Source organism: Silene latifolia, chromosome Y, assembly GCF_048544455.1.
Source record: "Silene latifolia isolate original U9 population chromosome Y, ASM4854445v1, whole genome shotgun sequence".
Lineage (NCBI taxonomy): Eukaryota > Viridiplantae > Streptophyta > Magnoliopsida > Caryophyllales > Caryophyllaceae > Silene > Silene latifolia.
The window spans coordinates 485,327,974-485,400,062 of NC_133538.1; the positions used below are offsets into that span (position 1 = coordinate 485,327,974).

The 72,089-nt window shown below is 37.6% G+C and overlaps 1 non-coding gene across 1 annotated transcript; it reads right to left on the reverse strand.

The window, feature by feature from the left end:
* Positions 1–4,820: 4,820 nt before the first annotated feature.
* Positions 4,821–4,929, reverse strand: LOC141635213 (small nucleolar RNA R71). The gene has a single exon (XR_012539915.1). It is a non-coding gene; the product is annotated as a small nucleolar RNA R71 (small nucleolar RNA).
* Between the last annotated feature and the right edge of the window lie 67,160 nt (positions 4,930–72,089).

The window sequence follows — 72,089 nt, forward strand, 5'->3', positions numbered from 1 at the left end:
GTTATTTTATGGATTTTTATTGTTCATTTTATATAATAATGGCATTAAAATGTGATTTTATGATAAAAATGTCATTTTTGGACTAAAATTAGCTAAACTTCGATTTTTCCAGTGGTTTTTGGATATATCTTCACATATATTATTTTTAGATTACCTGTAAAGTTTCATAATTGAATCCATTTTGTCTTATATGGACCGAAAATAGGAGGGAGTATAAGGTTTATATTGTGTTAAATATTTTAGTGGAAAACACAATTATAACCTAGTCTCTTAGTCATGCAAGCCTAGTCTTTTCTTGGAAGAATAGAGGCTCATGCATTGGCCTTTTTCTCCCTCCCATACCCGGTTTTTCCAACCCACACAAGCCAAGGGTTTTGTCTTATTTTTGGTAAATAAACTACTCTTGTGGAGAAAAAATTCATTCATTCTACACATCTAAAACAAAAGTATTTTAGAGAGATAAAATTATTCCATTATACTCTCCTCTTGACCGAAATTCCAAGAGGACAAAGATAGTTTTGGGTCATTTTATTTAGATTAATATTGTTCTAGTATTAATAATATTAATCTTATTAAGAAGTTATCTTGAGTATTATTCCTTGGGAGGGATTCTATACTTGAATCCATTGTTCATCCATATTAGGAGAGCTCAAGAATAAGTGAGTAGGAGAGCTCACTTGTGCCCAATAATCCGAAATTTCCAATGTAAGAATGATGATTTCTTCACTATATTTACATTTGTTTGCATGCATAAGATCTAATTAATTTTATGACTAAATTAAATGGAACATATAAGAATATGTTGAGTATTATGAGATATAAATTTCTAACAAGCGGTATCATGAGCCTTAGGTTGTTTGCATGCAAATCGGTTATAGCTTTTCCGAGTTATACGATTAATATATAAAACTTATAAATTTGTGTTTATTATGATATATCACGAAATAAATTATGCATGCTAAAGTTTCTGATCCTAAAATGTAATTAGGATATTTTGGTTATTTTAAGGATTTTTATTGTTCATTTTATATAATAATGGCATTAAAATGTGATTTTATGATAAAAATGTCATTTTTGGACTAAAATTAGCTAAACTTCGATTTTTCCAGTGGTTTTTGGATATATCTTCACATATATTATTTTTAGATTACCTGTAAAGTTTCATAATTTTATGAGTTCTTATGCTCGAAATATGGATTTTTCATGATAAAAATCGAATTTAAATGATAAATAGGTTAATATGAGAAATATTTCGAATCTGGCCATAGAAATTTAGTATGTTGTCACATGCAATTTTACAAGATGTGTGTAAAATAATAGGTTTTATTGAAGTCTTTATGCATGATTTATGAATTTTTGATGAAAAATAGCATAAATAGTGACTTTAATTAGTGAATAATTGCTAAAACATACTTCATGACTAAGGAAAAACGTCACATGTTGCATTTTATCATATATTTCAGATATAAAATTGAAAAGTTGATAAATATAATTTTTCTCATATTTTTATGATTATAATTGTTAAATCCGATAAACCGCAACATTGTTTTTCCCGATAATTTTCGAAAATTTTTAACCTAAGTTTTTGAACATTATGAGTGTCATGGTATTTTCTCCAGAATGTTCATGAGTATAAAATTTCAAATTTCAAATTTATTTGAAATTTTTGTGATTTATTTGGAGTTTATGGCATTTTATTGTTATTTTGAGTCCATTAATGAACAATTTTAAGGAATATAAGTTAATTATTGTTAATTTGTTAGTGGAGACTAATTTTGAGTCCTAAGTTGGTTAGGGTAATTAACTTGTGCATAAATATGATTTCATGTAATTTATTGTGATTTTAAAAAGTTGAATCACGCAAATCCGTAAAAACCGTTTAATATACGATACTGGCTTCTTAAAGGCGATTTAGCATAAAATTGGGCATGTTTATACATATTATAACGCTGCATTTTATTTATGATTGTCATAATTTTATTTTATGCAATTTTTGAATTATGTAATTTTACTTAGTATGGCCTTAGTTTTTAATTGGTATTACCCGAAATGTATGGGAATATCGATTCGGTTGTAATTTATTGTGATCTCGTATCACCGTTTTGTAATTTAATTTAATTACAAATGTATAATAGGAAATTATGTAATTTGTTATGTAATTTATTTATTCCGGAGATCCTTGAAGACGATGCCACGCAAGAAGGCGATCCATTAAAGACGGTGTTACCTCGAGATACGTGCCAAAACCGAAGTTCAAGGGACCAATGGAGTTGGTTTCCGAATATGTAATAGTTAATTAGATTTTCTATTTTAGGAAGGACATACTAGGATTTAAATTTATGCTTTGCATTTTATTTATATGTCGCATGCATCGCTAAATCGCCATAACTAAAACATGCTTTATCATTTTAATCGAGTTTATCGACCGTGTCAATTACAATTATCGTAGTTCACCGCTTTAGTTCACTTAAAACGTGATAGATAATAAATTGACATGACCTCTCGCTAAAAATAAACAATTGAGACTTAGCCTTACCAAAAGGTAGAAACCATGAAAACCTATTTCGTGAGGGAGTGCACTCGGCCACACCGGGGTACAAACCTTGTTACGTAGGGGAAGTGGGTGATAAATGTCTATCCACCGAATTCATGTTGATGAGGGTTTCATCGGCCACACCGTGCCCAAGTTAATGTGGGTTTGGATCATGGACACATTTATTCGAAATTTGGATTGAGCTCAACGAAAGTATTCGTGACCGTAGTCGCATGTGTTCCGGGCTATAGATAAATATTAGAGTAATTTTATCGACCAAGAGTTCTAAAAGTAGAATCGATTAAAGCGTTAATCCACCGAGTTATATTGATAAGAGTTTCATCGGCCACACCGTGCCCAAGTTAATATGAATTTGGGTCTTGGAATCATTTATATTAGTTGGGTAGAGGTCACTATATAAATTCTCATATCTTGTTAATTTATTTACAAGTGATACGTGCATATTCTATACACTTTATTTCCAGTTTTGGCACGTATTTCCATGCATAATTGTTGGCTTAAGGCCACTATTTCTCCCGAAACGGTTTACTTTGCATTTTCTATGATTTATTGTAGGAATGAATGGAAGTGAGCTAATTCAAGCCTAAACCGTCCTCCGGAGGCAACTTCAGGGAAGCTTTTAAGAAGGGAGTTCGGATTCATCCACCTTGGGACGCGTGCATTGGAGTGAAGAGCTGATTTGAAGAGAGAAAGAAGCCCTTGCACAACTCAGTCCAGTCGATCGACCATGCTGACTAGTCGATCGACCATTGAAGTACAGCAGCCGCCATTATTCGAGGAGACCGATCGATCGACCATCGACCGGTCGATCGACCGATCATGAGTGATATTTGATTTTTCGTTTAAGACTTTTAAAAGCCCAACTTGTAATTAACTCTTGGCATCTTTTAATCAGGAGAACGCAGCATTTATTAGGTTATGCTTTTCATAAATGAAAAACTCAGTTTTGAGATCTAGCTTTGAAGACGGAAAACCTCGAATTCGATTACTTTGTTCATCGTTTTAATTAGTAAGTTTTTATGCAATTCCTTTCTTCCTTAATCTCTTGTTATTTCGATTCTTGTTTTTATCTATTTAATTTCAGCAATTAGTTCTTACCTTTTGTCCTTAGTTCAATTTAATCATGTCAAATTTATTCCTTGCTATCAATTTTGCAATAGTTATAGTTTTAAAAATGTTTAGCTAATTTTATTGATTGGGAACGAGGTGAGCCATGGCGTAAATTGGGATTATTTGGTTAGCATGAATTCTTCTACATCGATCTTGTTGTCTTTTGATAAATCCTTTTACTAGATTGAAAGATTAGTAATTTAATTTATCATTAGATTGGAATTTCCTTTGAGCGAAAGCTTTGAGAAATTCTTGGGAATTAGTAGACCGTAAGGTTAATTTGAGCATAGATCGAAAGGCTTGTTCTTATTCCCTGAGACCGTTTTATAGGACCTCTGCTACCTTATTAACCTGACCTTAGCCGTGGTGATCCGAAGTTCCCGATCTTCTTTTTATCTTGTTGAGAAATTTCATTTCCAGTAATTAATCTTTAGAATCAACCAATTTCAAAACCCCCATTTTAATTATTACTTCTATAGACTGAAAAATAACAAACAAAATCAACCTTGTCTCTCTGTGGTTCGACTCTTACTATCACTAGCTATAGTTTTAGTTTGGAATTTATAAATTTAATTTTGATACAAAACGACGGTATCAAATTTTGGCGCGATTCTTGGGAGACGGTGTAATTCTGTTTGCTTTATTTTTAGTTTATTTTTTTCTTGTCTCAAGGAACTTTGGTTCCTTGAGGCCGTTGCTTACCTTTGCTTCTAGTTTTGCTTTTGCACAGTTAGAAGACAGGTTTTTTGAGAGGAAGACTTGAGTACTCTCGATTCTGCGAATATGGCTACAATATATGATAATCTTGACCAAAGGAACACCATCTTCCAAAGGGGCACGAGTTACCTACCCCTACTACGGGTAACTTCGAATTTCGTTCCTCTTATATCGATTTAGTGGAGCGAAATCGGTTTCTTCAGTCTACCGGATGAGGACCCCTTGAAGCATATGGAAATTTTCATAGACTCTCTTTCATTTCCATACCTATACCAATTTGGGTGACTCGGGATAAAGTAAAGGGGTTGATGTTCTTATACTCCTTGAAGGATTCGGCGCGAGATTGGTACCGCTACCTTGATAGGGTAGCGGTGAGTCACGGATTGGACATCTCTAGCATTAGCCTTCTACAAGAAGTACTTCCCACTTTCAAAGCCTGACGCCTTGAGAAACAAAATCACAAGTTTCCAGCAAGGAGTTGATGAGGATTTTTGTGAAGCATGGGGACGTTTCAAAAGTTTGGTCCGAGATGTCCCTCACCATGGCTTCAGCGAGTGGTATCTTTGCAACTTATTCTACAATGCTTTATATGATGATTACAAGGTCATCCCGGGCCTTGTTGCAAATGGTAGGTTTCAAAACAATACCGGTCGGAATAGAGGTTGGAACACTATTGAGGAGATGGCGGTCCATAGAGCTGAGTTTGGGAGTTCACGTGGGAATTCAAGGAAGCAAAGTGATGAAATGAGTACCGTCGTGACACTCATTACTTCTATTACTGCCCGTCTTGAGAGGCTCGAGGCCTCTGAAGCTTCCAAGGAAAGAGTTGAAATTCCTATCCATAATTCAGATGAGACCGCGGAGTTGAGAGAAATGGTCCAAACTCTTTTGATTCAAGTGGCGAATATGGAAAGCGGTAGGGATTGAGTCCTCAAAGAATTTTGTGAAGCGGTTGGAGAATATAGAGGCTAAGCAAGTCAAAAATTCTTCAAACAAATGTGAAGGGCCAATTGAAACGATTAACGCCATTAATCTCAGAAGTGGCCTCTCTTATGAAGGTCCCGACAAGCCAAGAGGAGACTCGGAAAATGATGAAGAGGCTAGTCTAATTTCTGGTACAAGAACGAGCTCAACTGCCAGTACTTCTGGTCGATCGACCAACATTGTCGATCGATCGATCAAGCCAGAGAAAAAAGTTTCGATCGAAACTATTCACACTAAAGACAAGCGATCGATCGACCAACATTGTCGGTCGATCGTGAGTCACCGACGAGATCAATTTCGAGCAGAACTGTTCACGCCCAGCCAAGTTGGTCGATCGACCATGCTGACCAGTCGATCGACCGGGATCCCAGTGCAGGATGCAAATCCGTGAACTAGTTTGCATGATTCTTCACTCATTGATGATTTGACGGAGGTTTTAAACTTACGGAAGCGAAGGTTCTTGATCCTACGACCAGTGTTGCGATCCGTATCGGAACGTTTGAAGAATACTAAGGTGGAGCGTAAGTTTGGTAAGTTTCCGGAGATGGTCAGAATCTCGAGGTAACGGTTCCTTTCACTGATTTAATTACCTAGGTACCCTCTTACGCTAAATTTATGAAAGATATTTTAAATCGTAAGAGAAATTTTCGTGATGATGGTAATGTTACTTTTGTGGAAGAATGTAATGCTCTTTCGCAAATTAATGTACCACCTAAATTAAAGGACCCGGGTAGTTTTTCAATTCCTTGCACTATAGGTAACCACGAAATTGGAAAGGCCCTTTGTGACTTAGGGGCGTGTCGGTGTCATGCCGTATTCGTTTTGCGAGAGGTTAAATATTGGTAGACTTAAGGTGTGATATTACCGTTCAAATGGCAAATAGATCGACTCGAGACCTATAGGAGTTCTAGAGGATGTACCCGTTCGAGTGGGTAAGTTTTTTATTCTTGTCGATTTCGTTGTTTTGGACATTGCGGAGAGGACAATCGGATACCTATTATTTTAGGTAGACGTTTTTACATACAACATTTGTAATAGATGTCAAATGCGGAACCATCACCTTAGAGGTAGGGGATGACACCATTGAGTTGATCTTGCTCACAAGGCGATGGCCGACGATGATACGTGTTATTCCATTGATATTGTTGACAGTGGTCGTTAGTTACAATTGGAAGGAATCCTTAGCCAAGGATCCCTTACCGATCTAACTAGTTCGGATGAGTGTGCAGTACTACGGTGGAGAATCTTTGAGGAGCCAGATGCTTTGGTAGCCTCAATGGAGAGCTATGAGCTCACGGAGGAAGAAGATGAGCTGTTCTTGAGCCTAGCCAACGAGAACTTGGTAAACACTTGCTATACCATTGAAGCCGATTCTGTCTATTTGTAGAGGTAAAAGTGCCAGAGCGTAAGCCACTTCCTCCTAATCTTAAGTATGTCTTTCTAGATGATACGGAGCGACCACTATTATTAGCTCTAAGCTTAATGATGACCGGTATGCCTTTGATGTGTGTGCTTAAGAAAAACGGGAAGGCTTTGGGTTACTCTTTGGATGACATTAAGGGCATCAGCCCCGATGTTTGTATGCACAGGATAGAGTGGAGGACGGCCACAAGCCTTACGGGCATGTGGTCAACGCAAGTTGAACCCGAAGACGAGGAAGTCGTTATGGCCGAGGTGATGAAACTACTCGATGCAGGTATTATTTATACGGTTGGCAACTCCAAGTGGGTTAGCCTTGATTCAGGTAGTCCCGAAGAAAGGAGGGACTACCGTGGTTAAAAATGAGAAAAATGAATTAATACCAACTCGAGTAGTGACGGGGTGGCGGATGTGCATTGATTATAGACAGTTAAATGCCGCCACCAAGAAAGACCATTTCCCCCTCCCTTTTGTTGACCAAATGACTGAAAGACTGGCCTCTAACAAATTTTTCTGTTTTCTAGACGGATATTCAGGGTTCTTTCAGATCCCTATTCATCCAGATGATCAGAGTAAGACCACTTTTACCTGTCCACAGGGTGTTTTTGCATATCGTAGAATGTCTTTCGGTTGTGTAACGCCCCCCGCTACCTTTCGAGAGGTGCATGATGGGGATTTTTCCGATTATATAGAGAATATTATGGAGGTATTCATGGATGATTTCTCAGTTTATGGTAATGACTTTGATCGTTGTTTAGCTAATCTTGATAAAGTCATGCGGCGTTGTATTGATGTTAATCTTGTTTTAAATCGGGAAAAGTGTCGGTTTATGGTCTTTGAGGAGTTGTATTAGGGCATCGATTTCGATAAAGGTATACATGTTGATAAGGCAAAGGTGCAGGTGATTGAGCAATTACCTCCTCCCGTGAATGTTAAAGGAGTGAGGAGTTTCCTTGGTCACGCTGGGTTTTACCGGCGTTTCATTAAGGATTTTTCAAAAATTGCTAAACCACTTACACATTTGCTCCTTAAGGATGCTGTCTTTGAATTTACTGATGAGTGCCTTACCGCTTTTAACAGGTTAAAGGAGGCCCTAGTTTCTGCGCCAATCATTCAGCCGCCTTTGAGATCATGTGTGATGCCAACGATTATGCGGTCGGTGCAGTTTTGGGACAGCAGAAGAATAAAGCTTTGAATGCCATATATTATGCGAGCCGAACTCTGGATGAGGCTCAAATTAATTATTTTACCACTGAGAAGGAGTTTCTAGCTGTAGTTTTTGCCTTAGACAAATTTCGGTCTTATTTGTTAGGTTCTAAGGTTATTGTTTATACTGACCATGCAGCGTTGAAGACTCTCTTTGTTAAGAAAGATGCGAAGCCGAAGCTTTTGAGGTGGATACTCCTTTTGCAGGAGTTTGATTTGGAGATCAAAGATAAGAAAGGAGCAGAGAATGTGGTAGCTGACCACCTATCCCGTCTGCGGTGATGAAAGGGAGGAATCGTTACCTATTAATGATTCTTTTCCGAGGAGAGTCTCGTTAGCTATTACTACTTCAGTGGTCTTATCCACCTCCGTGGTTTGCTGATTTTGCTAATTTTTCTTTGTGATGTAAGATACCACCCGAGCTTTCATGGCGTGAGAAGAAGCGGTTTGCTTATGATGCTAGACAATATTTTTGGGATGATCCTTATGTTTTCAAGGAATGCGCAGACGGTCTCATCCGGAGATGCGTGCCTCAATAGGAGGTGAAGGATATCCTAGAGGCTTGCCACTCTTCTGCTTATGGTGGTCATCACGGTCCATCCCGGACTGTGGCTAAGGTACTCCAATTTGGTTTCTATTGGCCAACTTTGCATGCAGATTGTCGCAATTTTGTTGCTGAGTGCGATGCTTGTCAAAGATCGGGGAATATTTCCAAGAGACATGAGATGCCACAGGTAGGCATTCTTGAGGTTGAGATTTTCGATGTCTGGGGCATTGATTATCAAAGACCTTTTCCGAGCAGTCAAGGTAATAAATATATCCTCGTAGCTGTAGATTATGTATCCAAATGGGTGGAAGCTATTCTACTCCCCATTGCGATGCAAAAGCCGTGATTAAACTGTTTAAAAAGATTATTTTCCCTCGTTTTGGTGTCCCTCGAGTTGTCATTAACGATGGGGGAATGCATTTTAAAGAGAAACAACTTAGTGCTTTATTGACTAAATTAGGTGTCCAACATCGTAGAGGTTTGGGGTATCATCCCCAAACTAGTGGTCAGGTTGAGGTTTCTAACAGAGAATTGAAAGAAGTCTTAGCTAAAGTTGTTTCTAAATCACGGAAAGATTGAAGTCTTAAGTCAGATGATGTCTTATGGGCTTATAGAACTGCGTTTAAGACGCCAATCGGGATGTCACCATACCGATTGATTTATGGTAAGACATGTCATTTGCCTGTTGAGTTAGAGCGTAAGTCTTGGTGGGCTATATGTGATTTGAATTTGGATCCTAACCTCTCTCGTGAGAAACGCATGACACAGCTGAATGAGCTAGAGGAATTTAGGTTGCTGGCCTATGACAATGCAAGGATCTACAAAGAGAAAATAAAGTGCTGGCACGACAAGAGAATCATCAAGCGCGAATTTAATATTGGCGATAAGGTACTTCTTTTTAACGCTCGTATCCGTTTATTTCCTGGTAAGCTGAAATCCAGGTGGACTGGCCCTTACACGGTCACAGCGGTCACAAAGTTCGGATCAGTTGAATTGGAGACCTCTGCTGGAGAAAGGTTCAAAGTTAATGGCCAATATGTGAAGCATTATCGCGGATCAGATGCATATGTTGGGAAAGTCGAGGTATTGTACTTCAACCCGTTATCGGATGATGCAAAGTGAGGTAAAAAGGTCGTGCGGGACCTCTTAAACCAGCGCTAACCGGGAGGCAACCCGGGTTGTAACTTTTTGTAATTAGGAAGCTTTTTTTTTTTTCATTTAATTTGCATTTTGAGCTTTATTTATTTCTTTTTATTTAGCACTTTCTTGGGTTGAAAAATAATGTACGCCTTTGATAATTTTTGCAGGAATATATTTTATGCAAAGTGCGTAAAATTAGAGGAAAAGGCGAAGCAATTTAAGTTGGCAAATAATTTTTGACGAATTTGAGCTAAATTGCTAGTGTTTTCAGTCGATCGACTGGGCAATGTGGTCGATCGACTGAAAAGGAACAGGTCAGTGGCTACTGTATACGGAGCTTAGTCGATCGACTGGGCAACATAGTCGATCGACTGATGAGAAAAGTCCAGAAGCTGCTGCAAGTGAAGACTGGTCGATCGACCGGGTCAGGTGGTCGATCGACCACAGCGCGAGTCCAGATTGCATGTTAATAAGGGAGTTTTCTTTCTTTTCTCATTCATTCTTTCATATTCATAACATCAAAAATCCAAAGCAAACCCTAGCCTTTTCCCCCTTTCCGCGATTTCATCTGCAATCCCCTCGGAATCTTGAATTTTCTTGCTTAATTCTTCAATTTCTCGTCAAAAGGTATGCTCTAAACCTATTTCCATGCTCTATTTTCGATTTTTACTGCGGTTTCATGCGATATTTTCGAGTATTGTGCCTTTGAGACGGAAAAATCAATTTGGGGAAATCGATTTTGGGGATTGTTTTCTTGCCATTTTTGTGCTTTAATTGCTTGTTCTACCCTTTCCCCCCTGATTTTCGAACCTAATTAGCAACTAGGATGTGTTTAAAGCCGTTTTCCCCAAATTTCGAACCCTAATTTGGATTTTCAAATTCTGATTTTGTTCGGGTTTTCGTAATTCGACAATGTTAGAGGATTTTTGTTGCTAACGGGGATTCTTTTGCAGGTAACAACAATGTCAAAAGGCAAGGAACACATGTTTGAAGGGCAGTCGAGTCAAGGAGCTGCCAAGCGGCCACGAGGACCGCCACTGATGATTGAGGCTACCACAGATAGTCTACCTGTCTATCCGTAGGTTATCTTTGCTAATTCTACTCAGCGTGCTAAGTTTTCTCTTTTTGTTTCGAGAATGAAAGTTACAGCTACCCGATTTCTTCATAAACCTACTTTGGAGAAATTAGGCTGTTATGAGTCGGTTGTGTCCCTGCTAAATGGGACAGGTATGACGGGTCTTGTGGACATGGCTGAGTTCACATACTACATTTTGACCCTCGAGTTCTTTTCGTCTTATGCTTTTAACTCAGCTGCTTTTGCGGAAAATAAGACTAGTGCTTGCATCTCTTTTCGGCTATTCAATGTCAATTACTCCTTGACATTAGCCGATTTTGCTGGATTTTTGGGTCTTTATTTCGAAGGCAGAACCTTGGATACCTCTGATGTTCACCGAGTCATGTGGTCTTGCATTAGTGACTTTTACGGGCCTAAAAGGACGGGCACTTCCGTCCACTTACCCCCTCTTCGTTATTTTCTACGGCTAATGGGTAATACCATTTTCGGCCGTAAAGAGTCAAACAATGTGAATAACATCGAACTGTCTATTTTAGCGGGCTATCTGAACATTGAAAGTCGGATAACCCGTATCTATAACATCGCTTTTTTGACTGCCACTCACTTTCAGACTGTTAGTGAGGGCACATTGACCACTATTGCTTGTGGCGGATTGGTGACGCGTATCGCCAACCGCCTTGTTTTACTTTTCCCTCGAGAGGAGGCCCCTATTGACCCTGACCTACGTTTCATGGACCTTGCATACGCGAGGGCCGTCCATTAGGTCGATAGACAGAGACGGTGGAAGATCGATTCTTTCATCTGTGACCCCATCCCTGTCCTTGGCTACCCTCATGTCCTGCCCCTCACCACTGTTCAGGGGGCAGCTCGGCCGCCCTTGCCTAGTTACAGGCTCCCTATTGTGGCGGCCACTGCTACTGCTACCACCTCGAGGAGAGCTCGTGCCTCCTCTTCGCAGACACCCTCTTCCTCCACTCCTGCTCCCACTGGCTACTCGACCACTTTTCGACCACCCACACCTTTGGTCGTCCCTCCGGTCATGGACCAAAGGGCAATGTCACGTGTACTGGGTGATTTGTGCAGGAGCTTTGACCAGCACAGGCTAAATACGGCTCTAGCCCTGTACCCAGTCTACGAGGAGTTAGCCCGGACGGGGATGCTCCCACAGGGTGCTTGGACCCACCCTTCCTACTTTGTTCCCCCTGTTGGCGGTTACCCTCAGCCTGCCAAGAGACCCCCTCCTACTACTACTGCTGGTGCCTCCACTTCCAGGAGAGCCACTGCCGCTGCTGCTGAGGCGGACGAGGAGAGCGACTCGGGGTCCGGTGAGTCTAGTGGTGAGGAGTACGACGGTGGTGATTAGATGCTGGTGACCTCCCCGTTTTTGGCTGGTTTGGGGAGGTCGTTTTTTGTGAGTTCTGAACCTTCTTTATTAGTTTCGTTTTTATTTTACTATGCTTTTATTCTTCCCTATTTCTGCTGGTGATTTGCTGCTGAGCACAATGAGGGCATTGCGCGTTTTGGTTTGGGGAGGGTATTTGCATATGCCTTTTGTTTTGCATCTGCATTTGTTTTTTATTGCATTTCAGTCACATGTTTAGTGCATTTCTGTTTGCATTTGTTTTTCAGTCCCTTTAAAAAAAAAAAAAAAACAAAGGAAAAAAAAACTGAAAAAATTCAAAAAATTCAAAAATATCACGTTTACTTTTGCATATAGTTGAGTCGGATTGGAGTTATTAATGATGATTTTGCACTATTAGTCAAATATGCCATTCCTTGCCTTTTCACAGCTGCTTAGCAAGAATTATAAGTGATTTCTCAAGTTTTGTTATGAAATTCATTTCGGGTAATTAGACTTGACTCATTACTTTTGGCAAACTACTTATACTTTCTGAGATATAGAGCCTATAACTGGTGACATTCATGACCGGTTAATTTAGGATTGAGAGTAGTACTCCCTTCATTTCATGTTTTGCACAAGTATGAGTTTTGATTTCTTATTGCCTATACGCATCGGTTTGTGGTCGGTATTACATGTTTTGAGAACTATTGCATCTTCCCCTTTCTCATTTTACCCCATTAACTCCACTATAAGCCATAACTGCCAGTTGCCCTCAACTACATCCCATACATAGCCTACCATTGTGCCAAGCTAGGAAGTAGTAGAGGAATTTGTCGAATTATAAGCTGTTTTGGTTCGCTTTTGTAATGATGGAGAAAGTACTTATGAGAAGTTGAGGGGTTGCTCATGTTCAACCTCAAGAAAGAAAGAAAAATTCAGGAAAAATGAAAAAGAAAGGGATGTTTACCTGGGCAGAGAGCTCTGGATTGCACAGGGTGGTCGATCGACTGCCATCAATGGTCGATCGACCACCAGCTCAGAAGTTGGAAAAAAAAAGAGTGAAAAAGAAAAGAGAAAAAAAAAGGGAGAATAATAAGAAATTTGAAAAAAATAATAATTCGGTTGAATTGAGAATACACCTCATGTGCTTATTTCATGTTTTGGAGGTATTTGTTTTTGGGATTTTGTGTTGCCTAGTCATTAAAGGCATGGTTTATATTTTAAGTTGGAGGAACGGGATACGGTTTCTGATGGTTTGATAGGTACTAGCTTGGCTTCTTACCTTCACATTTCCATATTTGTTTTGCCCTTCTTTCCCACTTAGCCTCACATATCCAAATCTTGCAATAGTTCAGCATGTAATATTCTTTGACGGTGGTTGTGCGTATGTACGGTAGCTAGAATCATTATTCATGCTAGTCAAGCATACATGTTTTGTCGGTCGCAGTCTAGGTGAGAGTCTGTAATTTTCTTCCCTCTCTTCTACACATATTCTTACCATTTGCTTTGTTGAGGGAAGAGTGACCCGGGAGAGTCCGAATGTATGAGTCTTGCAAGGCCAAACGCCCGATTTAATTCCATGATATGCATAAGTTTGTTCACTTGATTTGAGCTTTACGGTAGTTGACTATGTGCATTAAACGGTTTGGCATTGACTTGTAGCTAGCTCTGAGATATACTCCTTTCCATTTAGTTTTTATACGGGTCATAGTGCTTGCTTAGGAACAAGCAAGGTTTGGTTTGGGGAGATTTGATACGTGCATATTCTATACACTTTATTTGCAGTTTTGGCACGTATTTCCATGCATAATTGTTGGCTTAAGGCCACTATTTCTCCCGAAACGGTTTACTTTGCATTTTCTATGATTTATTGTAGGAATGAATGGAAGTGAGCTAATTCAAGCCTAAACCGTCCTCCGGAGGCAACTTCAGGGAAGCTTTTAAGAAGGGAGTTCGGATTCATCCACCTTGGGACGCGTGCATTGGAGTGAAGAGCTGATTTGAAGAGAGAAAGAAGCCCTTGTACAGCTCAGTCCAGTCGATCGACCATGCTGACTAGTCGATCGACCATTGAAGTCAAAGCAGCGCCATCGTTTCGAGGAGACCATCGATCGACCATCGATCGGTCGATCGACCGTTTGCTTATGAATGATATTTGATTTTTCGTTTAAGACTTTTAAAAGCCCAACTTGTAATTAACTTTTGGCATCTTTTAATCAGGAGAACGCAGCATTTATTAGGTTATGCTTTTCATAACTGAAAAACTCAGTTTTGAGATCTAGCTTTGAAGACGGAAAACCTCGAATTCGATTACTTTGTTCATCGTTTTAATTAGTATGTTTTTATGCAATTCCTTTCTTCCTTAATCTCTTGTTATTTCGATTCTTGTTTTTATGTATTTAATTTCAGCAATTAGTTCTTACCTTTTGTCCTTAGTTCAATTTAATCATGTCAAATTTATTCCTTGCTATCAATTTTGCAATAGTTATAGTTTTAAATATGTTTAGCTAATTTTATTGATTGGGAACGAGGTGAGTCATGGCGTAAATTGGGATTATTTGGTTAGCATGAATTCTTCTACATCGATCTTGTTGTCTTTTGATAAATCCTTTTACTAGATTGAAAGATTAGTAATTTAATTTATCATTAGATTGGAATTTCCTTTGAGCGAAAGCTTTGAGAAATTCTTGGGAATTAGTAGACCGTAAGGTTAATTTGAGCATAGATCGAAAGGCTTGTTCTTATTCCCTGAGACCGTTTTATAGGACCTCTGCTACCTTATTAACCTGACCTTAGCCGTGGTGATCCGAAGTTCCCAATCTTCTTTTTATCTTGTTGAGAAATTTCATTTCCAGTAATTAATCTTTAAAATCAACCAATTTCAAAACCCCCCTTTTAATTATTACTTCTATAGACTGAAAAATAGCAAACAAAATCAACCTTGTCTCTCTGTGGTTCGACCCTTACTATCACTAGCTATAGTTTTAGTTAGGAATTATAAATTTAATTTTGATACAAAACGACGGTATCAACAAGTATAATATTAAAAAGACAAATGTTAATATTTCCTTTTCCTCCATACTTGTAGTTCATTACAATGAATCCATCAAATGCTACTACACCGATAACTATTGAGTCTTGCCACAATGTTTTTGACGACGTTTGCTTCAACAATGATTTCGACACGACTAGAGAACTTCATTTTGGGATTGGTTCGGATGGAAACCTAAACTTCATCACTTCTTCTAAACCTCCTACAAGATCTCTTGTGAGCCGGTCTCAGGAAGACCGCCTCATAAAATTTATAGGATCTTTGTCCTTGGAAGATAAAGATGCCAAAACTAGTGGGAGCTCAAGCAATCAAGTTCTTGCTTCAAAGGGCAAAAGGTTTAAGAAGAAGGGAAATAAAGGGAAAAACTTCAAGCAAGTTGAAGATGAGTGCCATTATTGCTATGGCATGGGACATTGGCTTAGGAATTGTCCTGTATATTTGCGAAATATAAGGGAAGGAATCATCGTTCCAAAAGGTATAATTCCTAAGGAAATTTATGTTATTGATATAAATTATACTTCCACTACGACATGAGTACTGGATACCGGTTGTGGTTCTCACCTTTGTAATCATTTACAGGGTTTAAGAGACGTGAAGAGGCTTAGCAAAGGAGATGTGGATCTACACCATGGAAATGGAGCTCGAGTAGCGGCTGAATCCAAAGGAACTTATGTATTAGCTTTGCCTAATGGATTTGAGTTGTATTTACATAATTGTTTTTATGTGCCTACACACTCTAAAAACATTATTTCCATCGCTGTGTTAAACATGGACGGATTTTGTTTTGTCATTAAGAACAATCGTTGTACTATTTCTAGGAACGACTTGGTCTTAGGCCAAGCTTCTTCCATTAATGGCATTTACATTTTAGAAACCTCTAATCCGACTAATGATATCTATAACATTCAATCAAAGAAACTCAAATCAAGTGACCCAAATGAATCGTTCATTTGGCATTGTCGATTAGGTCACATAAACGAGAATCGCATCAAAAGATTAATTTCGACTAATGTGATTGCACCATTTGATTTTCAATCATATGGAACATGCGAATATTGCCTTCTTGGCAAAATGACTTGAAATCCTTTTAGTGGTAAAGGGACACGAGCAAGTGAACTATTGGGACTCATACATACCGATGTATGTGGACCAATGAGCATCACCGCTCGTGGAAATTATGACTACTTCATAACCTTCACCGATGACTTGAGTAGGTATGGGTATATCTATTTAATGAAGCATAAAAGTGAAGCTTTTGAGAAATTCAAGGAATTTCAAAACGAAGTAGAAAACCAATTGAACAAAAGAATTAAGGCACTACGATCCGATCATGGTGGAGAATATCTTAGCCTTGAATTAGATTCACACTTGAAAGGTTGTGGTATTATATCACAACTTACTCCATCCGGAACACCACAACTTAATGGTGTTGCCGAAAGGAGAAATCGAACCCTACTTGATATGGTTCGATCAATGATGAGTCAAACCGAGCTACCAAACTCGTTTTGGGGATTTGCGATTCAAACCGCAATTAGATCCTTGAATAATAGTCCCATAAAGACAACCGAAAAGACTCCATATGAGATGTGGAAGGGAAGAGTTCCTAATATATCCTACATGAAAATTTGGGGATGTGACGCTTACGTCAAGGCAAAAACTGACAACAAGATTGCCCCAAAATCCAAAAAATGCATCTTTGTAGGTTACCCCTTGACCTCTCGAGTATACTACTTCGACAAACCTCAAGAGAACAAAGTGTTTGTGTCTTGCGAGGCTGTCTTCTTGGAAAGTCAATTTATTTCTAAGAGACAGAGTGGGAGATATTTTGAACTTGATGAAGTTCAAGAGCCACAAACCGAGATAGAGACGCAAGAAGATGTTCCTTCGTCATCTAACACGATTGTCTCTCCACCACTTAGAAGAACGGGCCGTATTATTCGTCATCCCGATCGATATGTGGGACTTATCGAAGAAGATGGCACACTCGATGTGTTGCTTTTAGAAAGTGACGAGCCCGCCACCTACAAGGCCGCAATCTCTAGTCCAAATTCCTCCTTATGGCTTGAAGCCATGAAGTCCGAAATGGATTCTATGCATGAAAACCAAGTTTGGAACTTGGTAGATTTGCTTAAAGGGGCAAGACCTCTTCAATGCAAATGGATTTTTGAAGTCAAGAATGGCATAAAAGGACATGATGATGTCTACAAAGCTAGGCTAGTGGCAAAAGGATTTACCCAAGTCCAAGGTCTCCATTATGATGAGACCTTCGCCCCCGTAGCCATGCTACGATCCATACGGATTTTATTAGCGATTGCCACATTTCATGATTATGAAATATGGCAAATGGATGTCAAAACCGCTTTTCTAAATGGGCATTTAGAAGAGGAGGTGTACATGATACAACCCGAAGGTTTTGTTGATTCTAAGAATCCTAACAAAGTGTGCATGCTTAAGAGATCCATTTATGGTCTTAAGCAAGCATCTAAAAGTTGGAATCATCGATTCGATCATGTTATAAAAGAAAATGGTTTCACTCGAAGTGTTGAGGAACCATGTTTATACATGAAATTTAGTGGGAGCAATGTTGTGTTCGTAATCTTGTATGTCGATGACATACTACTCATTGGAAATGATATTCCGATGTTGTCTTCTGTTAAGAAATGGTTAGATAACCACTTCTAAATGAAGGATTTAGGAGAAGCACAACGCATATTAGGTATCCGGATCCATAGAGATAGATCCAAGAGGATATTGGCACTAAGTCAAGAGTCTTATGTTGATAAGATTCTTCGACGGTTCAGCATGGACAAATGAAAAAGGGGATTAGTACCTATGGTAACTGGGACAATATTAAGCAAGTCTCAATCTCCCTCCGAACCCCATGATGTTGAACGCATGAAGATGATCCCTTATGCTTCCGCTGTTGGATCAATCATGTACGGCATGATATGCACACGTCCTGATGTCTCGTATGCCTTGAGCATGACGAGTAGATATCAAGGAAATCCAGGTGAGAGTCACTGGATAGCCGTCAAGAACATCCTTAAGTACTTGAGAAGGACTAAGGATTCTATCTTAGTGTTTGGAGGATACACCGAGCTCCGTGTTAATGGTTATATGGACTCAAGTTTCCAAACGGATAGAGATGACATGAAATCACAAGTTGGTTTCGTTTTCATGCTCAATGGTGGTGCCGTTAGCTGGAGAAGCTTCAAGGAAGTTGTGACTGCGGATTCAACAACAGAGGCTAAGTACATTGCAGCATCAGAAGCTACCAAGGAAGCTGTGTGGATCAGGCAATTCACGGAAGGTCTAAGAGTAGTACCTACCGCCAATGATCCCATCACTCTCTATTGTGATAATAGTGGGACAATCTTCCAAGCTAAATAGCCAAAGTCTAGTAATATATCTAGACATGTACTTAGAAAATATCATGTAATTAGAGATTTCATTGAAAGAAAGGAAATTGCGATATGTAAGGTTGGGACGGATGATAACATAGCTGATCCGCTCACCAAGCCTTTATCGCAGGCTAAGCATGATGGACATGTTGCGTCCATGGGACTTAAACGTGTACCAAGTTTATGTTTGGTTTTGAAATGAAATAAAAGTGTTGTTTTTGTTCATGTTCATAATCACATTTGTCTTTTATCTTTTCTTATACATTGTTACATCTAAACGGGTTATAAAGACAATTGAACCCCGTTAAAGTGAACACGGATTAGCATTGTATACGCCCATAGTCACTTGTATGAGGTGACGCCTCGAAGTGACTAGAGTGTGATGCGATTGATGGCAAGTTCAAGTGCCATTGAGTCATATGAGAATGACTAGTCGATCACATAGGCAGACTGTTATGAACACTATGTCGGTCCTTATGACCGCTTATAGAGTTCTGGCAAATTTATATAGCCTGGTCGTGGCGAGAGCTACTATAGTATTCTAATGAGTCGATTCTTTTGACTAAAGATTGTTCGCCTAAGATGGCACAATTTCAGATTAACTTTGATTTGTGTTACTACGACCTTCGTAAATGGGGTCAAATGGGCATATTTTGGGTTATGATGGCTGTGGCTAGTCGAAGGGAATGAGTGCGATATGAATTGTCCACCCCTAGTCAGGGTTATAACAATATCTCAGGGCCACTCGAGGAGTAATGAACTGGAAATGCGTGGCCACGCTCGGAAGATATCTATGGTAGATATATCCGGTCAATCAGTTATTCTCCAGATCGAGGAAACCACTCTCGATATGATCACTTGCAAGTACAACCTGAAAGACACCTTGCATTGAGTGGGAGATAGTAATAGGACAAGAGAATTGGTGACGCACACTTGTCGAGGACAAGTGGGAGATTATTGGATGTGTCCTCCGACAATAATGCGATCACAACTGTCGATCATGATGATCACATGTTTAAGTCTCATTTTAAGAATACATGTGGGAAGTAATATTGTACTATCAACTGGTCCACACATATCGGTAATGATTGGCTGACTAGAGTTTGACATTACTGTCGTGCGACGGTGGTGATCAGTTGATCCCCTTAAGTCATACCTAAAGGGTAACACTCTTAATTGATTATTTAATTGATCGTATGACGATACGGGTTAATTAAATTACTTAAAATTGACGGACGATTTTGGAAGTAATATTTACATATCTTGTTATAATTTGATTAAATAAGATACGGTCTAAGTGATCGAATTGTTTTATTACTTAGATGAAATTATTGTTTACAGAAACAGTTGAATTTGAATGAATAATTTATTATTAATACAAGATGTTGTGATTAATAATTGGTATATCATTTTGGTACAAGTAATTATGAATTACTAAGTCGATTTTGTATATGACGTATTTTTATTAATGCGTTAATTTTTAATATGTTAAAAATGCATAACAATTTTATATGACTTGTGACATGTGACAAATTAACAAATTGACAAAGATAAAATTGAATCCATTTTGTCTTATATGGACCGAAAATAGGAGGGAGTATAAGGTTTATATTGTGTTAAATATTTTAGTGGAAAACACAATTATAACCTAGTCTCTTAGCCATGCAAGCCTAGTCTTTTCTTGGGAAGAATAGAGGCTTATGCATTGGCCTTTTTCTCCCTCCCATACCCGGTTTTTCCAACCCATACAAGCCAAGGGTTTTGTCTTATTTTTGGTAAATAGACTACTCTTGTGGAGAAATAATTCATTCATTCTACACATCTAAAACAAAAGTATTTTAGAGAGATAAAAATTATTCCATTATACTCTCCTCTTGACCGAAATTCCAAGAGGACAAAAATAGTTTTGGGTCATTTTATTTAGATTAATATTGTTCTAGTATTAATAATATTAATCTTATTAAGAGGTTATCTTGGGTATTATTCCTTGGGAGGGATTCTATACTTGAATCCTTTGTTCATCCATATTAGGAGAGCTCAAGAACAAGTGAGTAGGAGAGCTCACTTGTGCCCAATAATCCGAAATTTCCAATGTAAGAATGATGATTTCTTCACTATATTTACATTTGTTTGCATGCATAAGATCTAATTAATTTTATGACTAAATTAAATGGAACATATAAGAATATGTTGAGTATTATGAGATATAGATTTCTAACAGTTGATGCACATACAAATCCCAAGGTATATCCATATCTGTAACAACGCAATGACCAAAGTGTACCAATAAAACAAATTCAAAGGTACGGGAAATAGAAAACGTAGCTCAAGTCTCAACTCACCATACTATTGACAAATGCCAAATACCTTTCGATCTTGCAAGACAAATTAGTCGGATTCTCGCGGATTCGCTCATGCACTCATAAGTATGTAAGGGTGAGTTATATGTGAAGATAGAAAGAAGTAGAAACTCTCACTCGACTTATGAAACATGCATGCAATCTATTGTGATAGATATTTCCCCAGCTAATATGCCTCCAATATGTAGACAAAAGTACATGTATCAAGGACAAAAAGGGTGGCAAATGGGTTAAAGGGATATAAATGGTTTGTGCAGAAGTACTTATGGATATGTGGAGTTAAGACGGTAGTCGCAGTGCTAAACAAAAACCAAAACCAAATCTATGATGACAAATACAAATGAACCCAATTTAGAGAAATAATCTTAACTTTACAATACATGGGAGCGTATGAAGTACTCTCCAAATATGCATTAGACTCTAACGACCATCCTTTTGATCCTTGACAAAACCAAATGAAGCAATCAATTTCTTTTCTTTTCTTCTTTCAATTCTCTTTTTTTTTTTGATTTTTTTTCTTTCGCTTCATATTTTTCTTTTTCCAACACAAAGATACAACACAATTGCTAAAAGTACTTTGGTATACCCACATGATAATAATAAGTCCCAACCCAACCATAATAGCAAACTAGACATGATAAACAAGCAACTCCGACTGTCCCGATAAGGTAGGCAAATTCTTGGACTGTAACTCATATGATATTGTTTAAGATTGCCTACAAGGGTTCAAGTGGGCTAACAAAAAGGATAATGTATGGCTTATTTGAACGGTAAGAACCGCCTATCCACATGTACTTAGTCAAATAAAAGCAATAAAAGTATCAAGAAATCAATGTCACACATATGCAGTTTGATATTACATATTCCACAAGGAGAAACCACACTCAAGACTAATTGACAATGAGACCAGTTTATTGATGTTCCTGGTCTAGGAAGCTCTATAGACCTCAGAATTTAAGTAGTTTACCAACATAATTGTGTCAAATCTAATTAGCATAAGACATGTCAAATACGGTCAAGACTTGAATTATGAGCTCTGTTTTCATGAATAACGGGTCAAAACAATGTACATGGACAACTTAGTTGGGATTAAAATGCAACAACAATGCAATTTAACATCATTGTTATTTAATTCACCAAGACTCGACCTAAAACAAAGTCAAAACATGTTTTTGTATTTCCGTTTTTTTTTAATTTTTATGGATTTTTGTTATAAATGCACACAACATAATTAAAACACACACCATAAATAAAGACTCCTCTCCCAAACCTAAATGTCACAGTGTCCTCATTGTGACCCCTGCAGCATAGCAATCACACAAAAATTTCCAGCAACCTAAAGGACACACCTAACAAGAGGAATAGGAAATAACTAGAGATAATACAATAAAAGAAGGTACAAGGGAAGAGAATACCGGGTAATAGCGTAGGAGTTCCCCCAAACCAGCTGCAAAAACAGGGGAGAAAGATCAACCGCGCAATGCCTATCATCGTCTGGCTACATATGAAACCCCATACACGTGGGTACTCAATCGAGCCTACCAGCACTCGATCGAGTTCACATCTGGCGAGCACAAATTCTGCATTTAAAATAAATGCCCACACAAACCACAATCAATACAACTTAAAGAACGTAATAGTAAATCAAAAAGTAGCGCATGTGCTACACGCAAGCATAAGTAGCACCAATAAATAGTCCAAGCAAAGAAAATAAATGACAAATAAACTTCTTGCTCATCAAACTCTAAGTCGAATGTAAAATATGAGCAATGTTCATCGTTCTTTAAGTCATCATCACTTGGTAGGAGATAGGGCACTTCATCCATTATAGGAGCTTTATTAAAAACTCTGACTGGCTCCTCTCTGCAAATCTCAGCTTCCAAAGCATCCAACTCGGCTTCTATGTTAACACTCTCATCACAGTTATAAATTGGCTCAGTATGAGGCGCATCTCCATAAATCATCCTCTCAATCTCATAGACTTCTTTGCTTCATGGATATGACGCAGCAGCAGGGGAGTCAGATTGATTCCTATCCAAAGAACAAGTAAAGGAATCATCAATAGTAGGAGCAACAACATGAAGCATATAACATGGAGCTACCAAGTGAGGACGCTTTATAGCGTTATTAAGAACAAATTTCACAGTATCATCCCCCACTCTTAGTATCAAACTACCATCCGTAACATCTATGAGTGCTCCTGCAATGTGTAGGAACGGTCTACCAAGAATGATAGGTACTTGGGAGTCCTCAGCCATATCCATAACAATAAAGTCAACTGGAATGAAATACTTCCCTACTCTAACTGGCACATCCCCTAAGACACCCATAGGCTTCTTTAAAGATCTATCAGCCCTTTAGAAAGACATATTAGTGATACGTAGTTGACCCATATTTAACTTTTTGCATATAGAATACGACATGATACTAACACTAGCCCCAAAATCGCAAAGAGCTTTATCAATAGCTGCACTACCAATATGACAAGGAATAGAAAAACTCCCTGGATCCTTAAGCTTTGGTGGTGAGTTAGCTTGTAATGCGGCCGCGCACTCTTGAGTGAATGCTACTATCTCAACTTCATCAAAAGACCGCTTCTTTGATAAGATCTCTTTCAAAAACTTAGTGTACGCTAGCACTTGAGTTACCAATTCAGTAAATGGCACTATCACTTGAAGATTCTTTACTACCTCCATGAACCTTCCAAACTGTTGTTCAAGTTTAGATTTCTGCAATCTTTGAGGAAAAGGTAGTTGAATTTTAATCAGCTCGGCTTCTTTCGCATTAGAAATAACTTTGGAAGCATTATCGTCAGTTACAGGAGTGACTCGATCGAGTTTAGTGGTCACTTGATCGAGTTCAGGGGTGACTCGATCGAGCCTTGAGTGTACTCGATCGAGGAACCTACTTTTGTCCAATGCCGTAGTTGAAATACGCGAGATTTTGTCATCTGAGGGGGTGCCTCGATCGAGCCCATGTAGTACTCGATCGAGCACGTTGGTTCCTCGATCGAGCCTTCTGTTACTCGATCGAGGATCTTCTGCAGATCTGTCTTTTTTGCTTTTCTCGCGTTTCTTCACATCCTGTGTTTCAGTTTCGTCAATTTCTTTTTCATCGTCACTTAGCTCCAAATTATCCAATCCCTTAGGATGCATGTAAGGGACCTCATCTTCATTAATGGGCATCTCTAGACTTTTATAGGTAGTACCGCTCCTTAAAGAAATAGCATTAACTTGCTCATGTGCTTGCTTACCTTGAGGAGGAAGGCCGAACGGTTTTGAAGGATTTTGAGCCGCCACTTGAGCAACTTGAGTATCCAACATCTTGTTGTGAGCCATAAGTCGGAGATCTGAGCCATTTGCTTTTGTTGAATCAACAAACTTTGTTGCAAGAGAGCTTTCATCTCGGCCATCTCATTACTTGGAGCTTGAGGAGGAGGTTGCATTTGTTGAAAACCTCCTTGATTCTGCCTTTGATAACGTCCTCGTGGTTGATTACCATGACTTAGAGGAATAATATAAGCACTTTGTTGTGGAGCTTGAGCATAAGCATTCTGACTCCTTTCAGGGAAAAAGTTAGAATATGGAGTACCTTGCTTGAAAGATTGAAAAGCATGAACTTGCTCAATGGTACTCATACACTTGGCCGCAATGTGTCCATCTATCCCACATCTCTTGCATGACACTTCTTGTTGAACCACATGGACCGTTTCTTGCTTACCCAAAGACTGAGATGTCTTTAATTCAGCTATTTGAGCCGTTAAGGCCTCCAGCTGTGCTGCAATGACATTATCTGAACCACTTCCTCTCTTGCTACCTCTGGGGTTACCATACTCAGCTGTGTGAGTAGCTATATGATCAATCAACTTCCAAGCATTACCATCATTAGTATTATCTTGGAATCTCCCATTGGCAGCTGAATCAAGCAAGGCTCTATGATCATCATACAACCCGTTATAAAACAGGTTGCAAAGGAACCAAATCTGAAAACCATGGTGAGGGACGGACCGAACTAGCCGTTTAAAACGAACCCAAGCTTCATTAAAGTCTTCGGTGGGACCTTGCCTAAAACTTCTAATCTGACTTCTAAGAGCATTAGTTTTCTGTGGTGGAAAATACCTCTTGTAAAATGCAAGAGCTAATGAAGTCCAGTTAGTAATTGCGTAGGTCTCCATATCCAAGTCACGTAGCCATTCAGCTGCATCATCTCTTAAAGATAAAGGAAATAAAGTCTATTTTACTTGATCTTGAGTCACCCCAGCTGTCAAAGGAATAAAACAACAATATGTAACAAATTTCTCCATATGCTTGGCGGAGTCCTCTCCAGCTTTTCCTCCAAATAAATTCCTCTCTACTAAGCTTATGTATGAAGGTTTGATCTCAAAAGTCCCTTTATCAGTGGTAGGGAGCTTAAAACCTTTAAGAATAGATTCAACCGTAGGTTCGGAATAACTTGCCAAGGTTGGCATCTTTGATGTTGTAGAAACCACAGGTGCAGAAATAAGTGTGTCCTTTTCAAAGGACGAATCTTCTGCAAAAGTATACTGCTCGTAGTCAAGTGTACTCAAGTCTTTCACCTGACTTACTTCTCTTTGAAATTTTCGTCTGTACCGAAAAGTCTTCTCTGGCTCGGGATCAAAAGGTATAATCTCTAACCTATTAGACCTGGGCATACACGAAAACAACAAGAAAATATCAAACTGTCTCAAGGAACTAATGCTCCCTGAGATAAAAGACAAAAATAAACAAAAACAAACAGAAAAATTGTTGTCTCCCGGCAACGACGCCAAATTTGATAAGGTTATTTTCAGTCGTTTGGCCTTAATCAAAATAAATCCTATAATACTACTAACAAATAGCTAGTGGTAAGTAAGGTATCGTATCCACAGAGAGGCGGGAAAATTAATCTAGTTTGTTTATATTTAGATCGTCTTAAAGTAACCAATTTTATGGAGGTTTTGAATGCTTGATTTTAAACAACTAATAACAAGTGAAATAAAGATGAATTCAAATATATTAAAAGAGCCTAGGGATCGGGTTTACTAGGTAGTCATCAAAGGGTAAGGTTTAATGCATTGATTGAGCAATTTATATTGTTGAAAGTCATATGATCGGTCGATTCTAATATGTGTTTTTAGATCTAAACATAACATGCAATCGCTATTATTAAATCGGTCTAATTCAAATATCATGGCCTATACTAGTCTTAACCCTGACGGTTGTAATCCTAGTTTATGCATGACTAATTAACCAATTCTGATAAGTAATCAATTAACTAGATTAGAACAATAATTAAACAACAATTAAGAGCAGTTTAACAATCAATTCATTAATAACCCCTTTTCTAACAACCTAGATCCCCTTTCACCCTAGACTAAATATTTAGCTACTCATGATAAAGGGAATAACAACAATAAGATTAATGAACAACATGATTAAAAGCATAAAAGATGAACAAATAATTGAATTAATAATTGAGGAAAGATTAGAACAATACCGTAATGAAGAACAATAGATCCGATGCTAAACTAATGTAAACTAATCTAAAAGTATTCTAAGAGAGTTTTTAGAGTAGTTCTACGAAACTAGGTAAAAATAATGGCGTAAAATAAATTAGGGTACGATTTAGGTATTTATAATAAAACATAACCGACTTAAGGAAAATTGCGGAAAATCTGGAAATAAGTGGTTCCTCGATCAAGCCTTGTCTTACTCGATTGAGTCACCAACTTCCTCGATCGAGCCTTGGCCTAGTTGATCGAGGAACCATTCTGGTTCAGCTCCTTTCTTCGTGTTGTCTTCTTAACTTCTCTTCCTTCATTCTTATGGATTCCCGTGCCATACTTCGTGTATTCCTTCATGCCCACTCCGCAATGCCCATTTCATTCCTTTGCTCCTCAAATGCATCATTCCTGCATTAAACATCAAATAGCGGAAGTATCAACATTCTAACATAAAAGGCATGTAAATAATATAATTTAGCACGAAAACCGTATGAAAAGCAACTAAGGAGTGTCATAAATATGTATATAATTATGACTCATCAGTATTCCTGATATATGAAAGTGATAGTGTGATGTTCCGACCTCATGAGTAATAGTATGGATGACATTCGTAATGTTATTATCCATTGTTGTTAGAATCGCGATTCGATCCAATGATTCTACGATTTTATGATCCAAAAATGATTAACCGATCCTGGATCCTACGATCCTATCATGGTTATATAATCTTACGATCCTATTAATTTGAGTATTTTTAAAGATGGGATCATAACGCGATCCTACGATTCTACGATCCTACGATCCGATTCCGTAATATTAATATATATTATCATATAATGACACTGTAAAACCCAAATTTCGTGTAAGGTGTAGAAACATGTTCATACAATTATACTAAAACCATTAATTACCAATATTTTATGAATAAATATTAATAAATAAATGTTTTGATCTTCAATTATTTGTTTTCACCAAATAAAAAATTATATTTAAAGAGTTCATAGAATCTTGCGATTCTACGATCCGATTCTACCGATTCGATCCTACCCTCCCCATCGATCCAAAGTAGAATCCCGATCCTAACAACATTGTTATTATCTATTTAGTCGGTATGATTTGTTGCGTTGTGATCTAGTAGAGTGGTTTTAAGGAAGTTTTCTTGTCAAGGAATTTATACTGAGGCAGTGTTTATGGGATTGTATAAGTTGCAATGACTATCGATGTGGCTGTTGTGCCTTGGGTGATGATCCGGGCACGGTACTCCGTGTTGTGATGCGGGTATTTTCGCGCTGCAGTGCGGCTGTTGGTGGCGGTGTTGCGATGTCGTCATCAGTTGTGGTGGATTAGGGATGATTACGAGACGGTTTTCGAAAGTGTATTCCAGTTATATAGATTGTTGTTTTGTTTATTGCTGTTTCCTGTGAGTTTCGATTTTGACATATAGACTATTGTTTTGTTTATTGATGTTTCTTACCAGTTTCGGCTTGAGAGTGAGGGTAGAGTATGATAAGAAAGAGAGTTGGGTATGTTTCCGTTGTTGTCATGGTATAGTGATATTCTGTTAATGGGACACAATGGTGAGAGGTTGTTAGAGTACGTTTGATCTTGTTTTAGATGAGGCATTGGTGGACATAGTTGTGGCAAGAGATTTGTGGAACATGTGTTGTACTGAATTAGAAGCTGCAGGTGGTTCATATTCTTTTATTGGGACAATGAGTATAGGGTGTTGGGAATTAGTATCATGTTAAGTTATGGATGAGTTTTGCGGTAATAAGAGAAAAGAACATGAGGATCTAGTGTGAGTGTGTGTAACAATTGTGGATCGTGAGTTATGATTATGGAAATAAGTTCATGTATAGAGGAGTATGTCATTTTGCGGCACTGTGGAAGAGTTGAAGTATTAGTTATGCTAAGGAGTTTGTGGTATAGGTATGCCGAATGATTGGAAATATGAGAACTGTTAGAGAAAGAGAGCCCTAGATATAGGAATAGTTGTAGGTTTTGAGGTTATAATGGGCTATCGTTGACATGCGGTGGTGATGATAATTATAGGAAGTATAGCAAATGATCTAATATTAGTGAGTTACGAGGACGTAACATTTATCTTAAGAGGAGTAGGATGCGACAAAGAGAGTTTGATGGTTGTACATGTTGCATTATATTTGGAAGTTTGAGTCTTGGTGGAGAATAAATGATGGATTTGTATTGTGGTTGATATTATTAAAGGTCATGATAGTGCTTGTAGTAGTATGTCGTTTATGAGTGTGAGAACTTTGATAGTGTTGACAGTTGGGTGATGATGTTTATGAGTGTGAGTAAACTTCGAGGACGAAGTTCATTTTAAGGGTGGTAGAATGTAACATTCTGTTTGGTGGTTGATCTCGCTTGGTGGATTGTCTTGATATTGGATTTGCTAGTGGATAATATGTTAGTGTGACGGAGTTAGCGGCATTTATGGAAGTAGTATTATATAGTTAGTGCCGAGAGGCTATATTATAGTTGATACGATATAGTGAGCCGCGTTGTGGAGGTAGGCATAGTTGGTGGAGTTAGTGCTAGGTGTACATGTTTTATAGTTTGGGTTGAACTTTGGGGACGAAGTTCATTTTTAAGGAGGGAAGACTGTAATACCTCAGATTTATGAGCTGTTGGGTACTTTATCGGGTAGGACTTACTCTGTCGAGTAACTTAGTTTTGCATTCTGGAGTCCGTTCTGCCTTATGGGTACTCGATCGAGTAGGGGCAACTCGATCGAGTAGGCGGTAATCGATCAAGTACCTTAGTTACTCGATCGAGTAAGTCGGGTTTTACGAGTTTTTGTCGGATTTTGATAGCAACGTGAGAATGATATAAAAACATATTTCGTCAGTTTCTTTTCACTTTTACCCTACTCTAAGTTTCAAAAAGATAAAAACAAAGTTACGTTGCTCTCATCTCTCTCTCATTGCTATCAAATCCCAAGGCTTGTGTCGTCGGAATGCATAGTTCTTTACGCCGTTGAGACCGTCGTGTTGTGGGTAAGATCCTAGTATAGTTTTTATATTGTTTCATTGATTTTGGTTGAAACCCTAATTGGATAATTTGGGGGTTTTGGGAGTATTTTGATATTAGATGGTGATTGTATGATTGATAAGAGGTGATTTCCTAGAGGAACGTTTCTGATTTGCTAATTGTGACGATATTGGTGATTGCTTTTCCAGGTAGGATTTTCCTACTCAGTTATTGGTTACATTGTATTGGATGGTTGGTTGATTGTTGATGGTTATTTAATGTTATTGATCTATATCGTATTGAATTGGTTATTGTTGATGTAGTAGTTGGTTGGTTGTGTTTGTCTGTGGTTCGCGAGGTGCGCCCTCGGATGAGTGGAGTCACTTGCGGGAGTGGCTTCATGCCCCTGTTTCACTCCTTGTGGAACCCGCAACAATAGGGGATGTGCACATTAAGGAACATGAGTTTGCGCTCGGTATTGATGAGCGGGGCTTAGGTGGGAACGGCTGCGGTCCCCCACTGGCGGTGTGGATTACTGGTTGCGGCCATAATCTGGCAGGACTAGACCTTCAGGCTAGTCAGGTGCTTGGTGATGTGACGGTGTTGGAAGATTGTTTGTATTGTTGATATTGCGTTATTTTATATCGTGTAATCAGTAACTGACCCCGTTTAATTGTTTAAAAACTGTGGTGATCCATTCGGGGATGGTGAACAGTTATTGTCAGGTATGATATGGATGCGCGAGGGATAACTGGGCTTGAGGTATCACGAGTTGTTTAAAAGTCTTCCGCTGTGTTGTTAAACATTTCATTTACTTTAGTTTGTTTTGGATTTGGAACAGTTGTATCACGTTTCTTAGTTTTGGATTTTGTTATGTAATCACTTAAACTTATCTATTAAAGTACGTTCTTTTATGGTCTACTTGATATTCATTGCATCGGGTAACTGAGATGGTAGCACTTTCATGCATTGGGTGGTCTTGGTAAAGCACATTGGTGTATGGGGGTGTTACAATTAATGTGGACATCCCCCTTGTGACGGGAACCACAAGAACGAATCAAGGGCGTGAAGCCATTCCCGAAAATGACTCCACTTAGCCGAGGGCGCACCTCGCGAACCACATACAATTACAATAAAAAACCACAATACTGATAATAATGCCAATACCAACAAATACAATTAACCATAGAAATAATCATATAATTCAACCACCATTTCACTTAAATCAATTATATAATAACCGAGTAGGGAAAACCCTACCTTTTCGCAATCCGCCATAACTGCTGGAATCATAAAATATACAAGAGTGCCACATCATCAACAACAACAATAATCAACAAATACACATCATAAACCGATTTCTACCCAAAACCCCCAAAATATCAAAATTAGGGTTTAGACAAATCTACTATACTGATATAAAAATTACACATGTGACTTACCCAGACGATGACGATCACAAGGGTATGACGATTTCAGAAATCCGACAACCCTAGCCTTGATTTGATAGCAAGAAGAGGAGAGAACTGAATGTCGTGGAGTTTGAGTTTTCTTGTGAAAAGTTTAGAAAATAAAGGTAAAAGTGACAAAGACTGTCGATCAAAACTTTAAATACCTCTGCACGTACTATCAAACCCGACCAAAAAGTCCATAAAACCCGAGTTACTCGATCGAGTAACTAACGTACTCGATCGAGTATCGCCTAACTCGATCAAGTTGTCTGCACTCAATCGAGTACATTCAAAACAGAATGTACTCCAGAATCTGTAAACGGCTTACTCGACAAAGTAAGTCCTACTCGATAGAGTACCCAACAACTCAGAAATCTGAGGTATTATAGTCTTCCCTCCTTAAAACGAACTTTGTCCCCAAAGTTCAGCCCCAACCTGTAAAACATGTACACATACACTCAACTATCTTCCCCCGTTCTCAACACTAACTCCACCAACCATGTCTACTTCCACAACGCGGCTCACTATATCGTATCAACTCTATTATAGCCTCTCGACACTAACTCCATAACACTACCGAATACCTGTAATACCATGGTTTTATGAGCTGTTGGGTACTCCATCGAGTAAGGCTTACTCTTTCGAGTAAGTCAATTTTGCATTCTGGACACCGTTCTGTCTGATGGGTACTCAATCGAGTAGGGGCCACTCGATCGAGTAGGAGCCACTCGATCGAGATCTCACTTACTCGATCGAGTACGTCGGGGTTTACGGGTTTTTGGCCGGGTTTTGATAGCAACGCGAGAATGATATAAAAATTACTTTTCGTCAGTTACTTCTACTTTTTACCTATTTTAAGTTTTACAAAGAGAAAACAAAAGTTACGTAACATTTATCTCTCACATTGCTATCAAATCCAAGGGATTGAGTCCTCGGATTCTATAACTCTTTACATCGTTGAGACCGTCGTATTGTCGGTAACATACTAATACAGTTTTTATATTGTTTTGTTATCTTTGTTTTAAACCTTAATTGGGTAATTTGGGGGTTTTGGGAGTATTATTGGTATTAGATTGTGATTGTATGATTATATGTTGATTGGAGGTGATTTCGTAAAGGAGCGTTTCTGATCTGTTGTTGTATCGTTTGTGGTGATTGCATTCCAGGTAGGGTTTCCTACTCAGTTATTGTTTACATGAATTTGATATGGTTGTTGGTTAATGGCATTTGGTTATATCGTAATTGATTCGGTATTGTTGATTCGGTAATTGGTTGTTGTTGTTTGTCTGTGGTTTGCGGGGTGTGCTCTCGGCTGAGTTAAGTCACTTACGGGAGTGGCTTCACGCCCTTGATTTGCCCCTTGTGGAACCCGCCACAAGAGGGGATGGGCACATTAAGGAACATGGGTTTTCGCTCGATAAAGATGAGCGGGGCTTAGGTGGGAACGATTGCGGTACACCACTGGCGGTGTGGATTACTGGTTGCGGCATTAATCTGGCAGGGCTAGACCTTCAGGCTAGTCAGGTGATTGGTGGTGTGACGGTGTTGGAGAATTGTGTTTGTGTATTGTTGTTGTATTTTTTTAAATTCTGTATGCAGTAACTGACCCCGTTTAATTGTTTTAAAAACTATGGTGATCCATTCGGGGATGGTGAGCAGTTATTGAGCATGTATGATTTGGATACGCGAGGGATAGCTGGGCATGAGTCACCATGAGTCATCTAGGAGTCTTCCGCTGTTGTGTCGAATATTTATTTACTTTAGTTGGTTTGGTTTTTAGAACAGTTGTATCGTACTTTGCAGTTTTGGGTTTTGGCATGTAATCACTTTAAACTTATTTATTTAAAGTACATTCTTTGATGATCTATTTGATATACATTGCCTCGTGTAACCGAGATGGTAGCACTCTCATGCATTAGGTGGTTTTGGTAAGGCACCTTGGTGTATGGGGGTGTTCCAAAGTGGTATCAGAGCGACGATTTTGGAACCTGTAACTAATGAATCTAATGAACTTACAGAGTCAAACTAAAATGAACCCGGGTAGGAGTTGTTAGGAGCTAATGCAAAGGCTTGGGAGACTTCCTAAAGTCGCGAACTTGCCCTACAACTTTGAACCGGTCACTATGGGGTGTCATGGGATCGCTATGTGTTTACTAATGTTTATATGAAGATATTGGATGAATGATGTGTGGTTGAATGGAGGATGTGGTGGAAAAGGTGAAGGTAATTGTTAATGATAATATGATTATGGTTAAGCATGTTGCATGATGAAGTGATTTATAATGTGGCCATATTAGTAACATGTGAATAAGAGATGTTGTGTTGTATACTATGTTTTGGTTTTGACGAAAAGTTATAAAATTAAAGGCATGCGAGAAGTTAGAAACATCAGCATGACTCGATCGAGTGAGGGTAACTCGATCGAGTACGGTGGACTCAATCGAGTGGGATGAGCTTGATCGAGTGGGTATATAACAGCGTTAGGCAGTAGCTGCTGTTTTGTGTGGCTCGATCGAGTAAGGGGAGTACTCGATCGAGTGGGGGCTACTCGATCGAGTACGAATGTGACTAGATCAAGTGTGTTTTTATGTCAGTCCTGGTCAGGTTTTGGAGTTGGGGAACTCGATCCAGTAGGTGGTAAACTCGATCGAGTGACCTCTACGTGATCGAATGAGTGTGGTTACTCGATCGAGTAGGTGCTGTGTAGGTCATATATGCTTTGAGCCGTAGGCTATCTGCTTACGTTTATCTCTCCTCTTATAGCTCAAAGATATGCCGCCAAAGAGGTCAGCTATGTATGCTAGGGCTTAGGAGATGAGTGTGGACGAGATTGCCAAGATGCTTGAGCATCAAGAGGCACTTACCGAGGCCCTTAAGAGGTTTGGGAAAGATAAAGATGCCGGGGTAGACTTTGCCAAGATGAGCACTACGATATCCCGCTTCAACCCAAAAGAATATATGGGTACATGTGCACCAATTTTGCTCGACAATTGGCACATAGAGATGGAAAATATCTTGGGATTGGTTCATTGTCCCGCAGATTTTAAGGCGGAACAAGCTGCGTTCTACATGAGAGATGCAGCGGGGGAGTGGTGGGACAAGGTGAGGGAGAGTGTCCTAGACCTTTATCTGAAGCAAGGTAAGTCTGGTATTCTATGGGTTGAATTCAAGAGAGCGATGAGAAGGGAGTTCGTTCCGGAACACGTTCATAGTAAGCTGAGGGAGGAGTTTGATTCTTTCAAGATGACCTCGGATATGACAGTGGCGGAGTATTAACACAAGTTTAATGAGAAATCGAGATATGCTGATGACATGGGGCTGAGTGAGGAGAACTTGGCACTTCGGTTTGAGAAGGGGTTGACCTATCAGATCATGGAGAAGTTACCGGTTGGGGTCCTTACTGATGTTAAGGAAGTGTATGAGAGGGCAGGACGAGCTGAGCGGTTGGTCGAGATGGCCAAAGAGAACAAAGAGAGGGGTCCAGAAAACAGAAAGGCTGAGAGTGAGGGTGGTGGTCAGTCTAGCTACAAGAGAGGTAATCACAACCAGGCAAGGGCTTATTCATCGGGATGAGGTTTCAGTGGTGGATCATCATATGGGCGTGGTCGTCGTAGTAGCAGCAGTTGGAGTATCTTTTGTTTCAACTGTGGTGGTATGGGCCACAAAAGGCATGAGTATACTAGTGCCGGGGGGAGAGGTTTTCAGAGGCCATCACAGGAAAGCTTTTCGCAGGGACCGACACAGAGCTATGCTAGCAACCGAACGGTTGGGTCATGGAATAATCAAGGAAGGCAAGGTAACAACAACGATAGGTTCAACCGCAATGGCGGTAGTTCTTATCAAAACTGGCGGCTAACAACAATCAGGGGTCAGCTGTCAAGCTATCTACTTCAGCTAGTAAGTACAAGGGGGTGGACAAAAGACCAGTGGCAAGCTGTTTATGACGGATAAGAAAGCTGATGAGGATGATGCGCACGTGATCACTGGTACCTTTCTTGTCAACGAAGTTCCTACTTTTGTTTTGTTTGATTCGGGAGCGTCACACTCTTTTGTATCGTCGTTTCATGCTAAGTCTATGGGTTTGGGAGAGTTTGAGTTTGTAAAAGATGAGGTTTTTATACTGTCGGGTGAGTCAGTGTCTTGTGGGAGGTTGTATAAGGGTGTATCCGTGATAGTTGGGCAGGTTGATCTTCTAGTGGATTTGTTAGAATTCTTATGGATGGTTTTGAGATGATAGTTGGTATGGATTGGTTGGGTAAGTACAAGTCTAGAATAGATTGTCACCAAAAGAAAGTCTCTTTGAGAGGTCCTAAGGGAGTTAATATGTCTTATCGTGGGTTTGTTGTCAAACCTAAAGTCAAAGTGATTACAGCGACGACCTTGAAATCTTACTTGAGGAAGGGGTGTCCTTTGATTCTATGCCATGTGAAAGATCATAGTATGGTAGAGCCGATAGCGGATGAGATACCAGTGGTGGGAGAGTTTCCAGATGTTTTTTCGGAGGAGATACCGTGTTTGCCACCAAAGAGAGATATAGACTTCAGTGTTGACTTAAAATCAGGGACGAGACCGATCTCTAAGGCCCCGTATCGCATGGGTCCTAAAGAGTTAGGGGAGCTGAAGAAACAGTTGGATGATTTGATACAGAAGGGATACATTAGACTTAGTGTATTGCCGCGGGGTGCACCAGTTTTGTTTGTGAAGAAGAAAGATGGGATCTTAAGGTTTTATATCAACTATATGGAGCTGAACATTGTTACAGTGAAGAACAAGTATCCTTTACCAAGAATAAATGATCTGTTTGCCAGCTGAGTGGGGCCGAAGTATTTTTAAAGATTAATCTGAGATCAGGGTACCATCAGGTGAGGATTCGGGATGAAGACATACCAAAGACAGCCTTTCGATCGAGGTATGGTAACTATGAGTATGTGGTGATGCCGTTTTGGTTATCTAATGCACCGACTGTGTTTATGGATTTGAGGAACCAGGTCTTCAGTCAGTTCTTGGATCAGTTCGTGGTGGTGTTCATAGATGACATCTTATTCTATTCTAAGACTAAGGAGGAGCACGAGGAGCATTTGAGGTTGGTGTTGCAAACTCTACGTGATAACCAGCTATATGCAAAGTTATCTAAGTGTGAGTTCTTGTTAGAGAAAGTGGCTTTTCTGGGTCATGTGATTTCTAAAGAGAGTGTATCTGTGGATCCTAGCAAGATAGAGGCGGTGTCTAAGTGGAAAGCACCAAAGAACATGGCCGAGATCAGGAGTTTCTTGGGTTTGGCAGGGTACTATCGACATTTATGAAAGACCTTTCGAAGATTGCCAGGCCTATGACCTCGTTGATGAGGAAAGAAAATAGGTTTCGTTGGGATGAAAGTTGTGAGACGGCGTTCCAAACATTAAAGGAGCGTCTGACCACAACTCCAGTCTTGGCTTTACCTGAGCGGTGCAAGAACTTTGAGGTATATACAGATGCTTCAAAGAACGGGTTGGGTGTGTGTTGATGCAGAATGGGAAAGTCATTGCCTATGCTTCGAGGCAATTAAAGCCTTATGAGAAGAACTATGCGATGCATCATCTAGAGTTGGGTGCAGTTGTGTTTGCTCTCAAGATTTGGAGGCACTATCTTTATGGGGCGACCTTTAAGGTGTTTTCTGATCACAAGAGTCTAAAGTACATCTTTACTCAAGAGGAGCTGAACATGAGACAAAGGGGGTGGATGAAGCTTATCGGAGATTATGACATGGATATCACATACCATAAAGGGAAAGCAAACGTGGTTGCTGATGCGTTGAGCAGGAAGAGTGTGCATTCTCTATGCACAGCTATGTCTTTGATGAGGTTGAGAGATGAGGTAGGTAAGATGAGTATACATGTGATTAAAAAAGGGGATGCTAGGGGAGACTTGATAGTGGAGCTAGATCTTTATGATGACATTCGCAGGAAGTAGGCTTGTGATTCTAAGATTCAAGAGTGGAGGGCTGGAGTAGAGAAATGGACAGTGTCTCGGTTCTCTATTCATTCTGATGGGAGTGTTCGGTTTGATGAGAGATGGTGTGTGCCTAAGGATGATGAGTTGAAAAAGACAATCATGATAGAGGCTCATTGCACTCCGTATTCAATGCATCCAGGTGGTGACAAGCTTTATAGAGATCTGAAGAAGACTTTCTGGTGGCCGGGGATGAAAAGGGAGACACCTGAGTTTGTGGCTAGATGTTTGACATGTCAAAGAGTCAAAGGGGAGCAGCGAAGACCACAAGGTAAGATTCAGTCTCTTGAGGTACCTGAGTGTAAGTGGGAATCTATCTCCATGGATTTCATAGTGGGTTTACCGAGGAGCCAGCAAGGTAATGATATGATATGGGTGATCGTTGACCGTTTGACTAAGTCAGCTTACTTTATTCTAGTGAAAGATACATGGAGTAAGGTGCAGTTGACAAATGGCTACATGAAGCATGTGGTGAGCTTACATGGGGTGCCAAAGGACATTGTGTCAGATCGGGATGTGAGATTCATTTCTCAGTTTTGGCAAGAGTTGTAGGAGATGATGGGAATTACCTTGAAGATGAGTACTGCATTTTATCCTGCAACAGATGGACAGACATAGAGAACTATTAAGACTTTGGAAGATATGTTAAGAGCTTGTGTGATGGAGTTTGGTGGTAGTTGAGAAGATAGGTTGGATTTGATCGAGTTTTTTTTACAACAACAGCTACCATACGAGTATTGCGATGACTCCATTTGAGGCTTTGTATGGGAGGAGCTGTAGGTGTCTGATTTGCTGGGATGATAGTGCTGAGGCAGTGGTTCTAGGACCAGAGATGGTACAGGAGATGATAGAACAAGTGAAAGTGATTCGGCAAAAGATGGAAGCGGCCCAGGATCGCCAAAATTGCTATGCGGACTTACATCGTCGGGACATCGAGTTTCAGGTTAGGGATAAGGTTCTTTTGAAAGTGTCACCTATGCATGAAGTTATGTGGTTTGGTAAGAAAGGGAAGTTAAGCCAAAAGTTCATTGGACCGTATGAGATTTTGGATCGTGTGGGAGAGGTTGCTTATCGGTTAGCTTTGCCACCAGCTTTGGATCATGTACATAATGTATTACATGTGTCTCAGTTGCGGAAGTATGTGAGTGACCCTTCCCATGTGTTAGAGGTGGAGAACATCGAGTTGGACGAATCCTTGTCTTATCTAGAGGTGCTAAAACAGATTCGTGATCGCAAGGTTCACAAAACTAGATCTGGGGAAACAGTGTTGCTAAAGTTTTATAGTCTAATCATAATGTTGAGGAAGCAACTTGAGAGGCGTAAGAGGTTATGAAGGAGCGGTATCCGTCTCTTTTTGATCAGGTATGTGTGGTTACGGGGACATAACCATGTTTCTTTTAGGGGGTAGGAGATGATCGCATAAGGTTTTGGTATGGTTTTATATCGGTTTTGGTACAGTTAGTGGTTGTTTTGAGTCGGTATGAGTTATGGTTGGGTTTTGTTTTTGAGTTTTCGTTGCATTGTTGTGTCGTGGTTGAGTTAGTAAGTTTGAACTTCGGGGACGAAGTTCAGTTTTAAGAAGGGAAGACTGTAATACTACGGTTTTATGAGCTGTTGGGTACTCCATCGAGTAAGGCTTACTTTGTCGAGTAAGTCAGTTTTGCATTTTGGACATTGTTCTGTCTGATGGGTACGCGATCGAGTAGAGGCAACTCGATCGAGTAGGGGCCACTCGATCGAGACCTCACTTACTCGATCGAGTGCGTCGGGTTTTACGGGTTTTTGGCCGGGTTTTGATCGCAACGCGAGAATGATATAAAAAATACTTTTCGTCAGTTACTTCTACTTTTTACCTTATTCTAAGTTTTAGAAAGAGAAAACAAATGTTACGTAGCATTTCTCTCTCACATTGCTATCAAATCCAAGGGCTTGAATCGTTGAATTCCAGAGTTCTTTACATCGTTTAGACCGTCGTATTGTGGGTAATATCCTAGTATAGTTTTTATATTGTTTCGTTAACTTTGGTTTAAACCCTAATTGGGTAATTTGGGTGTTTTGGGAGTATTATATGTATTAGATTGTGATTGTATGATTATATGTTGATAGGAGGTTATTTCTTAGAGGAGCGTTTCTGATCTGCTGTTGTATCGTTTGTGGTGATTGCATTCCAGGTAGGGTTTCCTACTCAGTTTATGTTTACATGAATATGAGATGGATGTTGGCTGTTGGTTAATGGCATTTGGTTATATCGTAATTGATTTGGTATTGTTGATTCCGTAATTGGTTGTTGTTGGTTGTCTGTGGTTGGCGAGGTGCGCCCTTGGCTGAGTGGAGTCACTTGCGGAAGTGGCTTCACGCCCTTGATTCGCCTCTTGTGAAACCCGCTATAAGAGGGGATGTGCACATTAAGGAATATGGGTTTTCGCTCGGTAAAGATGAGCGGGGCTTAGGTGGGAACGACTACGGTCCCCCACTGACGGTGTGGATTACTGGTTGCGGCCGTAATCTAGAAGGGATAGACCTTCAGGCAAGTCAGGTGATTGGTGGTGTGACGGTGTTGGAGAATTGTGTTTGTGTATTGTTGTTGTATTGTCTTATATTGTGTATGCATTAACTGATCCCGTTTAATTGTTTTAAAAACTGTGGTGATCCACTCGGAGATGGTGAGCAGTTATTGCTGAACGTTGTCGTCGCACGCTCAATCAAACACATTTATATTCTCAACAAACAACTAAATAGTGGTTAAGCCGATGTCGATCCACGAGACGGTGTGCTTTGGGTTCTAAGTCTATCTATCTCAATTTGTGCTAGTGTCACAATTGGTTTGAGTTTGAAGTTTTATTCTAAGCAAAAACAAGGAAATGTAAACAATTTTGAAACAAGACAAATAAATAGAAACAAGGGTGTAAACAAATGATAAACAATACTAGGGAATCATGGGATCATAGGGGAATCATGGTGAAATAGCATAAATGAATCATAGAGATACAAGCAATTATTATTGTTGGAATCAAGTTAATGAATATCTTAAAATTCCTAGGGAAACTTAGGTCTCGGAGCCGAGTCGGACAAGACTTTACAACACCTACAAGTCTACTTGGTTTTCCCTATTCATGGTGAGATAACATAAATGATTCCTAGGAAGATTTGTGTCCCGGAGCCGAGTGGGTCAAGACTTTACAACACCTACAATCAACTTAATTCTTCCTAATCAACTATATGCATGGTCTAACAAGCCTTGAGCTGGTTTATATCTTACAAGTCTTGTTGAAAGGATAAGAGAAACATGCTAGGTTGTCAATCAAGCATTTCATCAAATATGACATGTGCATAAGCCGGAAATACAATAATCAAGCATTCATAGAACTCATTAAGCATAGATTTATCCTATAATTGCTCCCCTAATCCCCCACTAATCCGTGGTGAATATTTCTCATTATTCTTGATTTGACCAATGCACGGACTATTCAGTTACTTTTTATTGAATCAACGTTACATTATTGGTGCGTTTGAATCAACGTTGCATTATTGGTGGTTGATTCTATAATTTTAATTTTGTTCCAAAATTATGGTCGTTAACCAAGGTAAAAATATTGCGAGTTCATGGGTGCAGAGGGATCGTAAATTGTCATAAGAAGCTGAAAATAAAAGATTAAGGGAATTGCGTCTTCAACCGAGCTATATTTAAAGCGAGAAGAAAATGGATGCGTTACGAGAAAGGTTAAAGGAACAATGTCCTTTCCATTTCATTAAGTTCCCCCCTAAACATATAATTCTTGACGGTACAAATGAGAATTCTTCGGCTTTCGAAGTTGGTTCTTCTGAAGATTTGATGGTGGAGTATATATTACCCAGATGCGATGGTATGTATCTACCATGAGTGAAGCAACAAAAGCTTGGCGTCAATGGTGGTTTAGGTCATCGAAGGTGATGTCAGATTTGGAGGAAAAGACCAGAGTTGAAATAGACTCCTACACCATCATTAATGGGAAGAGATATTGTCCATGACGTAGTGTATTTTGGATCATTTGATTAATGTATGTTTATTAATTCCTCATTGGGTTGTATTTAGAAAACTAATTAAGGAAATAAATTTTCAATATATGTATTAATTACATTAGGTTGTGTATAATTTTGTCTTGAATTTCCATTTTCCCCCACTTGCTATCCCAGTTGCCTTATTGTGAGAGGAGCAATATCCGTCACAAGCTTGTGAAGGATCACAAATTCTCATTTTTGACGGAAATATCCGTCACAAGCTTGTGACAGGTTAAATATTATCCACTTGAGTAGGTAAAGACAAACACTTTGTGATTCCCTAGACTTGTCTTATCTACACTAGTGGGAGATACTTGACCCGTCATAAGCTTATGACAGATAATGAGACTTATTGGTGATGGATAATGTCCTTCACAATCAAGATGCTTTGTACTAACTTAATACTCCCTCCATTCAACTCCACATTACAAGTTTGCTTTTTCACGTTTGCCAACGCGTGTTTTACGCGGTAAATATCTTTAGCTACGCATTTGCAAAAATTATAAAAGTTAGATATTCTTAATGTACTCTTAAAGACGAATCAATAATATCTCACATGAATATATTTTCACTTATATATCGAGAGAAAATCGACATTGAATGTTCAATTGTGAATAGTGTACAAAAGAGAAACTTGTAACGTGGAATTGAATGGAGGGAGTACCAAATATGAAAGATGCTTTTTTTTGCGGGAAAAACTTGACACAATGAAAGATAAATGAAAATGGTTTCACACCAACCGCTGTATTATAATGAAAACAATTACGGTTTTTTAATCAACCGTTGTCATATTGCAAAATACAGAAGGCGGGTTGGCTTAACCCGTGTTTATTAGTTTCAATTAAATAATTCTTCAACCAACACACATGCAAACCTTCTCCTTGCTCACTTAAAACCCTCGAACACCGAGTTTCCCTAGAACCACTAGTATTCTACGTCGCCGTTGCCGTCGCCATCCCTATTGCCTCTGCCGTCCCCTCCGTCATCGCCATACCAGGCCTACTTCTCCTCTTTGAATAAGTAATAATAAACCCTACTCTTTCGTCTCATTAACTTAATTTCTTTATTTTCTTTTTTAGTTGTGATATTATCCCCTAATTATCTTTGGTTTATTGTGTGTTAAACAACACCTATTATTTTAAGTATATTGTGTGTTAAACAACACCTATATTGTTAGGTATACTGTGTGATCATATATTTGAGACGGTGCTCCTGCTATGTCGACTTAATGCTTAAAGTTAGTAGTTTATTAATTTGTGGTTTAGATAAGGGTGGAAAGCGGAAAAGAAAACATGGGAAAAAGTCATACGAAGAAGATTCAGGTGATGAGAATAATTTGGAATCGGATACCGGGCGAAGGAGCCTTAGGGTTTCCCTAGAAGCAATAGAGAGAGGGATACCTAATAAACTTCAATGGGATGAATTATAGGGGATGCCAGATGGTATCTTTGCTACAAAATTCGCGAGTTGGATTGATTGTCGTGTAAGAGAGTATGTGCCTCTCGGTTTGCCGCGTATCGATCACTTGAGTAAAGACCTGAAGGAAAATCTTGTTGGAGTATGTGTCCTCGACAATAATGCGATCACATGTTTAAATCTCATATTAAGAATACTAAAGGGAAAGTAATATTTTATTGTCAACTGATCCACATTAATCGGTAATGATTGGCTGACTAGAGTTTGACATTACTGTTGTGTGACGGTGGTGATCAGTTGATCCCTTAAGGTCATAGCTCTAGGGAAACATTCTTAATAGATAATTAATTAATTAATTGTATACTGATACGAGTTAATTAATTCCTTAATATTGACAAATGATTTTCTGAGTTGGGTTATGTATCTTATTGTAATTCGATTAAATAAGATTCGTACTAAGTAATTAAACTGTTTTATTACTTAGGTTAGTTATTGTTTATGAAACAATTATAATAAATAATGAATTGTTTATTATAAATACAAGAAGTTGTGATTTATAATTTTATGACCCATTTTAAGAAATTGTAATTGTGAATTATTAGTTAATTTTTGTATGTGATTTATTTCATTTATATAATGATTTTTAATTTGTTAAAAATGTATTTTTTTTGATGACGAGGGGTTGAATCCCCCCGGGTCCATGCATTCCCGCACCACCACATGGATCATGTAAGCCACCCCCTTTGGGGGCTGCAGTGGCCAAGTGATCATCGCCCCAGCTGGTAGTCGAACCCGGGACCTCTCAACTCCTGCACTTCTGCAAGCTTTAAGGTTTAACCCGGCTACCACTGGACTAACACCACTTGGTTAAAAAAATGCATTATTTAAATGACATGTCTAGTAACATGTCTAATTTGTCACATAATACAAATTAACATATTGACAAAGTTAAAATGGATCCATATTAGGCATGTATGTGCCGTGTAAATAGAAGAGGTAGGAGGATTTGTGCCTTAATTAATATAAATTAGTGGGTAACATGATGATTACCTACTATTGATATGCATGCATACTTACACTCTTGAGAAGAGAAAAATCCAAAGGTATTGGGCACTCTACCCATGCCAAAACCGGTGCACTCCCCCTTATACACTCAAGTAGTGTATTTCCTACATCTTACTAATTCATTCTTACTTATCATCTTGAGGATTAATCTTATTCTCTATTATTGATGCATTTTCTTAAAGAAGAAAAACCTCACAAAATCTACTATATTATTATTACTAGTTGTAGTAACTAAAATAATATTAAGTCTTATTTTAAGGACACAAATATTAATTTCTAGTAACTAAATTAATATTTGTACTAAGAAGGATTTCCTTGGTACAAATCCTTAAGGTGTAGATCTTGCAATTAGATCTAAGTTTTTGGGGCATTTGGATTATTCTTAGGGCTTGCTTGAAATGGGAGTAATTATTAAGGGAGTAATGAGAGCTGAAATAAGAAGAAATGGGCGGAGATTGGTGGTTAGTGGTGGTTGTGGAGGGTGGAAAGAGGAGGTGAGGGAGGAATTATTACCTCCATATGGAGGTAATGCATTACTTGAGGGGGGAGGGGAGTAACAATTACTCCCTTAATGGAGGGACTATTACATTATATTTCCCCATTTCTATCCATTTTTATCTCCAACTCCTATCCCTTCCCTCCATTTTTTAGTTCATTTTAGCTCTATTAATCCCTTAATTATTACTCCCATTCCAAGCAAGCCCTTTATAAGACTAACTTGGTAGGAGACCAATTTAGTATAAACCAATTTCGGCCCTCCTTGTAAGAATGTCCAAATTTCTACTCTTTTATTTAAATTGTTATGCATGCATAAGTTCCTTTTAGTTTATGACTAAACTAATAAACACTTAGTTATTAGAAGAGTCTAATAAGAGATATATGAATCTAACAATTGGTATCAGAGCAAGAGTTGTTGCATGCATAATCGGTTTTGTTTTTCCGAGTTAATATGTTAACATATAAAACTAAAAATTTGTGATTTATGAAGATAAATGCCACGAAAGTTTTGAATGTTAAACCTTCTGATCCTAAATTGATTTTAGGTCATTTTTGACGATTTATGGTATTTTATTGCTCTTTAATATGATTTTAGTATTTTTATTACATTTTAGTGTATAAAATGTCACTTAAAATGCTAAAATTAGTTAGACTATGATTCTGACTTTGAAATTTTTACACGACCTCACATGCATTTTTTACACATTGTATGTAAAATTTCGTATAAAATGGTTTTATATAGCATGATTTATAATTTTTACTGATAAAAATCGATTAAATAGAGGTATTTTAGTTAAAAATGGTTAGACTTCGTTAATGACCATGAAATTTTAGTATGTTGTCACATGCAATATTTACACACTGTATGTAAATTTTGAAATAAAATGGTTTTAGTTTGCATGATTTATGATTTTTAGGTGTGAAAATCGAATAAATAGTGACTATTTTAGCAAAAATAGCAAAAGTGAATTTTATGGCATGAAATTTTTTTCGAATGTTGTATATATGATATGAATATCAGATCTTATGTTGCATGTTAAATTTCGTATGATTTAAGTGGCTATTAATGTTTATGAGATATAAATTGATAAATAGCAACTTTAATAGTCATAAATATAAAAATTCGATTTTGGGCTTAAAATTTGTCATTTAAAGATTGAAGAAACTTATTAAGAATATTCAAAAATTTTAATTTTGATTTATTGCCTAATTTATGTTTAATTTTGAATTAAAGGGTTAAAATTATGTTTTATATGATTTATTTGTGAAATAAATTAAAATAATCTAAGGGCAAATTTTATTAAAGTTTTGGAATGTTGGAAATTTTCCAGAATATACAAAATTATGATTTTAAAATTTTCGAATTTTTATGACCTTTTGGGAATTATTTCCTTATTATTATGAATAATAGTGATTAAAGAGCAATAATAAAATATCAAGTTGAATTATTGTCAAATGTTTAGTGAAGACTAAATTTTTGAGTCCTAAGAGGTTAGGGTAATTAACTTGGACATAGATGTGATTTATGTAATATTTTGTGATTTTAATAGGTTAATTGTCACAATAATCCATAAAACCGGACCATATATACGATATTAGCTTAAATAAGGCGATTTGGCACATAACATGACATGTTTTATACATATATTAATGCTGCATTTTTAGTATGATTGTCATATTTTATTTTATATAATTTTGAATTATGTAATTTGTACTTAATATGGCCTTAGTTTTTAATTATGCAATTTATTTATTTCGGAGTTCCTTGAAAACGGTGCAATTCGAGAAGGTGGTCCGACAAAGATGGTGTTACCTTGAAATGCGTGCCAATTGAAGTTCAAGGGACCAAAGGAGTTGGTTTCCGAATTTGTAAATAGTTTATTTGATTTACTATTTTAGGAAGGCCATACTAGGATTTTGTTGTTTTTTCTTTGCATTTGTTTTATATGTTTGCATGCATAGCCAAATCGCCATAACAACACATGCATATCTTTTTATCGAGTCATCGACCGTGTCAATTAAAATTATCGTAGTGCACCGCTTTAGTTCACTTAAAACGTGATAGATAATTAATTGACAAGACCTCTCACTAAATAATAATTGAGAATTAGCCTTAACAAATAGTAGAACCATGAGTCCCAATTTCATAAGGAAGTAGGCTCGGCTCACCGGGGTGCTAAACTTGTTACGTTGGGTAAGTGGGTAGTAAAATGTTATTACATCGAAATTTGGATTGAGCTCAACTGAAGTATTCGTGACCGTAGTCGCATGTGTTCCGGGCTAAAGATAAATATTAAAGTAATTTTTATCGACCGAGAGTTCAAGAAGTAGAATCGATTAAAGAGTTAATCCACCGAGTTATATTGATAAGGGATGAATTGGCTCACCGTGCCTGAGTTAATATGAATTTGGATCTCGGGATCATTTATAATAGTTGGGTAGAGGTCACTATATAAATGCTTAAAACTTGTTTAAAGTGTTTACAAGTATTATTAAAACAATAGATTTTTATTAATTCCTTCACTTCTTATTTTGTAGTCGAAATTGTTTTCTCAATTGCAATGGCAACTTCAATTTCATCCGCGACCACTAGCTCAAACACTCTCACCAATGTTTCATGGCTCCGATTCTTCATGGATCGTTGTAAATTAGAAAAGAATGGGTCCAATTTCGCTGATTGGGACGCACAACTTCGCTTGACCGCGGAGGGTGACGACAAGCTTCGTTACCTTACCGAGGCCTCTCACGCCGCACCTACCGCTAGATCTACTCCTGCCGCTAGGCAAGCCTATGAGACTTACCAAAATGAGTCGGCCGCGATAAAAAATGTGTTGATCTTCTCAATGGAGGCCGAACTCCAAAGGAGTACTATAAAGATTAGCACCGCCTATGAGATCTATATGAAGCTTGTGACCATGTTTTCACAAGCTCCGAGGATCATTCAATATGAAGCGGCATCCGCATTCTTTGATCTCAACATTAAGGAGGGCCAACAAGTTAGCCCTCATGTGCTCAAGTTGATAGAGCATGTTGAGACTCTAAAATTGCTAAAGGTAGAGATTCCCGAAGAACTCATCATTGATCAAATTCTTCATTCCTTAAACAAGGTTATGGCACATGTTCAATTCATGGTGAATATTAATATGCAAAACTTGAAAGTTTCCCTCGATGAATTACACAAAATTCTTGTGCAAGCTGAGAGAGATATGGGGCTAAGTGTTAGCAGCACCAAGGATGTGCGCAACATTAATCAAAAGAGCAAAGGGAATTTCAAGAAAGATGGTCATAAGGGAAAGAAGCAAACTCCCTACAAGAACAAAGGAAAAGCTTGTGAAGCTAGCTCCTCTAAGCCCAAGAAGGGTGCCCCATCCGGGGACAAATGCCACTATTTTAATGGTGTTGGGCATTGGAAGAGAAATTGTCCAGAGTTCCTTGGCGATATAAAAGCTGGAAAAGTTATTCCAGTAGGTAAATTACTATCCCTATCTTTTATGTATCAAATCTCAACTTTGGTATTTTGATACAAGTTGTGATATTTACCCCCTTTTTATATAATTAGGGCATCCTAGCAAGGACAAGGGCAAAGAAAAACAAGTGTATAAGATCTTGAGGGAAGCTAGATGTAGCTGCCCATGGTGCTAGATCAATGGAAGCTTGGCTTTATTTTGCTTTGTCTTTATTTTCAAGCTGTATTTTGAATTTTTAGAACTATTTTGATTTCCTCGTTCGACTAGGAAATTTGGTTGTTTCCTTAAACAATGGTTGTATTTTGGATATTGGTGACTTGGTTTGCAACCCAAGTCACTTATTTTATCATATCGTTTGTTCTAAAATTTGTCATCATACACTACTTGCTTCGAGAAACATTAAGATTTTATCAACTTAAATTGATCTAATAGACAATTATAATGATTGAGTCATTATATGTCCATGAGCTATGAATTCGATTCTCCTCATGCCATTGTGACTAAAGTCACAACTTACTAATATAAGATCAATTATAAAGTTATATTGAGTTATTGAACTAGGGAAATATTACCAACCTTATCATATACACCTATCAAATTTAAATCACCTAGTCTATATTATCCTTTTAATATGTCTCGATTAAATCACTATTAAGTTTACATGTGATTAGTTTTCCTCCTTCACCATCAATATTTGTGGCTCAAAAGCTATCTTTGGAGAAAAAGGGCATTTTTCCATAAAGATAGAGTGGGAGTGAATTTAGCCACAAACTCTTCTTGTAGAGGAGACAAAAAGAAGATGTTCTTAAAGGAACTACGTGAGGAGATCAAAAGAAGATGTTCTTAAGGAAACTACGTGAGGAGACCAAAAGAAGATGTTCTTGAGGGAACTACGTGAGGAGATCAAAAGAAGATGTTCTTGGAATGTAAGATTTTCATCTATGAAAGGATATAACTAGAGATTTTAAAATTCGACTTTTTACTTAAGAGCCTTATGAAACCAAAATGGTATTTATGCAAGTAAATAGATTTATTTGGGATTGTTGAGACCAATCCAAAGTAAATAGAAATTTATGATTAAGAGTTACATAGAGAGGCATGTCGATGTCTACGAAAGCTAAGTTAATTGCTGGCTATGCTAAAGATTCAAATACATTGCTATATCGATATTAAAACCTCTTTCCAAATGGGTATTTTGAAAGGAATATGTGAATGACATATATGGTTAGTAAAGCAATGATTATTTCAATTCATGAAATGTTTCGAATGAGTTGTCAAAAACGAAACATGTGGAATTGAGTGGGAGTCGGTGACAGCCATGCTTCGTCATGAAGTTTAGTGGGAGCAATCATCCTTCATGAATTGCATAACATATTACTCATTGGGAATGACGAGCATATACTGTCTTTTATAAAGAAGTATTTAGGTTTTCAATTCTGGATGATATTGGACATCATGTGAATCTATTAAAACATGGGATGTTGGATTGACACTTAGATAAGTATCTTATGTTGATAATGATCCTTCATCTTATAGAAATCAATCAGTTAAGTAGGTTATTCATGTCGATGAATATAGAATTACCATGATAGAGTCATGGTTATTTACTAAACCTAAGAACTGTTGTCTACATGAATTCGAAAACCAATGTTTCTGCCATTGGTAAAATCATGTAATGCCATAATGCACATGTCCTAGATGAATGAAATGCTTGGATCATGATAAGTCGATAACAAGTTAACCCATATGAGAGTCATTGGTATGTCTCAAGGAACCGTCATGAATTCTCAAGGAGAACTAATGGTCTGTTCTGGAGTTTGGAAGGATACTTAGTTGTGCATTAAGAGGTTACACAAACTCAAGTTTACGAACTCATTAGGATTTATGAAAATCCTAGGCTGGTTTTATTGACCTAAGATGTAAATGACTAAAAAGAGTGTTTTATTGTCATCCATTGCAAGATTCTACGAAATGAACCTAAGTACGTTGTGATTAGGTAGTGTAATTTAAAACTACAAGTAGTGTTGTCCACCAAAACCTACATCACAAGTTATATGATCATAGTAAGAGCTTCCTTCAAGCTTAAGAACCTATGTCTAGTATGAAGTCTAGACATGTACTTAGTAAAATTCATGCTATAAAGGATAACATGAAATTGAAGGAAATCGCAATTCACAAAGTTTGAACACTTGGACACATGGTATGTTCACAAGGTAAACTTTTATTGCGTTGAGCAAGTGCAAAAGTAAACTTAAGATTATAAGACATTGAGTAGCAATATGGTATTGACTACTCGTGTGTGATAATCACATTTATTGTTTGAGTTATCGTTAACTCATCTTGTACTTTGTTACATCCAAATGGATTGTTGAGATAGTATTGAACCCCAATAAAGTGAACTGGATTAACATAGTATTCGCCCCTGGTTGCTTATATGAGGTGACATCTCAAAGTAACTGGAGTGTGATGCGATTGATGGCAAGTTCAAGTGCCATAGAGTCATAAGAGATGACTAGTCGATCACATAGATAGACTGTGAGGGACACTCTATCGGGCTAATGACCGCTTATAGAGTTCTAGAAATTCTTATAGCCTGGTCGTGGCGAGAGCTACTATGGTATTCTTATGAGTCGATTCTTTGACTAAAGACTGTTCGCCTAAGATGGCACAGTTTTAGAGTGACTTTGATTTATGTTCTGCGACCTTCGTAATTGGGGTCTAATGGGCATGTTTTGGGTCATGATGAGCTGCGGCTATTCGAAGGGAAGAGTGCAATAGGAATTATCCATCCCCGTAAGGGTTATCTTATATCTCAAGGCCACTCGAGGAGTAATGAACTGGATGTGCGTGGCCATGCTCAGAAGGTATCTATGGTAGATAATTCCGGTCAGACATTTATTCTCCAGATCGAGAAAACCACTCTTGATATGATCAAATGCAAGTACGACCTACAAGACACCTTGCATTGAGTGAGAGATAGTAATAGGACAAGAGAATTGGTGACGCACACTTGTCGCGGACAAGTGGGAGATTGTTGGAGTATGTGTCCTCGACAATAATGCGATCACATGTTTAAATCTCATATTAAGAATACTAAAGAGAAAGTAATATTTTATTGTCAACTGATCCACATTAATCGGTAATGATTGGCTGACTAGAGTTTGACATTACTGTCGTGTCACGGTGGTGATCAGTTGATCCCTTAAGGTAATACCTCTAGGGAAACATTCTTAATAGATAATTAATTAATTGTATACTGATACAAGTTAATTAATTTCTTAATATTGACAAATGATTTTGTGAGTTGGGTTACGTATCTTATTGTAATTCGATTAAATAAGATTCGTACTAAGTAACTAAATTGTTTTATTACTTAGGTTAGTTGTTGTTTATGAAACAATTATAATAAAGAATGAATTATTTATTATAAATACAAGAAGTTGTGATTTATAATTCTATGACCCATTTTAAGAAATTGTAATTGTGAATTATTAGTTAATTTTTGTATGTGATTTATTTCATTTATATAATGATCTTCAATTTGTTAAAAATGCATTATTAAATGACATGTCTAGTAACATTTCCAATTTGTCACACAATACAAATTAACATATTGACAAAGTTAAAATGGATCCATATTAGGCATGTATGTGCCGTGTAAATGGAAGAGGTAGGAGGATTTGTGCCTTAATTAATATAAATTAGTGGGTAACATGATGATTACCTACTATTGATAGGCATGCATACCTACACTCTTGAGAAGAGAAAAATGCAAAGATATTGGGCACTTTACCCATGCCAAAACCGGTGCACTCCCCCCTTATACACTCAAGTAGTGTATTTCCTACATCTTACTAATTCATTCTTACTTATCATCTTGAGGATTAATCTTATTCTCTATTATTGATGCATTTTCTTAAAGAAGAAAAACCTCACAAAATCTACTATATTATATTACTAGTTGTAGTAACTAAAATAATATTAAGTCTTATTTTAAGGACACAAATATTAATTTCTAGTAACTAAATTAATATTTGTATTAAGAAGGATTTCCTTGGTACAAATCCTTAAGGTGTAGATCTTGCAATTAGATCTAAGTTTTTGGGGCATTTGGATTATTCTTAAGAAGACTAACTTGGTAGGAGACCAATTTAGTATAAACCAATTTCGGCCCTCCTTGTAAGAATGTCTAAATTTCTTCTCTTTTATTTAAGTTATGCATGCATAAGTTCCTTTTAGTATATTACTAAACTAATAAACACTTAGTTATTAGAAGAGTCTAATAAGAGATATATGAATCCCAACAAAGCTATGGGGGAGAATAAATGTATGTATATACAATAATAAGTTTGAATAAATATGTCACTCCTACCACTGGTGGTCGGTTATATAATTGTGAGTTTAAATAAAATTTAGTTGCATAATGATTTTTTGTGTATATAGAGGATTCGTGAGAAGGAGGTAGAGGAAGGAAAATGGAAGCCTCAAGGACGCGATGACATTCTTGCTAGGGCAATCGGCAAAGAAAGAGCATCCAGGTCGTGTGAGAGGGGTATCGACGCATGTTGGTATCATTAAGTATTTTGGAAAAACTAGTCGAAGGACAATGGGTGGTGATGATAGGGTATATAAATACTATATTTTATTGAACATAATTTTATATATATATATATATATATATATATATATATATATATATATATATATATATATATCTTTGAAATTATACTACTTATTTTAATCATATTCATTTTTACTACACAGCTACAAACAATGGCCAGGTTGATACTCAGAATGGTGGAAACGGGGGATAAGCCATCTGAAGAAGAGTTGGTTATGGCTCGACAAGTCATAAAGGAAGCAAGGGAGAAGAAGGAAAAAGCGGGAATGCGAACTGAGGATGACATGGCAAAGGAGAATGAGGTGCGAGCCGAAGACATGTCAAAGGATCACGATCGGGTAGTTGAAAAGGAAGCCATGAACGCCGTGAGAGAGGAAATGGAGGTAGTTGATGATGACAAGTTCTTATCATCTCCAAATCCTGCTTTTGACGAGGTATTAGCTACTACGACTAGTTTATAATTGTTGTATATATACTAATTAATTAAATTTATTAATTAAAGTAGTGCATTTATATATACTAATTAATTAAAAATGTGAAGGGTGTTTGCAAGAAGCCTTGTGTTCTTTACTACAATGCCCCTGCAGTAGCATCCGGCAAAATTGCTCTTGCTAGGGGAGTAGCATTCTATTACGACCAGATTCAAGAAGTTGAGGTTGAAGGCATTGCTCTCCGTCAGAAGTGGAGGGAAGTGGAAGTGACCGACTTATATCTGGAGGAATATGGTACTTTAATAGTACCACTTAGTGATAATTTGCGTTTGCAAGATGTCGTGGCTTCTATTGTGCAATGGCCCGAAGCATTCATTAGTGTTGACATCTCCGGGGTAGTTATGCTAAAGCGAACGCATTTTATATAATGAACACCTTTAAATTTATTAGGGTAGCCTTATCTAACATATAGTAAGTATTTCAATTTTTATATTTGCAGGAGTTACACGAAGCCATTACGGCTGAAATTTGGACTACTACGTCAACACCCAAAGTAACTGATTCGACTGCCTCTCCACCCAAAATTCAAGAGGTAGTAAAAATTTGAAAAAAAGATTGTGAGTTTTTCCTTTTTTTTGGTTATTTAAATTATATATGACGTCTCGTGTAATGTACATATATATATATATATATATATATATATATATATATTTTTTTTTTTTCTAAATTGTAGACCGAGGTTAAATCAGGCGACATACATTATAAGCCATCTACTTTTGCTGCACACAACCCTGCTGTTCCTCTTAAAGGTAAATATCATAGCGATGATTATAAGCAAAAATTGAATACTCCAACGCTCGTAGCTTTGCACCAGCTGACTGAAAGGAAGGCAGCTACTGGGGATGTACTCATGATTGAGATCAAAGAAGATGTTGTGGGCGAAGGTACAGTTGTTATGATGGATGGGGAATCACTGTGTCAGTTTCTCGACCTTGACGAGTTAGATGCTATGCACATTGTAATTTTGATGAAGTAAGTTCATTAATAAAACTTGTCATTTGGTTTTACGAATAGTGATGTTTATTTAAATCATCAATGAAAATAGTATTCTTCGTTCCATTTAACATAATAGGTACCTGTGTACACACATCGCTGAGGAGAACTATGTTTCTCATGATTACGGATTCTTGTCACCTGAATTATTCTCTCAAAAAGTGATTGGATACAGATATGGAGAACACATCGATAAAATTGCTCAATGGTTGACGACGCCTAAAAGCCTATGGTTTGCCCCATACAATGAGAATTTGTATGTATAGTACTTTATTATAATGAATCACGATTCTATTCATTTATTAACACGTTTACATGCATGTATATGAACTAACAGTTCAATTTTCAATATTTCATAGCAAGCATTGGCTGCTAACGGCAATCAATGTGACAAAAAGCATAGTGTACTGGATTGACTCTTGTGGACATAGTCCCACTGAGAAATTTGTAAAGATGATAACTGAGTAAGTTTACAACCTTACATTGTAATGTCATTTGTTATTGTATGATCTTTGAAGACTAGGCTCCTTTTAATGTCCCATCAATATTACTGAGCCAAATGCTAATTATAATTTCCTGTATATATTTATGAATTAGTGTGTTTCGAGCAATTAGAGCATCAAGTCCAACTATTGTCCGGTTAATAGTAAGTGTATTTTTAATAATTACTCCTATCATTTAATTTATGTTTATGCGAGAGGTTAATCTAATTTAGCTTATTTGTATGTGATTTATATAATAGTCTCCTCTACAACCAGACAACAAACAATGCGCCTTTTTCTGTTGCCGGTCCATGTGGGAGATTATCACTCGAAAGTATATCAACATAGAGTCACCGATTAGTGTGTTTTAATAACTATTTCAAACGTAACTTGGGTTTAATTATGTGTAATATTCCACTTATTCTGTCTATTTTGATTAAGTATATTTTGATTTGTAGTTCCCACCTTCAATCAACAACAAAGACCCAACCTATTCGAAGGAAGACATCGCCGACATGAGAAATAAGTGGGCCACTTATTTTCTTTCATTAACGGATGGTCAATAGTCTGCTCATTATGTATGTGTGTATATAGAGCCATGTTTATTTAGTTTTGGTCACCCTGTTTATAATATTTTGATGTTGGGTTGAATAGATCAATCTGTGTAATATTCTAATGTTGCAGGATTGAATTTTTACAATGCACAGCTGCTGAAATGCTATTTTGCAGTAGCATTTCAGCGGAACTTGCTACTGCACAAATTAGCATTTCAGAAGCTGTTAGAACCTGCTAAAACAATTTTTTTTAAAAAGTATTTATAAATTCGATTACGGTTAAAAATAATACCATGGTCAATAAATATATTGACAATGGTCGCATTTAAATAAAAACCCATTGACATATTCATCCATAATGCTACGGCCAAAAATATAATATAACGAAATAAAACCGTTGTCGAATTCATGACATTTAAAACGGTTTAATAAGCATAAATCGTTGTCATATTTAATATTTTATAACGGTTTTCTTTCAGTAAAACCTTTGTCATAGGTTTCCGTAGAGCATTCCAACTAATACTACCACGATTTCAATATTATAGACAAAGGTTTTTGAACTGTTCTTAATATTGTATTACGGTTATTTGAACTTGTTATTTTCATATCATAACGGTTCCGCCTTTTTAACAACCGTGGTCACAAAACAACAACGGTCGATGTAATAACGGTTTCGTGTCTTGTATTACAACGGTATATCACCTTATCTAACCGTTGTTGCACCTATTATTTGGCGTAGTGTATGATATGATATGAATGCATGCTCTAAATAAATGCAGTTCTATATGGCATATATAACAAATGAATGCAATCTAAACTACACTAGATGATGCATGTTCTCTATTAAGCTATGGTCACCTATGATCAAACCTCCCCAAACCGACTTAAGCACTATTTCTAGTGTAGAAAGGAATAGGTTTGGTTATTAGTGATTATGCATGAATTCAAGTCTATATGCAACTAACTATATAAAACATGTGATATATATTACAATGAAAACTAATCTAATCATGTGAAATATATTACAATGCAAGCTAATCTAAAATGCAATGCAACTATACATAAGAGATAGGGAAAGAAGGGGTTCTTACAATCATGATCTCAATGGTTTGTATATTGTAGAAGTTGAAGATGGTAGATAGGATGCATATATAGCCATGTCACGAGCCAAATAATAGAAAAAGTGAGTTTCAGGGTCAACCCGCTCGAGTCACTAACATATTACCCACTAACAAACCCAATACTAAGACAATTTACCAAACAAGATCAACCACTAAAACGGAATGTTATATTCTACCACCCTTAAAATAAACTTCGTCATCGAAGTTTACTCACACTCATAAACATCATACTACTACAAGCACTGCCATGACCTTTAAAAATATCAACCACAACACAAATCCATTCTTTATTCTACACCAAGACTCAAACTTCCAAATATACTGCAACATGTACAACCATCAAATTCTCTTTGTCGCATCCCACTCCTCTTAAGATAAATGTTACGTCCTCGTAACCCACTAATACTAGATCCTTAGCTATTTCTTCTCATTATCCTCATCACCAACGCATGTCAACGATAACCGCCTATAACCTCAACACCTATAACCATTCCTATATCCAGGACTCTCTTTCTCTAACAGTTCTCATACCTGGCATCATTCGGCACACCACCTAACCTATACCACAAAATCCTTAGCATAACCAATACTCCAACACTCTTCCACATTACCGCAAAATGACATACTTCTCTATAATGCACCCATCTCTAAAATCATAACTGATGATCCACAATTGTTACACACACTCACACTAGATCCTCAAGTTCTCCTTTTCATTGCCGCAAAACTCATCCATAACTGATAACTCATTAATTTACGTATATTTGACCCATATTTTATATCTTATTTGATCTAATTAATAAGTCGAGTTAGCTTTATCGACCCATTTTCGTGTTAAGTCATATGTTAATTTTGAATAATGAAATTTAATATTATTTTGCGGGATTTGGGTACTGCTCTTGGACTTTTTATTTTGTAGGTACAAATGCAGCGTAAACCGAACAAATTAAGTGAGCCAAGTGAAAGCAAATAAAATGGAGCAGCCGGATACTCGGGTGATAGTTCTACATTTGGGCTGCTGTAATTGGGCCTCGGTCGATTGATTTTGTTGTTGTTGTTACACTTCACGTGGGCTTGTATGCAAAGTAAGAAAAGAAGCAAAATTCAACATTTGTCCTATTGCATTGACCTAACACGAGACTAGCAGCTCAATAGAAAAAAAGGTGGGAGCATCTTCATTTTGTTGAGTTAGCTGGACAGAGGCGAGAGAACGAAGAGTAGGCTAGTATAGTTTAGATTAGTTTTCTAAAAATTAAAAATATCCCTCATTTCTTTACATTTATTAGTCTAAATTTAGTTTAGCACTTCAATTTACAAGATTTGTATGAAGATTTCTCCTTTTAATTTCTCTATAATATAACTTGGTATACATTTCTCTCAATTCTATTTCTTATTGTTATTATATAACGGGAGTTGGCTAGGTTGGGAGTCGGCTCACCTCACTTAGACTAGTTGCCATCTTGAGTTGAACCCGGGAGGGATAACTTGAGTAGGGTGCCTTTAATTTTCGGTTTGAAATCGACTCTTGGGAGAGGGAGTGCGATGACCGGGAAGATAACGTGGGCTTATTGACCTTAACTTAAGATAAGGGAGTCCGATTTACAAGCCCAGGAGGCAGGTAGGTCGGGGTTCCTATTGTCCTACTATGAGCTGGGAGGGAGTTAGTAGGCGAATTAGAGGCGTTTCCCCTTAACACATTTCCTTGACAACTAATTGACGGATTTATCGTAGTAATTGAACATGTTGGTGGTGAAATCGAACCCTAGGCCTTATTTTATTACTTAAACCATTATTATTTCGATTATTTGCTTTATTACTTTAGTTGTCTAGGTTAGTTGGTACTTTAGTTTTTAGCTTAATACCAATCTTATTCTTCATTCGCGTAGCTAACTAGTAATTTAAGACAAAATTAGTATTCAGTTTTTGATCTCCTTGTGGTTCGACCTCGACTACCTTTACTAGTTGAGAATTTTTTTGATTGGGTACGACGACCTCTACCCACTATCAAAATGACGCCGTTTCTGGGGAGAACAACAGATTGATATTAGTTTAGTCTTAGATTTGTTAGGCTACGTTTTTTTGTTGTCATATTAAAGTATTGTTTTATCTTGGTTTTCCTCAATATGAAACGAAGAATTTTGGGCTTATATTGATAGACTTTTGCAATTTCTTGACTCACTAGATGATCATGGTTTTAGTGAGGTAGAATTGCGTCTTACAATTGAGAAGGGCATGAATATAGTCAAGTTAAATCTTTTCTTGATTCCTTATGTGTGTGGACACAACCACCCGCGCCGCGCGCACCCGCGCGTTGGTTTCGAGGCGGCGACCTTTCTCCCACTGAACTCCGGTGCGAGGCCGAGGCACGTCATGGGCCGCTATTGATTTGAAAGGCATTGAAACCGGTGAAAGGTTTGACAAGCCTGCATTTGTGGAGTCGCCACCAATTTTTATGGAAAATTGGAACCGTTCGAATACTTTGCGTCATGTCAAGACACAAAGTAGTGACATGAACACTAAGAAATTCGTTACCCTTAGCATTCTATGTCTAGAATGACTCTCGTGATGCCAATGAACATGGATGTTCTCATAGATCTTGAGTAAGGGACGAGGGTGTGTATTAGGAAGCTCGTTTATTTGAACACCTAATCCCGCCCGCCTCGATAGCGGCCTCTACTAATAATTAGGGAAGTCGTTTTTACTTGATATGTCGTCAGTTATATGCATGCAATGCAATATCCAATAGATTAATCATAACATGTGAGAAAATTAACTATGTCGGTGAACAAAGAATTTAGCACTTAATTGAAGGGTCGAAGTTGGAATTAGGGTGGTTACATGTGATTTCCAAGTAAGTAAATCATACAAGAATGATAAATTGTAATATATGAATTACAAGAAATAAATTACAATCGAATTAGAAAGAACAATTGAATCTACGTCACGAGCACGCTTACAAGGAGTTTGAAAGAAAAAGAAAGAATATGAAAATATGAAAATATGTCGAGTAGGTTGAATTAATAGCGATAATAGGGATAATAGTTGATTAAAACCTAATTTAGAAGACCTACGTCAAAACAAGACGAGTTCAGAGGCAGAAACCACCTCAGAACAGGCGTAACATTTGCTCCATCTCTTAGAAGAGGCGCATCAGTTCATGTAACTGTTATTGAGTTGGCTTCTGACTGTGAAAGTCAGACTCGTTAATCGTTACAGTTCGTTAGTTGATTAAGGTTAATTACGGAAACATATCTCGACTAGAAGTGATTTAACAGTGTTATAGGCATATGAGATCGTCGTAAAAAACGAAAAACGAATGGAAACGAATTATTAGAAGTTAATTATAAATCAAATGTCAGAAAATGAGTTTATATACAAACTTCAGAATAGAGATGGGATTTGAAAGGGTAAATGAAAGAAAAGAATAAAAAACATGTATCAAAGACGAAATCGAGGGACTTGATATGAACAAATCGAGCCTCTTGAATCCGGGTTCGAATTTAATGATGAAAACCCGCAAATATCGAGTTATAAGGGATTTAGGTCAGATTTATTGAAAAGAACTTTATAAAACAATTTGTGAATGAAAAAAAGAAAACTTGAAAGGAAATAAAGAAGAAAATGGAAAAAAACCAAGCCTTCGAATGAAATAGAGGAAACACGGAAGAAGGAGAAGAGCAACATCGGCTAAGCAGCCTGTGGAAAAGGCGCAGCAAGTGTTGTGACTGTTCCAGAAGGTGCAACTGCTATTGCATTTCTTCTCGATGGTGCTTCTCTGCCGTTCCGCCAAAAGGGTTTTAAAATATGATTTTGAAAATGGTTTTAAACATACTCGTGATATAAACTCGTACATTAGTTGATATAAAATAAAATACAATAAATAAATTGGGTTTTACACCCATAGACTTACATGTTTGACGAAACGAGATTAACTATGTTGTCGTATTAGTGACTTCTCGACTCGATCCAGAATGAAAGTGCCCTCTAAAGAGGAATTTAGAAAAAGTTGATTAAATTGATTGAAGTGTAGTGGTCAAATTGGTCGGTCATGTGAAGAGTCTATCACAGTCGAAATACTCGGGGGGGGGGGGGGAGAGGATTGAATTGGTATTTAAAAACATATAACCACTTTTTATTTTATGTCAATGAAAATAATTACTTAGAGTTTATTGATTAAACTTTAATTATATAACTAAGTGATTGTGAACGTAATGAAATGAACAGAAACGAAAACTGCAAAGACACACGGTTTTGAAGTGGTTCAACTTCGCATGTCAAAGCCTACGTCCACTATTCTCGATTAATAATTTTAGTACCTTTCTCCGGATTACAAAATTATCAACCCAACTCGTATAACTAACTCTAGTTATAACTCAATTTGAATATCACTAGATATTCAATTTTGACTATCTTAAGTTACTAAGAAAGCACTTGATTGTTCTTCTAAGTGTTCACACAGTTGAAAAAGTAAGAAACAATATGAAGTACTATTATCTTATAACATAACCTTACGAATAATATGCAAATTAAAGAGCACGACTTTTCGTAAAGATTTTCAAAGCAAAACAATAAAATAACTGATTAGAAATAAACTCAAAATTGTTTGCAAGGAATTTTTTATTTCGAAAAGCATATTTTCAATTAACAACTATCATGTGTATTTATTGTAGAGAGGAAGATTAGGGTTTAGATCGAAACCCTAATGTATGCCGTGAGATAGATAGATTATTTCGCAAGAAATAACTCTTCTCTCTTCCTTAATTTAAATCCATGAGATAATTTAACTTTAGCAAATAAGATAAAAGTAGATCTTATCTTACAATAATTCAATCTCTATGATTTTCAGATAAGTAAACAAATTAAATCAAATATATATTCAAGATATGAGAATATCTTGTAAAAATATTATTAGATTTAACTGGATAGGTTACTTGTACTAGAGGACTTACGAAACCAAGACGGCTCAAGGCCGTGCAGCCGAACCCTTGGCCGTGTCCAGCTAGGTCAAAAATCCACTCCTTGGATTAGGGTTAGGTCAAATAATCTAGCAAACCCTAGGTAGCATGATGACCTATAAGCCGTTTTACTAACTAATCGAGAAATGCAAATTATTCATTATAACAACCCATATTTCATCTCTATCATATACACACATGATGTTGAAACACATTTGAAGAATTTTATCCTTTGAAAATGATTTTAAAACTATTAAAATCGTGCCATAAAATTGCTACTCAAAGTTATAGTAGAAATAGCCACAACCTTAAGTCTGGTAAGTAAAGTTATAGGTGAAATAGCTATAACTTTACTTTTCCAATATTTCTTCTTAAGATACCGTTACTAGATGAAGACCTATACTAGCTAATCTTCCTGGAGATCTTTAGTAAAGGATCTTCTCTTTATCTTGATCATAAGCTCTTCATCCTGAGCTTGTTCTAGACTTGATCGAGCCTTTTGCTTGAGTGATCATCATATTAAAAACTTGTTACAGTTACTATGACGCTTTAAAAATCTTCAATGTTATAACTCAAACTGCTATAACATTACTTGGACGATGCTTCACAAATATTTAATGTTATAGCCAAGGATGCTATAACATTACTTGCTAAACTTGTAAACCTAAGTCAATCTAACAAATACTAAACAAATGATTACGAGTAAGAGTATATATAAAACTAAGCACACACTTGTCATTATCGAAACTTAATCATATATCTATATGGACCAACAAATTCCTCCTTTTTGATGATGACAAGTCTCTTACAATTTGTGACTAAGTGTAAGTTCCCCCTCAACATAATACCATAACAGTCATAGTCAGTTGAACGCAAGAACAAACTACTTATATGCAAAGTATAGCATCTAAGTACCTTAAGAGATTAAAGGTTCTGACAAGGAGCAAGTTTAGGCAAATACTTAAGTTACGATCATTTTCTTCCCCCTCTTAACATCATCGAAAAGACGAGAATAGACATAAAACAACTAGAATAATATAGATCGAGACACGTATTATTCATGCAAAGAGAGATTATAAAACGAGAAAGTAATCTACGATAAGCATGCAAAATATAACATATGTCTACAACAAACCAAGTAGTCTAATGCCAAAGGGCCGAATGATTTAACATGTTTTAATGCCTAATGGGCCGAATAGTAAAGTAAGCCAAAATGGACCGAATTAGACATAAATCCAAAATATAAAGTCTAATAAAAAGAAAGCAAGGAAAAGATTGTGGCGGGTTTAAGGATAGTCGCGTTTCACGACATACGGGTTCACATAACCGGGACGAGTCCTAAACTCAAGAGAGTCAAGATAATCAATGCACGACCGGACATGGTTAGCTTGTGTCGTGAGGCACGTCTTAAAATTGAGCACCTTTAAGGACAAGGCTTTAGTAGCCTCGTAAATGACCCCCATATCTTCATGCATAGCCTTCCCTTCACGCCAAATCGCCCCTCCTTGACTAGCCAGATTAGCCAATGACCCGGAATGACGAACGCACTCCTTAGCCGCATCACGAGCCATAGCATCAACACGAGCTTCCAACCCATGCAAGTAAGCTAGGACCTCGGCATTACCCGAACCATTCGAAACCGAAGCCCCATTCTTTTCTTTACCCAAACCCGAGACCACCTCCGCAATCAACTTGTTTTGAGCATCTAATTTTTCACAAATACTCGCCATAACTTTTGTTCCACAACCGACATCCCATCCGAAGTCTTCTCCACCACATTACCCTTAGCCAAGAAAACCAAGTCGGGTCCAATTGTGCCAATTTTCATGAATTTAAGATGAGTGTCACACATCTCATCCTTGACCATGACGCCATAGCTAGTATGACCGACAACCCCTTTATGTGCTAACAACCGAGAAATCCACATTCCAAAAGGTAAATCCAAAGTGGGGTACAATTTTTCCTCGGTGACGGAAATACTAGTTTGGATAATCCGATGAAAAACAAGACGGGGTAGACTAACCTTGGTTCCTTCAAGCCACTTTGAGACCAAAACCATTTCATAACTTGACAACTTATCACGACCACCTCTCCCCGGAACAACCGTATTCCAAAGAAAATTTAGGAAAAATTTCAACTTAGGAGTAAACGGCCCTGCTAACATATTACTCGACCCCGTAGGAACATCATCAAAAGACCTTTTTATTTTGAGCTTCTCTTCCTCCGTCACATCCCCCCATTCCGCACTCGGGTTGATTTCGATCCCATCATCAGGGACCGAAAACAGAGTACAAAAATCGTCAAGGGAGATGGTGACTTCAAACTCATTGACCATTGCATGCAACATGTTATTCCTCATAGAAACCGAAGAATAAAATTGGATTACGTTAATCGGATATACGGGACCGATGAAAGAGCTAACATTTTCCACTCTTGATAGGTTAAGAAATCTTTGAAAAATTGTAAAGCTTAGATTTTTCCATACCACTTTTCGGAATAGGACCGTCCTTCATGAATACCGTATCTCATAACACGGTTTACCCGAGTCCTTTCATCGGCGGTAAGTCAAACCTTATCAAGACCCGTCAATGTTGCATTTGGCATATAATCACGAAACATAGCTCCTTGAGGACCATCTTGATTGACCACTATCTCGGTTTCTTCAACCGAACCCTCAAAACCAACAACCTTCTTCTTACCCTTGTTAAGCTTTCGTCGTTTCCCCTCTAGGTTAGGATCAACCCGGTTATGATCGGGATTGGTAGGCTTATGGTTTGGTTGATATGAGGGAGTTTTGGTAGGAGTTAAAGATTTGTTGCATGGTGGCTTAGATGACCCGATCCGAGTTGTGGATCGAGTTGAGGGAGAGTGGAGGCGAGTTGAAGGAGGTGTCATGATGATGATTAATTTTTGGAGGTTGAGTGTGGAAAAGTATTGAGAGAGGTAAATTTTTGAGAGTTGTGAGGTGATGGTAACAGATGGAGGTGGGGTATTTATGGGTTTGATCAAAGTAAATTATGGTAAGTTGAGTTTGTGTGGGATTAGGAAAGGGAGTAGGATGGCGTGTAGGATTAGGCAAGTGGATTTTGTAGGTTTTTTTTATTTACTTACCAAATTTTATATAAAGTTTAGGAAATATTAGTTAGGGTAAATCTTTTGTGAGATATGGTAAGAAAATTTTTGACAAAAGATAGAATTATAGGGGAATTTTCGGTAAGGAGATATAACAAATAAAATTTGTTACCGACTTTATGGTTCGTAATAGAGCATAAGATATACATGATCAACAGACAAAATATTCTCGTAATATAATATAACATTTAACATAAATAAACTTGCAACGAAAAATATGGACACAGTCATACAATCTCGTCAAATCTAGCCAGTCATACGGAAAATAAAATATTTGTGACAAGTTTAGTTGCCACCAATTAAACAAATTTCCAACCGTAAAATCTCAAAACGTTCTCTAGCCAATGCTTTGGTAAAAATGTCAGCCCATTGTTTTTCCGTACTACAAAATTCCAGTCTTATGTTGCCCTTATCTACATGGTCACGTAGAAAATGGTGTCTAATATCTATATGCTTAGTTCGTGAGTCTTTGCTTGAGGTTCTTAGATATAATTATAGCACTCGTGTTATCGCATAAAATAGGTATACATCCAACATTAACACCATAATCACATAATTGTTGCTTAAGCCATAAAAGTTGAGAACATACCTGCCCAGCGGCAATGTATCTGGCTTCAGCTGTAGATAATGCAATGGAATTTTGCTTCTTTGACCCCCATGTAATAATACACGGTCCAACAAACATAGCTATGCCAGAAGTACTTTTTCTGTCAAGTGAACAGCCTGCATAATCTGCATCTGAATACCCTATGAGATCGAAATTACACTCAATAGGATACCATAGATATAATTTAGATGTACCAATTAAATACTTCAAGATTCTCTTAACTGTAATCATATGCGATTCTTTAGGGCACGATTGAAATCGAGCACATACGCATACACTAAACATAATATCAGAACGACTTGCAGTTAAAGAAAGAAGTGAGCCAATCATACCTCGATAAGTCGTCTCATCGACGGACTTACCGTTTTCACCAAAGTCAACTTCTTATCTGTACCCATAGGAGTTGGCTTAGAATTAGAATTTTCCATACCGAATTTCTTGATTAGCTCCTTGATGTATTTTTGTTGGTGTATCATAATTCCTTCAGCAGTTTGTTTAATTTGGAGTCCAAAGAAGAACTTGAGTTCTCCCATCATACTCATCTCGAATTCTGAGGTCATTAATTCTGAAAAATACTTACATAAACGATCATTAGTTGAACCAAAAATAATATCGTCAACGTAAATTTGTACAACTAATAAATCGGAATCCTCAGTTTTCAGAAATAAGGTTTTGTCGACAGATCCTCTTTTAAACCCGCTTTCAAGTAGATATTTTGACAATCTGTCGTACCACGACCTCAGAGCTTGTTTCAAACCATACAAGGCTTTATCCAATTTGAAAACATGGTTTTGAAATTTGCTATCGAGAAATCCTGGAGGTTGCTCAACAAAAACCTCCTCATTCAAATAACCGTTAAGAAATGCTGTCTTAACGTCCATTTGATAAAGTTTAATTCCTTTATGAGCAGCAAATGCTATTAATAATCTAATAGCCTCAAGTCTGGCTACAGGAGCAAAAGTCTCATCATAGTCAATTCCTTCTTGTTGATTGTACCCTTGTTGTAACACCCCGTAAATTTGAAGACCTTTATTATATTTTAAAAGTAATATTTTAATCCATTTTAATTTAATATTAATTTATTTGAAATAATAATAATTTGATCAAATATAATTTTATTTTAGTTTAAAGTAATGTAATCACTTTTGATAGTTTAGAAATGTTTAAACGTAATTTAAACTATATTTAAACCTTTTACTTTGATAAAATAAATTTCTGATAAAAGTCGTAATATTGGGATTTTCCCATTGCTTACGGTCGTTGGGTAAACGAGTTTTGATATTGGGCATATGAGTACTTAATCTTTTAGTAAAATCGTGTTTAAGAACTTTAATATTCTCGGAAATCGCGTTCGACAAATATTTCTAATTACCGTCGAAGCAAACCCAAAACGTAAACAATTGACCACCCTTCCCATGCCATTTGGACCGAAAAACCACCCTCCATTTGTCTCCTCTTTCAATTTTCATTTCCTCCATTCTCAATCTATCTCCTCCTTCTCTCAAACACCAAAAACCTACCAAAAACCCTCCTTACAATCCCTAAACCCACCATAAATCCTTCATTTCTCCACCAATTTGCATAAAACTTATATATTTGGAATCCTCTCTTCAATCCCCATCTACTAGTAAGCTTTATTTTCATTTCTTCCAATTTCGTTTCGGGTCTTATCTTTTTAGGGTTTCGAATTTAGGACTAATTTATGTGTTTTTGTTGTTCTTATAGGTGAAGAATATGAAGATGAGTTAGGAGACTCATATATTGTGGAAGATGATGCATAATTTTGGGTTTTAGAAGCTTTCTCAAGTTATTACTTGTCTCTTTGCTAGCTTAAGGTAACTATTCCGAGTTACTCGACGATTTAATGTCACATTGATGTTGTGTTTGTTGTTTGTTAAGTGTTTAGGTGATTGATAATGTGTTAGTTTCGTTTTTCACATGACTTGTGTTGTTAAAGTTTACTAATTTGTGGTTATTTCATATAGTTGAGTATTGAAATGAAATGGGTATTGTTGATTGTTGCTTGAGACGGTATTAAATTGAGCTTGAAACGGATTTTGGTAGGAAGAAAGGAAAAGGGGCGGAAAAACCGTCCAAAACAGCCCGTGAATGGGCGCGGCAGGCCTGGTGGGTCCGGCCCGGACTTTGACCCGTCACTTTGGGTCGGGTCTTAGGTCTATTGTTTGATGTTTTGGGCCTATGGTTCATGTATTTATGTATTTTGGTATTTTTGGCATGTCGGTAATCATTATTATGCGAGAATTTAATTGAATTGGATATTTTGTAAGTTGTAATATATTTCCTTGTGTTGATAGTTTTTCACATGATAAAAATTGGAAATGGCATGAGAATGATATTGTGATGAATTTTGTGATTTGGGCCAAAGTAGGCCAAGACTCTGAGCTGGGCCAGATTGACCGAACGAGTTTGGTCAAACTATGTTTAAACCGGTCAGCCTCGATTTGATCGATGACCCGTCGCGGGACTCGGGTCGAGGGTTTGTCTTTGAGGTGAGATTGGTTGTTATTGGATGTTTCATGTTGATGCCTTGATATTTGTGATTATCATTTCACATGTTGGTTGTTGGATGCTTTGGATGCTTTACGCTTGAGTCTTGTTGCCTCTTTGCCATTTTAGCTTGTTCTCATGGATTATGGTACTGTTGGTTAGCTGGAATTTGGATTATTATTGATATTGGAGATATTATTGGATTGTCAGCTGAATATGCTCTTGCGTAGCCTTTCATATGCTAGGGTGTGTATGATCATTTGTGTGTGCAAGTTTGGACTCTTTGCCCCTCTTATGCTTAAGTGGGTGTCCTACTTGTCTTGTGTGGTGTTGGTATCTTAGACCATCGTCATAGATAGGCCCTTATAGTCTTTGACGAGTGTTTGTTCACCGCTTAATAGCCTTTGTGTCTTAGCTTGGTGGGTTTATATCCAAGTTAGGGTATGACTTCCTGACGTACTCTTAGAAGTATGTAGTCAGCTTAAGTACTAGCCAACCCTTTGGGGACTCCTTAGGGTACTCATGTGTTGTTATCATGGGTCTTGGATGCGGTAGTTTTCCGCATGTCGCTAGGTTTGCGCAGGTTTAGGACTAGGGTGTTTACCTTACCTCGTGGTATAGACTCGAGGATTCTGAGTGACTATTGATTTGTACTAGGAACTTATGCCTGTCTCTAGATATATTGTCCTTTCTTGTTTGATGATTCTATGAATCATAGAAGGTGAGATGCAAGCCGGCTATGGTTGATAGAGTTTGGATTCCTGAATGTTATGTGATTCACATGATAGTGTAGTACGAGTCGGTCTAGTATTCACATGCTAGGACTATGTGTTGTTATATTGTTGTTCACATGATAAGCACGATTGTCTAGCATCTATATGCTAAGGCTATGTGTTATTCATATTCATATTCTTATGTTTACATGTTATATTAATTATGACATTTTGTGGCTGGGAGAACTCGGAGTTACTCCCCATTGACTGTGGCTTTCGTATTTGTATAAAATGCGATCGACAGGTATGGTGATGCTTATATGGGGTTCATGGACGAGCTAGCGAGCAAAGTAACCTTGGGACTTACTTAGATTTGGTTTTATTTGTAGAGACTCTTATACGATTTTTTATGTCACATACATTTTAGGGACATATGTCTCCCTCTTTACATTTGGTTGTATAACTTTGCTATTCGCGACTTTAGCGATGGTTATGTTATGAAACTTCTATTTAGACCTTGTATGTTTTGACACCTCTCAATTTGGATATCTTTATAACAGGTTCAGGTTTTAAAAAATACAAGTTTTTACCCAAATGAACCTATTACAAACATATCCATGCAGTTTTATTCTAGAATTACGTGTTTACTTTTCCGCAATGAATGAGGGTGTCACACTTGTACAACCAATATGGCTTTATTTCGTACAATAACTCCTGTATCATCCAACTTGTTTCTAAAAACCCATCTTGTACCAATAACAGTTTGGTCTTTAGGTCTAGGAACCAAATGCCAAACTTTGTTCCGTTCGAACTGTTGAAACTCTTCTTGTATAGCAACGATCCATTCTGGTTCTACAAGTGCTTCTTTGATATTTGTTGGTTCAATGGCTGAGAGAAAGGAGTAGAACGAGCAAAAGTTGTTAAGTCTTCTACGAGTTCGAACACCTTTATTCAGACTTCCTAGGATGGTCTCCATTGGATGAGAGTCCTTATATCTGCATTTCTTAGAAACAGGAGGCACATCTTCATCTGAACTAGTCTCTCCTTCTTCGAATGATTGGGGTTCAAGCCCTGTTCCCCTGAATCAAATCCTGGGGTTATAACAGAATTAGGTATAACATTGGACCTAGTTCGTTGAATTGGAGTTGATGTTATAGCATCATGAACTATAACTTTATTCTCCAATTGCTTAGATTGAGAAGAGGTTTTAGTATCATCAACTAAACTCTCAGTTCTCTTTCCTTTATTGTTCGAAAAGCTTCCTTGTTCATCATTTGTGCTCTCAATTTCTTTATATTCCTCATCCAATTCTGGAAGATCATCCTTGGATAGTTGGAAGTCAGGTTCGTTTAAATCTTCTTCCTCATCCTGTTCAGCTTTGTCAAACATATTATTCTCAACAAAAACAACCTGAACACTTTCTTCGATGCATAAGGTTCTCTTATTGAAAACCTTATATGTTTTACTGTGATTAGAATAACCGACAAACACCGCTTCGTAACTTCTGGGATTGAATTTGCTTAATCTATTTTTGCCATTATTATGGAAAAAACATTTACTCCCGAAGCAACGTAGATGTGATATGTTAGGTTTACATCCCCTAAGAAGCTCATAAGGAGTCTTCTTGAGAATGGGTCTAATCAAAGCTCGATTATGAACATAGCATGCAGTGCTAACAGCTTCAGCCCAAAAATTGCGAGGTCGGCCGCTACATAACAACATCGTGCATGCCATATCCTGCAATGTTCTATTTATACGCTCAACAACACCGTTTTGTTGTGGAGTTCATGGTGCCGAGAAGTTATGCCCAACACTATTTTCCCTACAGTATTCGATAAAAGCATGGTTATCAAATTTAGTGCCATGATCCATACGAATAGACACTAATTTGGATTTATATTTGTTTTGGGCAAGCTTCATTAGAACTACAAACTCTTCGAAAGTTTCATCTTTTGAGCTGGGAAAGATTGGCCAAACATATCTAGAGTAATCATCAACTAAAACGAAAACATACCTGGATCCACCTCTACTTCTTACCTTCATAGGGCCACATAGATCCATAATGCACGAGTTCTGGTGGTTCATTGGTACTTACCATTCTCTTGGGTTCACTACTACAAATACAGGCAACTACAACGGCCCTTTAACAACGCTTATTCACGAAAATCATCAAAAGACGTTGTAGAATTGATGCCGCGAATTTTACCAAACTTAATTACAATGGTTCTGTGTTGTTAACCGTTGTTATTGGTTTTAACAATGGGTCATACTTGAAAAACCGTTGTTAATATAAAAACTAATGACAACGGTTGAATCTGTAATACATTTAAACCATTGTTAATAATTTGGCGCAAAATTAGTGAAAAGTAATCACAACGGTTATATTAGAACCCATTGTTAATACTTTTTAACAACGGTTGTGGACTCAATAACCGTTGTTTTTAATGTTATGAAAATCTTAAGAACAACAGATTGCTTTATTCTGCTATACGCTACAAAACACAAACACAAGCTAATACTGCTACTATATCATCCTCCATTCCTCCCTGATCGTCTCTCTGTCTTCATCTCCGTCCTTTTTCACCGTCTTCTCTCCCTCATCGTGTTTATCAATCAGGTATATATATTTTTCTTAGCAACGCTTATAGATATAGGATTTTTTGGGTTATTATCTAATTTGTTGATAATTTAGCTTAATTGCTTTCCTGAATTTTGTTTATTTGTTTACCTATTATTGTATTTTCTGAATTAGTTGCCTATTATTACGAATGTAGAATAATGACTCGAACTTGAATGATTGATGCAAATATGAGTGACCGCAACTATAAGGATGGTTTAGCTGAATTTTATGAAGTCGTTTCGAACAATTTGAAAGGTTCTTCTAGTATTGCATGTCCTTGTGAAAGATGTGGTAGTATTAGCTATATGGCTTTTCCGAAGTTAAAATACACCTAGAAAAGTGGAGATTTAGTCGATCCTATACACGTTGGATTGGGGAATCATTAGAGGAAGAGAATAGCTCTGAAGAAGATGATGTTGAGGTACACGAAAGGCTAACTGATGATCCTGAGTTTGCCGAGTTTTTTGAGTTGGAAGAGTTGGAAGTAGAGAAGTTGAATGTTGGGTCTATAGATAATGAAGAGAATGATGATGAGTCGATTGCTTTTGAAGATGTAGGTGATGACACTAGTAATTGGGATGACCTTAACAACATGTATGAGAAGTTGTGTGAGTCTGAATCACCTCTGTATCCTGGTTGTAAGTTCACAAAAATGTCGGTTGTGGTGAAGTTGTATAATATCAAGGGGGCAAATGGGGTGAGTGACACGTGTTTCACTAGTTTTAGCCTTGATAAAGGAGTTGCTTCCTGATGGTAATGTTCTACCTGTTAAGACATATGAGGCGAAAAAACTAATAAGAGGAGTGGGTATGAAATATGAAAAAATACATGCATGTCCAAATGATTGCATATTGTATCGGAAATTATATCAAAACTTAACCAATTGCCCTAAATGTTTGGAGTGGCGTTATAAGGATAAGGAAGGGATCCCGGCTAAGGTGTTGTGGTATTTTCCATTGATACCAAGAGTCATAAGGATTTATGCGAATCCCGATGATTCAAAAATGTTAATTTGGCATGAAACAGGAAGAATAAATGATGGAAAGCTAAGACACCCGGCAGATGGTATGCAATGGAAATCGTTCGACGCTAAGTATCCCGAGTTCGGCAATGAACCTAGAAACTTACGTCTAGCGCTGTCCACTGATGGAATGAACCCACACGGAAACATGAGTAGCCAACATAGTACTTGGCCAGTAGTGTTGGCTATTTATAACTTACCTCCATATGTGTGCATGAAAAGAAAGTATTTGATGTTATCGTTGTTAATTTTCGGCCCTAAACAACCTGTAAATGATATAGATGTATATTTGGAACCTCTTCTAGATGATTTACGATTGTTGTGGGATAGTGGGATAGAAGTATTTGATGCATATAAGAACGAAACATTCAATTTAAGAGCGATGTTATTGTGTACAATATCTGACTATCCGGCTTATGGCGACCTTTCTGGTCACACAGTTCATGGGAAAGAGGCTTGTCCATTGTGTGGGGAGGATATCGAGTCTGAATACTTGAAGTCTTCTCGTAAGTATGTATATATGGTAAATATCATGACCATTGTTATCGCAAGATGCAGAAAACATTCAATGGAAGACAAGAACTTCGTCAACCTCCTAGAATTTTGAGTGGGCATGAAGTTTATCAAAAAGTAAAGCATATTGAGATAGATTATGGGAAGAAGAGTGGCTCTAAATTGTCTACTCGTGGGTATAAGAAAAGATCCATATTTTTTTGATAAACTTCCATATTGGCCTGACCTGGAGGTCAGGCATTGCCTCGATTTCATGCACATTGAGAAAAATGTTTGTGATAATATTATCAATACCCTTCTGAATGTTCCTGGTAAAACAAAGGATAACGCCGCAGCTAGGGAAGATATGAAAATGATGGGTATTAGGCTAGAGTTGGCACCACAGAAGAGAGGTAATCGTACATTTTTACCGCCAGCAGCTTATACCCTTTCAC